This window comes from Mytilus edulis, chromosome 3 (genome assembly GCF_963676685.1).
Source record: "Mytilus edulis chromosome 3, xbMytEdul2.2, whole genome shotgun sequence".
NCBI classification, from domain to species: domain Eukaryota; kingdom Metazoa; phylum Mollusca; class Bivalvia; order Mytilida; family Mytilidae; genus Mytilus; species Mytilus edulis.
Window position 1 is genome coordinate 39,594,579 of NC_092346.1, and position 72,089 is coordinate 39,666,667.

General features: G+C 32.1%; 4 protein-coding genes across 5 annotated transcripts in view; 1 reads left to right on the forward strand and 3 right to left on the reverse strand.

The window, feature by feature from the left end:
• Window positions 1–8,597, reverse strand: part of LOC139516471 (mitochondrial 2-oxodicarboxylate carrier-like) — a 15,797-nt gene extending 7,200 nt beyond the window's left edge. Inside the window, exons 1-6 of the mRNA XM_071306610.1 lie at window positions 8,441–8,597; window positions 6,441–6,573; window positions 5,744–5,873; window positions 4,912–5,019; window positions 3,678–3,839; window positions 2,972–3,153 (exon numbers count right to left, since the gene is read on the reverse strand). Of these exons, the coding sequence (XP_071162711.1) occupies window positions 2,972–3,153; window positions 3,678–3,839; window positions 4,912–5,019; window positions 5,744–5,873; window positions 6,441–6,573; window positions 8,441–8,534 (809 nt within the window). The 5' untranslated portion in view covers window positions 8,535–8,597. The remainder of the gene's footprint in view (window positions 1–2,971; window positions 3,154–3,677; window positions 3,840–4,911; window positions 5,020–5,743; window positions 5,874–6,440; window positions 6,574–8,440) is intronic.
• Window positions 8,598–9,090: 493 nt separating this feature from the next.
• Window positions 9,091–14,247, forward strand: LOC139516472 (small ribosomal subunit protein uS12m-like). Its single transcript, XM_071306611.1, has 3 exons — window positions 9,091–9,113; window positions 10,870–10,946; window positions 13,780–14,247. The coding sequence occupies exons 2-3, from the start codon at window positions 10,877–10,879 to the stop codon at window positions 14,196–14,198; spliced, it is 489 nt and encodes a 162-aa protein (XP_071162712.1). The 5' UTR covers window positions 9,091–9,113; window positions 10,870–10,876; the 3' UTR covers window positions 14,199–14,247.
• A 3,241-nt stretch (window positions 14,248–17,488) lies between these two features.
• On the reverse strand, window positions 17,489–50,828 carry LOC139516503 (protein Smaug homolog 2-like). Of its 2 annotated transcripts, none has more exons than XM_071306656.1 (13): window positions 50,701–50,828; window positions 43,366–43,609; window positions 42,480–42,893; window positions 41,674–41,913; window positions 40,412–40,521; window positions 39,969–40,055; window positions 39,084–39,237; window positions 38,429–38,517; window positions 37,756–37,865; window positions 36,943–37,138; window positions 36,527–36,602; window positions 36,047–36,139; window positions 17,489–22,401 (listed from the first exon to the last, which is right to left on the reverse strand). In XM_071306656.1, exons 2-13 carry the CDS (start codon window positions 43,565–43,567, stop codon window positions 22,385–22,387), a joined length of 1,788 nt encoding a protein of 595 aa, XP_071162757.1. In that variant the 5' UTR covers window positions 43,568–43,609; window positions 50,701–50,828; the 3' UTR covers window positions 17,489–22,384. The 2 variants fall into 2 exon arrangements, with proteins under 2 accessions (XP_071162757.1, XP_071162758.1); XM_071306657.1 differs by lacking the exon at window positions 50,701–50,828 and adding an exon at window positions 50,528–50,595.
• A 16,918-nt stretch (window positions 50,829–67,746) lies between these two features.
• LOC139516473 (GTP cyclohydrolase 1-like) overlaps window positions 67,747–72,089 on the reverse strand; it is a 17,441-nt gene continuing 13,098 nt past the window's right edge. The window contains exons 5-6 of the mRNA XM_071306612.1: window positions 70,834–70,918; window positions 67,747–69,883 (exon numbers count right to left, since the gene is read on the reverse strand). Coding sequence (XP_071162713.1) covers window positions 69,760–69,883; window positions 70,834–70,918 — 209 coding nt within the window. The 3' untranslated portion in view covers window positions 67,747–69,759. The remainder of the gene's footprint in view (window positions 69,884–70,833; window positions 70,919–72,089) is intronic.

Below are 72,089 nucleotides of genomic sequence, written 5' to 3' on the forward strand. Positions count from 1 at the left end.
AATCTGACCCTGTTAGCTTACCGGCATCAAAAGACAGTACCAGAAAACTTTTGGTCATGAACCAAGATGGTGACTTACAACATTCTATTGAACATGATAAAGACAATGAGAGACTCTTAAACTATCCTTGTAGAATTGAAACTTTGAATAATAAGATAATAGTTATAGATGTTATAAACAGAAAATGCAAGGGTCAAGTCAAAATGTTAGATAATGGGGGACAATTGCATTGGACCTACAATGGTTGTAAAAGTCTCAATTATGCCCAGTTCCAATTTTATCCCAGAGATGTGGCAATAACAGCTAATGATATGATCTTAGTTTCTGATTGTACAAATCATGCTATGCATATATTAAATCCTGCTGGGGAAATAGTTGTGTGTAAGGATTTAGCAAGCTTAGGAATAGAATTACCTTTAAGTCTTCACATTGACAAAAAAGAAGTTTTATGGATTGGATGTAATACACTGAGAAGAGACAAGAGGAAGAAAGCTAAGATAAACTGTGTAAAACTAACATTAACTTAGCCTTAACCCTCATTCATGCAGAAACATTAATAACTTATCTGCAATATTCAAATGTAACATAAAGATTTATTAATCAGATTTAAATAATGTAATAAACAAGAATGCACAAAAAAACTGCACATGCTGAAATGTCTTGTCGGTTTTACTTATAATTGAATTATACTACAGCATGTACCAGTATCGTATATAAACTTAACATTATCAATGATCCATGAAAATAAAATCAAGGTCAAATGAACTAGTTTAGTCTTAGGTGCATGATTTTTTTTTATTAGTTGTTAGTGGCTTTGAACTAGCTGTCAGATAACTGCTAGTACTCTCAGATCAGTTCCTAGTGTCTTTCTGTTGTAGGGATGTACAAGTACCCGGCCACATCTACTTGTATTTTTGTCCATCTGATGAGTTAAGCCTTTTTCAACTGATTTTTATAGTTCGTTCTTATGTTGTACTATTATACCACTGTCCCAGGTTAGGGGAGGGTTGGGATCCCGCTAACATGTTAACACCGCCACATTATTTATGTATGTGTCTGTCCCAGTCAGGAGCCTGTAATTCAGAGGTTGTTGTTTGTTTATGTGTTACATATTTGTTTTTCGTTTATTTTTTTGATATAAATAAGGCCGTTAGTTTTCTTGTTTGAATTGTTTTACATTGTCATATCGGGGCCTTTTATAGCTGACTATGCAGAATGGGCTGTGCTCATTGTTGAAGGCCGTACGGTGACCTATAGTTGTTAATGTCTGTGTCATTTTGATCTCTTCTGGACAGTTGTCTCATCGGCAATCATACCACATCTTCTTTTTTTATATGTTAGGCAGATCTGGAAACCTTGCAATCATTCAATACATCAAATATTGTGGTCCTTTCACTTGTAGTACCTGACAAGCAGATCACTTGTAGTACCTGACAAGCAATCAAACCACAAAATATTAACATTGAACAATGAACCATGAACGAAAATGAGGTCAAGGTCATATTTACCCTGTTAGACAGACATGTTGACCTTACATTCATTCCATATACCAAATTAAGTTGACCCATTACTTATAATAAAATCACAAAAAACTTATCATTGACCAATGAACCTTTAAAAAAAGAGTCAAGATCATATGTAAACTCTTAGACACGCATGTTCAACTTTCAATCATTCCATACACAAAATAGAATTAAACTTTCTGCTCCATATTACTTATAGTATTTGATAAACTGACAAAAACTGTTTGCAGTAATCAATTTACCAAAATACCATGAAAATGCTGTCATAGTCATATGAAATCTGCAAGGCTGACACGAACACCTTTCAATCATTTAATAAAGAAATATAGTGACCCTGTAGCTTATAGTATCTGATAAATAGACTAAACCATAAAAACTAAACACTGTCCAATGACCATGAATATTTTGATAAAGGTCAGATAAAACCTGCCAGTTGGACATGTACAATTACCAATCATTGCATACTGATACATCAAATTTAGTTGACTATTGAGATATATGGACTTGACCATAATATATGAAATGACATCAAGGTCAGGTTAACCATATCTGACAGACATGTAAACATTGCAAGGAACCAATATGTCACATATAAAAAGGATATTACTCATAATAAGTGAGTAACTCCATATGACAAATAAAATGTATTTTTTTCAAGCAGTCACTGAACCATCAAAATGAGGTCAAGGACAATGAAGATATGATAGATGGAAACATAAGGTATCTGCATACACAAAGGCGATTAATTATTATGATAAATACTCATGACAAATTTGACAGGAATAAATAATATTGTAAATTTGGAAATTATTTGGTACATTTATTTTTGTGAACTTTGTAAAATAGACTAATTTGCAAGATTAATTATTGCGATTTCAGGTAAAACTGCAAACAGTTATATGTATCAGATATAAGAATGCAAGGTTTAATTATTGCAATACTCGTTCAGTCACATTACATGTATCCTTAATAAAAACCTTGCAAATAATTTCTGAATTTACAGTCCTGACCTAAATGTTTTACTTTATTGATATTGACTGATGTACCAGTGGTTTCCTTCACAAACCAGGCTTAACACTTCCTTTTTCTCAATTTATGCCAAGAAAGTAATTTCGAACATCAACATTCAATCAATCAATAATAAAATAGGGTTACTACATTTATAAATGAATATTGACCATTGGTAACAGCTACTGATTTGTAATACATCCATTTCAAGCAATATTGCAAGTTTGGTCAGTACAATTGTCAAGTTATACTGTATAGCGGGTAATTTTCGCGGGGTGTACATTTTCACTTATTTTTGAGGATAGAACAAAATCGCCAAAATAAAATTTTACACCCACGAAAATAACCCGCCGCTATACGGTATTACACATACACTCATATTGCATGGTTACTTTCTACAATAAATATTCTGTTGCAATGCAATAAATATGCATATTTACCCTTCTTCCCTATAGATGGTTAGCATAGTAGCAAAACAACGGCTATATTTAATTTGTCCTGGTACTGGTTGAGGTCCTTGGATACGACTCTTAGCAACATCAAATGGAATGTTTATACAGGAAGCCAGAGTACCAGCAATTAAACCAATCACAAACTTTCTACAAAATTCTGTAACAGGATCCTGAAAAAGAAAATATTTCATTAAACAGAACTTGTAAAATTTATAAATATCACTGGAATCATAAATAATTATTGTTTTTATTTGTTTATTCTATTTGTTATTCAGATTGGCTGAAATTCTTTAACAATCACACCAAATATTGCAAAGATTTTCCAGCTCAGAAATATTTGTCTGAGTAGGGTGTCTTTGGATATTTATGTCTTTGAGTTGATTTTGTATGAAGCAGAGTATACTAAACTTCAGTTTTAACATTTTTCATCATCCTAAATATACATGTAATATTAAGCATCAATCAATCAATCTACAGTCCAGCTAAACAATGGATTACGGTTTTCTAATTTGCTGTTTTTAAACCACTTTTCTGATTAACCTCCATCATTATACTTTGAAGAAAATTTTTCAAAAGGTCAAGAATGTAAGAATGAAATGGGAGGTTTGCCAAAACTATTCTCAATCAACATTGATTAGGGCTGAATTGTATTCTTTAGGATTTAATTAAAGAAGGTGTACGGTACTGACATTACCTCATATTGTGGAACAATGCCTTTTACATTATGATAAAAACTAAAGTAGATCATATTGAAAACACCATGACGTCCTAGGGTTGCTGTCATTCCCTTGCCAGCAAAATATCTGACACCATGCTGATTGATTATTTCTCTGGCTGTAGCATATGTACTTTTTTGCTAAAACATTAAAAGAAATTCAGTTAATCTATCAGTCAAACACTGCAACAATACAAAAGTAATAATGTTGCACATATCAGGCGCGGATCCAGAGGGGGGGTTCCGGGGGTTGGAACCCCCCCTTTTTTTTGGACGATCAATGCATTTGAATGGAGACATGTAGTTGGAACCCCCCCCTTTGTCCTGGGTTAGGAACCCCCCCTTTTTAAAATGGCTGGATCCGCCCCTGCATATTGAAGAACAAATTAAAACTTTTGTTGGGGCCATTCCATTAAAATGTATGTGGAAGGGTAGGAAGGGACTTTCTTAATATCCCTACAACTAAGAACCATTTTTTTAGATAATCTTGCATATAGGTAATGGAAATAAATAGAAGCATACTAAAAAAAGACACATGACCCACATTCAATAATTAAACTTACCTTTCTACCCTTCCACATACATTTAAATGGAATAGCCCGTACAGTAAATTCAGAAATTTTTGCTTTGTTATTATTTATGAGATAACTGACTGGAAAGGTTAATAACTGCCAGCATCAATCATACTCATAGGATTTTTAGTATATATGTATCATAAAATTATCAGTAATTAAAAGACAGATTCAAAAAAAAGTTTTTTATTTGAGTCCTGTCCCAAGTCAGGAGCCTGACAATCAGTAAGTTGATGACTGTCTTATTTGTTTGCTTGTTTGTTAAATCAGACTTAGTTTCCTCTTTTGAATTGTTTCACATTTTTTTTTGCCGTGCTTCTTTTTTCTCATTGTTGAAGGCCCTTTATTGCTCTATAGTTGTTTATGTCCTTGTTCATTGGACCCTGGTGGGTAGTTGTCTTATTGGCAATAATACCACATTTCCATTTTTATGCAATAAAACTAAAATAAATACTTTATCTACATTCTTATAAACTATAAATATAATGGACCAAATTTTAGTGCTTTGTCCTTTCACAATATCAATTGATCACAAAAAAAAGTAACAATTCTAATGAATCTCTTCAACCAAACATATCAATTGGTGATTTTTGTTTTAACATTTGCGTAATTAATTACAGTGAAATATATTTTTTACTTACCTGAGAAATTGTCCCCCTTTCTGATTGTAATTTAACTTTTACCACTTCAAAAGGATTTATAATGATAGCTTCTGTAAGGCCTGATGAAAGACCTGCCAATGTAAATACCTGAAATAAATGTAGGAAATTATATTACAGTTAAGGCAATATAACTGTAAGACTATACAAATCCTTGGTTAAGGTGGTACATAACAATACAGGGAGGTAACTCTATAAAATAATCATAACATTTTAATCATGTTCTATTGATTAAAAGGAAGTATTAAGCTTCTCAATGATCCAACCAATTTTTTCTGATAAAGTGTGTGGCTCCATTTTTTTTTTTAATTTTCATATTTTTGTAAAAAGGGTCAAAGTAAACATTTAGTCAAAATCTTATGAAATTTAAAGACAAAAAATTAATTTTAGTCAAGATGTTTGGTACATGTACCACCTTAACTGGTATTCATGATATTATAACCTCAGCTACTTATTATACATTCAATAAAATGAAAAAGGTGAAAACCACCAAACAATCTGTACACACCTGACTTTATTCAAAAGCCAAGTAATGTTTAAAAATACAAAATAAACATTGAGAATGAAGTACAACTTCAACTTATTTCATTAACAAAACTCTGTTACATGTGTTAATCATGTAAATTCTTAACCGTTCGGTCATTTTTTATTTTTATTTGGTAACATGTTTCAAATTTAATTTCTGTGTACATATGTATTCCATAGTGTCAAATGTATATTGCCTGCAAGAAAATAACTTTACTGATTTTACCTTTAAAAATTGCTGAAGATCAGGTATACAAATACACTCTTTATAAAAATACATGTTACTTACCACACCTTGAGATAAGAATGAATTATATGAATACATTGTTTTATACTGCTCAAATGTGAAGAATTTTACAGCTCTCTTTGGCATCTCTGCACACAGCGGTGGTAATATACCTTTATAAAATGATAAGGCACTGAAAAAGAGTAAAAATAGTAATGTTTATCTATGACCTTTAGGTACTTATATTTTGTTCAGCAATCATACAACATCTTCTTTATAAATATGAATGGCTTACCAAGAAATGGGGTACCTTATTCTTGTTTTATAATAACCTTACCAGGTAGTTCTCTTATATGACATGAGGAATTTCGATTGCATATTTATGCATTGAACAAAAAAATAGTTTATGACAATTTAATACCAAAACTGGGGCCAGCTATAAAAAGATATCAATTTAATATGAATAAATAGGAACACAACTTCAGAAAAATTAATCAAAAGGCACAAAATACAGATACAGCCCTCAAAATAGTATGCCACAGTAACCATGGTAACAGATCTTACATAAAAGAATATTTTTCATTTATAAAAAAGAAACACATGAATATATTAAAATTGAGAATGGAAATGGGGAAAGTGTCATAGAGACACCAACCAGACTAAAAAGCAGAAAACAGCCAAGGCCCCCAATAGGTCCTCAACCCATTGAGAAAATCCAGCACCTGGCCCTTAACATACAATCACCAAAATATCAATTTACCCTTCTTGTCTGTACATTTTTTTAAAACAATCTGCTAGTGAGGTGTATCTGTGTGGGTCATCTGGTCCTCTCTGTATTTGAAATCTTGTTTTGATTAAGTCTAAGGGATGCATTATGGATACCTCGACAAAGCCTGAAAAACAATTACTGAACTATGGGTCCAATTAATTGTAAATAAATTTAATGCACAAAATATTTCATATTTCTTCTCGTTCAAAATTCAATTGCTCAAAATATCAGAAAAATTCAAAATGCATACTTTTCTGGACAAAAACCAAATTTTGTCATTTTCATTAATGATATAGTAAAGAATTCAGAAGAAAATTGTTTTACATCATCTAATATATCCTCTCTGTATTTGTAGGGAGCGTAACACACTTTATTTATATGAAACTTTAAGATTTCATCTTAAACATTTCTTCAAAATATTTATTATGAAACATCAAGATAAAAAAAAAATGTGCTTATTGCATACTTTTTTCTGACATTTTTTCTTAAGTAGTTAAGAGGAATCCAATGCCTAAACATTGCTAAATGATTTTGCTTTATTAAATACATGTATATAACAATGTTTCAGTCACAAACTTAAAAACAAGGAAATATTTAAATGATCTGAAACAAGAAATTGATAAGAAATGTATGATGAAAACTAAACCCAACAATGAAGGGTTGTTACTTTTCTAAATTTTCAGCATGGCTTACCCTCCTTGATTGGTTAGTTTTCATTAAATTTTTCTTATCAATTTTCCAGAATTTAAAAATATTCCAGATTCAAATAATTCTTTGTTCTAAAATGTGTGGCAAGTTATTACTCTGTCTTATACCATGTCTGAGATTACCATGATTACGCTGTCACTACATCATGTACATCAAGTCATTTCTTTGTCTATATATACCAATATATTACCCTGAAGTCATTACTCTGTGTTATACCAAGTCATTACTCTGTCTTATACCAAGTCATTACTCTGTCTGTATACAAAGGTAATTACTATGTCTGTATACCAAAGTCATAACTCTGTCTTGATATCAAAGTCATTACTCTGTCTGGATACAAAGTCATTACTCTGTCTATATAAAGGATATTCCAAGTCATTACGTGTCCATATACTAACTTATTACTCTGTCATTATGCCAAGTCATATCCTGTCTACATACCAATTAATTACTCTATCTGTATATTAAGTAATTACTCTGTCTGTATACCAAAGTCATTACTCTGTCTGCATACCAAGTCATTACTCTAGTCTATATAAATGATATTCCAAATCATTACATGTCCAATTACTCACTCATTACTCTGTCTATATATATTAAGTCATTTTGCTGGCTTCATGTATATACCAAGTCATTACCATGTCTACATACCAAGTAATTACTCTGTCTGTAAACCAAGTCAATATCCTGTCTACATACCACTTACCAAGTCATTACTCTGTCTGACTCAGGATACCAAGTCATTACTCTGTCTGTCTCAGTATACCAAGTCATTACTCTTGTCTATATAAATTATAAAATATTACTTAGTTGCAATTCTCTTCAATTTATTTGCAAAATCTGTAAGTTTCTTATAATTTCTGTGAATATTTCAATTCATCATGTTCACGTTTCTTTCCTGATCAGATGACATTAAATTATTAATCCAAGTAGCCTACAGATGTAAATTAGGCTACCGCTGTCCCCTCCTGTGGGGTCATGCAACACTGCCGTTCTACAACGTAACTTACAGAAAGCATAGGCTGATCATAGAGGGCAGGGGGGACCAGATCCATCTAATGGAGCTACATAAATGTTTCATGCATTTTAGTCCAAATAATTATGACGTCTTAAAAGGCTATTATAATTTTTTTCTTTGACGCCTTGTCGAAGTAAGGCGTCAAAAAAAAATTTATAATAGCCTTTCAAGACGTCATAATTATTTGGACTACATGCATTTATGATTTTAGAAAAAAAACATTTAACTTTATTTTTAACTTTTAAAGTAATTGTTAGATTCTCACCAGCACAACCACCTGCCAGAAACTGCATTAAACCTAACTTAGCTGGGCTGTGGTTTTTCACCGTCATTTCAACGGTTTCTGGTGCCGCAGTCATGTTCAGAAGTGAATCAAGGAACACGTTCAATAATAGTGTGCTACTTATTAACCTTTGAACCGGGAGAATTAATTTGATAAATATTGTGAATTGATATGGGATCTAAATGAAGAAATAACGAATTATTTTACTCTGGTCATTTAATTAAAATAGGATATGTCGATTTAACATGAACAAAATGCATCATAACTTATAATGACAAATAGTACTTTGGGACAAAATTATTGATCCCTAGTCATAGTTGAAGAAGTGTTTTTGTTCAACAGTAAAGATTTTTTTATTCCAAGCATCTGAACTACACTGAACGTTCAATTATCTCCCTTGAATTGGCCAAGGTTGGTATTTTTTGTTGTAGTATATAAAGCCTAGTTCATTTAGTTGTTATACAAGAATGGCATTTAATTTATGTATTTTATTAAGATATTTTCTCTTCTCTCTTCCTTATAATTCAGCACTCCATCAACGTACTGACAAGGATTTGTAAAGTAACTAAGTAAGTCTTATAGTCTACACAAATTATCCTTGGCCTAAGACAAGACTAAAAAACAGTAACAGCCTGAGGCTAAGTCTATTGAAAGGGTAAGAATGCCCTTAACCGTGAGGTGTAAAAGAGTTATTTTACGGGTACCGATAGCATCAACTTGATTTAACTTTCACCTGATTTGTCAGTGGTCGCTGATAATTATCGTTTCTATTGTTTGTGGAAAAAAATTGATGTGTTATGTCAATTCGGTAATTTTTTTATCGTCTAAACAAAAGTGTTCCTTTCATCGTCATGCACCAATTTTACTGATAACATTATTTAGCAAGAATTTTTACAGTTATTCGTCATGACAGAGGGTCGTAATGGGGCTACCTTCAAGACGAATATTAAACTGTTCTTGCCAAATGATTTTAACGGTAATGCTTGGTGTATGATGATAAAATGACCACGCTATTTTAGACGATAAAAACATTGACTGATTCTGACGAATCGCGTTATTTTTTTTCAAAAAAAGATGGTTACAATAATTATTTGATGAATCAGGATAAGGATATTTTGATGGTATTATCATGGTAAAATTTTAATCAATTTGACGCTAACTGTAGGTGAAATGACTGTTAAAAAGCATTATTACTTCTCTTCATTCAGACTAATATTGGCTATAATTATGATAATCTTATCATAAATTCTATTCACTTCGGCATATGGTTAAATCGTCACCTGTTTTATGGGGCACCAGGTATAGTCAAATTATAAGACACCTGGTTTTACTGGAGATGTCAGCGTTGATTTTTTCTTTTTATAAGAATTTTACTGTGAAACTTTGTTAATACAATTCCATATATAATATCTGCCCTAGTTGCTACAAATATTCTATACTATACCCTTTGTTCCAGTGGGAATACACCTTATCGCTATTTGGTCATCATTACCGGACATCACAAAAGTACATGTACAATAAAACAATGAAGAAGTACATGTTGTATTTAATACTTCAATTGTTCAAACAGCGCAGATTCTCGTGTCAACCATCTCATAGCAATATGGTGTTTAATATTGCAGATTAATTCTTCAACTTGGAACTTGAATTATGAAGGAACTTCTATTTCATGCCAGAGACAATACAAAAGCAGTCGTAATGATAAGTTTTTGCAGTCACAGGCATGATCCTCATTTATTAAAAATTATACACAGAAATAAACATTATAGATACCAAGATAAAAAAAAAATTGTATGCCAGAAAAGCGGGTGATTTTAACTCCCGCTGGAAGAATCACATGTATGCTCATGAAAATATTAAAACTGCAATGGTTTGACCAAAAAATTGTACTATAATGATTTAATCATCATAATCTGTATGTTTAGATCTTCATTGTACAGTCTTTATGAGAAGATTGATTGCCAAATTACATGTAGAAATAAGTGGGGAAAAAATCAGACAAAGCCATAATGGAGTGGTAATTGGAGGAGGTGTCATCCTGGATAAAAATAAAAATAAAAAAAATCCCAGACTCCCAATAAGTGTTATATTTAATTCATTATAAGGAATTCCTACAAAAATTAACAAACCAGTCCAGACTGCCTGAAAAAAGGTACTTCTGCCCCTCTTGAGGAGAAATGCATAATTATAATTTGAATAATCATGTCATTTTTCTTGTAAAATAAATAGTCTAGTTTTGATGTTGAAGAGAAGCTGCAGTTTCATTAATTGCAGTATTTGCTTACATTAATTTTAAGCCATCTGGTATCTGGTGGAAAACTGTTTCATTGAAAATTATACCATATCATGATCTTCTTAAATTTATATAAGTGTGTCTGTAAAGTGTAAACACTTTATTTTTTTTATTGCAGCCACAGAATGCTACAGAACTTTTGCCAGAAGATTTCCAGAAATTTGTTAAATGTTGCAAGAAATACTTTACCAACTGGTAAGTATTAAAAATCCAGTAATAATCGTTGGCAATATGAATTATTCCGTGAAATTTTAACCTTATAAACTTTTGTTATGAAACATTATATCTGTACAACACCAGTATAAGCAGCTTTGTTATTTTAAAAAAGGAATCATTTCTTCCGACCGTTGAATGAGAATTGCTTCAAAATCTTACAGAACTCTTTCAATATACCAATCATATCTAATTTCCTCATGAACTAATTTTTGTTTTTTTAAATTAAATTAAAGGGACCATTTCATTATATCCCTTAAATAATTCAATTTACTGTGAAAGTACTTTTATTTGTGGGGAACTAATTTTCCGGGTTTTTGTGGATGACTTTATCCACTAATTTAAGTGTCCCACGAATTAAAACACTACAATTTACACGGGTCAATGTTTACTTTGCAATTTCTTTTAATCCAGACAATTTGCCTCCTTCGTTTCTTACTTTTCTTATGGCTTCAATATTTCATTTTTTACTTTTTTTAGAAAACTAAAATCCACGAATTAAAAAACCCACGAACTTGTAAATGTTGCTCAAACCACGAAAATTGAAAATCAGTAATCTGTAAAACTTACATTACGGTAGTAGTATTTGTTATACAGATCTAGCTGATGAAGTGGATGTAAGCAATTATAGGCATGATCCATTCACACATACTTACTTAATGTTAATAAATGATGATTTCCTGTACAGGATCCTCACAGTTCCTCCCTCTTCACTAGAATCATATATGTGTTATTCTCTCTATTATTTCTGTTGCTGCTTCAGATTATTTTAGTCTTCAACAACTGAGAAATACTGGCCTAATTTATACAGGGTTGGCAAAGTATTACCCACCCGGGAATTCCCGGGCTGGGCAATACTCCCAGAAATGGGTAATAGTGGGCATTACTGGGCAATATGATTTTTATGCCCCGTCTACGATAGTAGTAGGGGCATTATGTTTTCTGGTCTGTGCGTCCGTTCGTCCGTCTGTTCGTTCGTCTGTTCGTTCGTCCGTTCGTCCGTCTGTCCCATGTCAGGTTAAAGTTTTTGGTCGAGGTAGTTTATGATGAAGTTGAAGTCCAATCAACTTGAAACTTAGTATACATGTGCCCTATGATATGATCTTTCTAATTTAAATGCCAAATTAGAGTTTTGACCCCAATTTTACGGTTCACTGAACATAGAAAATGATAGTGCAAATTTCAGGTTAAAGTTTTTGGTCAAGGTAGTTTTTGATGAAGTTGAAGTCCAATCAACTTGAAACTTAGTATACATGTGCCCTATGATATGATCTTTTTAATTTAAATGCCAAATTAGAGTTTTGACCCCAATTTTACGGTTCACTGAACATAGAAAATGATAGTGCAAATTTCAGGTTAAAGTTTTTGGCTTCAGGTTAAAGTTTTTGGTCAAGGTAGTTTTTGATGAAGTTGAAGTCCAATCAACTTGAAACTTAGTATACATGTGCCCTATGATATGATCTTTCTAATTTAAATGCCAAATTAGAGTTTTGACCCCAATTTTACGGTTCACTGAACATAGAAAATGATAGTGCAAATTTCAGGTTAAAGTTTTTGGCTTCAGGTTAAAGTTTTTGGTCAAGGTAGTTTTTGATGAAGTTGAAGTCCAATCAACTTGAAACTTAGTATACATGTGCCCTATGATATGATCTTTCTAATTTAAATGCCAAATTAGAGTTTTGACCCCAATTTTACGGTTCACTGAACATAGAAAATGATAGTGCAAATTTCAGGTTAAAGTTTTTGGTCAAGGTAGTTTTTGATAAAGTAGAAGTCCAATCAACTTGAAACTTAGTATACATGTTCCCTTTGATAAGATCATTCTAATTTTAATGCCAAATTAGAGAATTTATTCCAATTTCACAGTCCTTTTAACATAGAAAATGATAGTGTGAGTGGGGCATCCGTGTACTGTGGACACATTCTTGTTTAAGCTTATTTTAACACAAAATAGTAAAGACTTGTTATAGTTTCATAGTATAACAGCTAAATATAAACTTTTTATACAGATAACCATTGACAGTCATTTCTAGAAAATTCATTTTCATTCTCTTCTCCATTAATTTTATATGTAGGCAGAATACAAGATTTGCACATTTAAAGATACCTTTTAATTACCAAGTATTGTTTCAATAGTCCAAACTTTGAAAAAATGCATTTTATTGCAGTGTTTAAGTGAATTGTTAATTTTAATTGTTATACATTCATATTGCTAAATAAACACCCTACAGGGTCATGCCATAAACACTTATAAAATTGAAAGGACTGATTATTGTTACATAAACAAATCTATGTTCTAATCTGAATAATTACTTATTAATTAGTGACAGTACATATACATTATCTAAATGTGATGTTTCTTTAATACATGTAATTGTTAATTCTTAATAGGAGCTATATATTCATTTGAAAAATTTCTATTTACAGTTTGCCAATCTAGACAAATGCTAAACAAACAAAATAGGGTATAAATATCTTATTAAATGTATTGCATTTGTGTTTATCACTGAATCCTCTTTAAAATTCAGACAAATATTTTATATTACCCAGTATTGCCCAGTATTACCCACTAAAACCCAGTAAAACCCGGGTTTTCCCAGTATTTCCCACTGGGCTGGGCAATACTCATAAAACCCGGGTTTTTGCCAACCCTGAATTTATAACAAAACAATTTACGAAAAACAAATATGACATACCGATTACTTGTACAAAGGTACAGAATGTGGCAGTGTTAAATATTTTTCAAGGTGCCAACCCCTTGTGTATATTTGAAGTTAGATTTTAAAAAATAACATATTACTCATTATCTTTTCAGAATATGTTACCAGTCAAGTGAATAATCTGGTTCCCAGTCTGAGGAACTACAATCCATTTACTTGCTCAGTCATAAACAGATCCATGGCATCTCTTGCCCAAATGCATAGAAAAGGACCAGTGATAAAAAACAGGAAAAATCATTCTGTTCAATTAGATGGAAACCCTTTCAAACGAGCTGTTGTTCTAAAAGCCATTATAAAAAAGCCTAAAAAACCAAACTCTGCCAACAGAAAATGTGTCCGTGTTAGACTAAGTAATGGTAAAGAAGCGACAGCTTATGTACCAGGTGAAGGTCACAATTTACAAGAACATAGTGTAGTACTAGTTGGAGGAGGTCGTCTACAGGATGTACCTGGTGTTAAACTTCGCTGTGTGCGGGGAAAATATGACTTAGCTCATGTCAAGAAAAGCAAATGAGAATTGATTGTTCAAAATTAAAATTATGATAAATTTGAAAAAAGTAGAATTTGTTTGTGTTCGTGTGCGATTGATCTTTAAGGTTATGTTTCCTACCCAAACTTTAATTTTTGCTTCATTAATTAATTTTATTCACCCCAGCTACACTGTGGCAAAGGACATTGTAAACAAGAGACAAAAGATATTAAAGGGATATAAGTCAAAAACAAACTGATAGTCATGAAAAAAACACCAATGTATAGACAAATATCAGTACACAAAAAAGATTTGTCTTGTACTGTGGATTCATTATTATTTGTTGAATATAATTTTAGTGGATTTTGTGGGTACAAGTGAACCACAAAATTAAATGTAGAGAGTCTTATAACAACAACACTTTAGGGACTGCTAGTGTTGTTGTTATAAGACTCTCTACATTTTATGTTTTTTATCATAATGACCCTGCATACCCCGGGTATCCACTTTATGGACTCTACCGCACTACAGACTCACCAGGTGTTGGTTCACTTTCGTTTGTAATTCACAAAATTAAATGTTCAACAAATTGCATATTTTGTATAGGCTTGTATACAGACTTTAAACAAACCACAAAATTAAATATAAACAAACATAGATATAAGAAGATTGGGTATGTGTGCCAACAAGACAAATCTCCATCCAAGTCACAATTTGTAAAAGTAAACCATTCAAGGTTAAAGTACAGCCTTCAACACAGAGCCTTTGCTCACAATGATCATCAACCTATAAAGGGCCCCAAAAATGACTAGTGTAAACCATTAAATTAGGATACCAGTAACCAACAGTATATTCTTAAAACCAGATGCTCCGTAGGGCACAGCTTTATACGACCGCAGAAGTCGAACCCTGAACAGTTGGGACAAGTATAGACACAACATTCAAGTTTGATACAGCTCTGAATTTGGATTGTGATTAAATATTTGACACAACATCAGTTTCTGATACAGTATGAATGTGGTCTAAGAACTTAAACTAGAAAAAACTTTTAAATTGGACATTTAACTATTATGGTTCAATATACATAGTCAAAATACATGGTTAGATTCAGTATATCAAAGAACCCCATACATTCAATTTTTGTTGAAATCAAACAAAAGTTTATTTTTGTACCTCCATTTGGACCTACTTTAAAACTGCGCTCATAATTAATAATCTAAGTACATGTTAAGATTCAGCATATCATTCATTATCAAAGAACCCCAAGAATTCAATTTTTGTTAAAATCCAAATAACTTTAATTTTGGAACCTTTGGACCTTAATTTAGACCAACTATCAAGATTCTGAATACATAGTTAGATTTGGCATATCAAGGAACCCCAATAATTCAATGTTTGATGAAATTAAACAGATTAATTTTGGACCCTTTTGGCCCCCAATTCCTAAACTGTTAGGACCAAAAGTCCCAAATACATTCCCAACCTTCCTTTTGTTAACATTTCATAAATTTCTATTAACTAATACTAAAGTTATTGTGTGAAAACCAAGAAAAATGCTTATTTTGGCCCTTTTAGGGCCCATAATTCCCTAACTGTTCGGACCTAAACTCAAAAAATCAATCCCAACCTTCCAATTGTGGTTATTACGAAGCTTGTGTTTAAATTTCATAGATTTCTATTTACTTATACTTAAGTTATTGTGTGAAAACCAAGGAAAATGCTTATTTGGGCCCCTAATTCCTAAACTATTGTGACCACAACCCCAACCTTCCTCTAGGGATAATAAACAATTATAGAGATCCATTCACTAAAACTAATGTTATTGTCTAATTAAAATGTCAGGAAACTTAATGTGTCTTTGGACGATGCAGACAACATCATACCATTATACGACGAAAAAAATGTTTTGCTGTTGTATGAAAACGAGAAACACTTATTAAACCACATTAATAAACAGTAACTTAAGGTGGTACCTAACACTACAGGGAGATAACACTGTAAAGTCAGCTAAACGTTTTAATTACGTTGTGTTGTATAGGGAATTTTAAGCTTCCTAATGATCGAAATTGGTGTTTGTCAAACTGCTATATAACCAGTGTATTTATTCTGACAAAACGGTTGGTTCAAAATTTTGGAAATTTTTATATTTTTGTTAAAGGGGTAAAGTACATACTTTGTCAAAATTGAATTAAAATTAAACGAGCCAAATTAATTTTAGTGAAAGTGTTAGGTACCACCTTAATCCATAAAATTTGGTACCCAGGAAAATAAATTAACAGTAATCATTGTTCTAAAACAAGGGTTACAATTTAGATTTCCTAGAATTAATGGAAATGATTTAAAGAAATTGTAACCCTTGAATTGAAGTATAGAAATTAATATACTTATTTTAGCTTCAATTAGTTGGTAGGTGTTCTAAAGCCTTTTTCAGTCAGTTTTTGAGAACCAACAACTAGCAGGAACATTGGATTGTTGCTGGTCAGATTCAAAAGCCTGAAAAGTTTTTATGGCCCATTTATGGGCATTATGTTTTCTGGTCTGTCCCGCTTCAGGTTACAATTTATGGTCAAGGTAGTTTTTGATTAAGTGGAAGTCCAATCAACTTGAAACTTAGTAAACATGTTCCCTATGATATGATCTTTCTAATTTTGCATTAAAATTAGATATTTTATCCAATTTTATAGTCCACTGAACATAGAAAAAGATAGTTACGATGGGGCATTCTAGTACTTTGCACACATTCTTATTCAACATTAAATAGTCAAAAAGAAGAGATACAGAAGTACCTGGGCTCTCTGCCATAAAACTAATCTGTACTTGTAGCCCCAAAATTGTGCTTGAAACATCAAATTCAGTGTTTTGATTGGTTGATTTCCAAGTGTAAAAATTGTAATTGAATGTTTTATGACCATAGCGGCTTATCGGGCAAAACTGTTAACATGGGCAATGTTATTTAAATCTCACATAACTCATAGGCAAGGTGTTTTTCGATTTCTATCCTTATAGTTTTCCTGCCACATTTTGGTAATTCTCTCTAAGTACTCAAGCTCCCCCCACCAATGGAAATTCAAGTGTGCTCAAAGTGGCGTTTAACATTAATCAATCCTACCAATGATTTTCAGAATAGTCAGATAACTTTGAATTGACTTGTTGTCTATTATTGCTGCCTATTACAAGGAGTTTAATGTTATCGTAGTATTGAAATTTTCACTGCTTGATGGTATTGTTCACCAGTTTTATATATCTGTTTTGCTTATATTTTTGTAGAGAGATGAACACTTTTTCTTGTGGTAAATGATAATGTTGCGACTATTGGGAAATAAATTACAAAAGAATGTTTTCAATCATTTATTTCCCTCAAATACCAAAATAAGTTTGATGTTTTGCATGTAAATTCTAATGTGACAATTATGACTACTATCAAGATTCGTGTAAAAAGTTACTTGATTTTACAAAACAATTTAATATCACATTGGCTACATATGTATCTACACACTTGTACATTTCTCTGTAATTGACACTCAAGCAGATTCCTTGTATTTCCTTTACACATTTAGGTAAAATTTTTACATTTTAAATTGAATGAATAATTAATGCTCCTGATTTTGTATTTTTCGTTGCTTGTTTGCTAGTCTTTTATTTTAATTGACAAAATATTCTAAGTTATCAAGAACAGTAATCTCCAAATTAAAAAATACAGATATCTTCAAACAATACGGATGAAAATTTTATTTATCTGCTTTAGCAACATTAAATTCATTTTGTTGTCAAAAGCAATGTTTGTTCCCATACTCACAAAAATGTGTCTGACAAAAGAGCAATGATTTCTAAATAATACACAGTACAGAAAGATATGTGTAATAGAATTAAATTGTGGAGGGATTAAAACTTGACAATAATCACACAAGAAAACTAATTTATTAAAGGATCACAATTTTCATTTGTTTTTCATCAATCTTAAACAACACTTAGACAAGATAATAAGTGATATCTAATTTGTTAACATTCATTTCAAGTAAAAATAATTTCAGAAAAAACAAGTTTGGTTTCAGATGCTGAAAACAATTATAATATTCAACTCTTAACGAACAAATTGTCTAAACGTCTAAACATGATTAACAATAAAGAGATTCAACAAACATAATTTCTGCACCTCTATTAAACTATGATAAAACAAATAAGCCTGCAAATACCCTAGCCCCTGCCCTTAGATTTAATGCACATCTATAGTCAATACATATATAGGTAGAATATGTGCTATGAAAAATATTACATCTTTCAAAAATTTCAGTTTTAAAAAATAAAATTCAGGTAAAAAGACTTTTTGACTCTGTTGAAACCAGATATTTTTTTATCGAGAAACCTAATTTAATGTAACAGAAACTGCAAATTAATATTACATATTAAAAATAAAGCACTGTGAAATATGAATGCTGAGATCAATATTGGAATACTTTGAGTAGTTGTGAGGTAGTAACAACAAAGGTAAACCAGTGTGTCCAGACCTCCTGCCCCTTTACCTAGTCAAATTATGATGAATGCTAAGGTAAAAGCCTATCAACATCTAGCATAGCTTGTGATATGTAGTGAAAGCTCCATTTGCTCTACCTTTTAACAAAGTGGGTGTAGAGATTTAGTGTTGTACATTGATATCTTACATCCCTTCTTTACCATTTTTCAAAAATCACTGACATTTGAATTTTCCAAAAAAAAATAATTGAAAACTGAACAGATAAAGATGTTGCAACTTGTTATTTTATTGAATGTATTGCAGGCTTTTAAGTTTTATCATACACTAATATGACGCAAAAACAAACTGATAAATATAACAAGAGAAAAATGTAACAAAACATTTGTACAAGAAGCCTCAGGCATCAGATGATAACTACCTGCATTAACAGTGTAAAAGCAGTCTTGATAAATTGTAAAATATTTCTATAGTATAACACTGTTGTAAAAAGATTTTTATCTGACATATAAAATACTATATTCTGATAGTTAAATTTGACAAAGAGATTTGTAATGTAAAATAAATTAGTACATGCTTTGTATTCTGCAATTTCTCGTAAATCTAGATCTCTGATCTAGTGTGCAACTAAATCCAGTCTAGAGCCTATACGTGATTGTATATAGGGATAATAATAAATAAGTCTTTTACAATCTTAAATCGACTATCATGATTTTTGAACTGCATGCATATTAACATCAATACTATTGTAAACAGATATAAAAATAAAGAACCTGCCAAATACATCAATATTATTGGTATACAAGACTTGATTTTTTATAAATATTGTTACAGGTACTACAGACCAAAAACCTGTTTAGTTTTTTTAAAATGAGAATACACTTATAAATAAAATATTTAACAACTGCTCTTTATTTCTTGTGATGTGAAATAATGTTGCCACTTTAATAATAATCTATAAAGTAAGGCCACATAAAAAATTGTTTTAGACTCACAAAAATTTCACATACAACTTCCATTCCAGAATTCATATTTTACATTTTCAAAAATAATGTTCCTGGCAATTAGTGAAAATCAACACACAATAATTGAAGCCTTCCTAAAAAAAATAGAATCTAAAAAATTAATTAAGCATGGCCTAATGCTTACATTTCATTGAAGTCAGCAACAATCTTAGTTCTTAATTTTTTTTATAAATCTTTCAATCAAACCTATACAAATTTCATTCACTCACACAGGACTACTGTCCCGTCCTATATAATGAGGACACTATAAATAATTGAACACGTAATTACTACAACCTTCAAGTTTTGTAAAATACTAAGTCTGTTCTACAGTTTAATACCAGAATGATATATAATATTACATTCAAATAGTATGTCAAAACAAAAGGCCATAGAAGAATTAGTAACCCCTGCTCCAAGCAAGAAATTAACCTTGTGAAAAGAGGTATTTTTGTCTAAAAGTAAGGTCAAGTACCAAATATATAAAACAAATACTTTTTTATTTTCATAATCATCATCTTAAAATGTAGGTCTGCAGTTTTAAGAATGTTCTAACTTAAAAAAAACCTTAATAAAATCTAAAATGGTAAATTCTTTATTTAATCAATTAAGAAAACTAGACTTCCAAATACATAAAAAAAATCACCCTTAATGGCTTACAAAACCTCATTATTCCATTGTTATTATTTTCCCTATGAACAAATCTTTAGGCTTTGTTTTCCTTTTGAACCAGAGACAACCATTAACTCAAATAATAATAATTATATTTTCTCTGTTCAATTACTTTGGTTTTTCAAAGACAGTTGGTGCGGTTCCTTTTTTAGAAACAGAGCACACAGAGATGGAACTCATTTTTTTAAATTCATGATGGCCGCTTTACAGACCAAAAAATTTGCCTTGAAATGTTAAATCACACAAATGAAATAATGCATAATTTTCAAAGAGCCATCCCTGTATATCACATATAGGTAGAGAAATTCATTCTACTAGTGTCATTAAAGATTATCGTATTTAAAGAGAATTCTAGAATAATATACAAATTTAAGACAAGAGAATACTGCTGTGGTGATATACAATAACAAAAGCCTTCAAATGAGGTATATAAAGCATCTGTGATGCCACGATAATGACATCAGAATCAATTGTGCTTTCACCTATACTACTGGTGCATAAATTGTCACAAAAAATTGTACAGTGAAACCTGACTGAACCGAAAACATGTATAAACCAAACATGTTCTATTAAAGGCACTGTCATACCAACTGTATGGGTTGTGAACCTTGTAAAACCAAACATCGACGAAAACCGAACAAAATCTCAAGTCCTAAAGCAGTTAGATTTAAACAGGTTTCACTGTATATATATAATACTCACAATACTTCAAATGATTCATACAATGATTTCTTTGAGAAATATATGTACCAGAAATAATGAATTTGATTGGTACAGCATTACAAACATTCCTCCATCAAGGCACACACATACAAAGCTGCCTTGATTATATATAAACTGATCCAGCAGTTCAATAAATTATCATAGTTTTATATGTTTTGTAAAAGTACCCTTTATAACAGAGATGAGGTTTGTTTTGCAACCCTACAAAAAGCATGAAATTTTCTATCTTCTTTTTTTTTTTTTTAATGAAAATGAACCACTAAAAATTTCTTATCCAGGTTTTATATTGCCCAAATAATATTTTCATGAATAAAATATCTAGTTTATAAATCTGCAGGAATGCATTTAATAAATATGAATAGCTTCTTGGAATTGTGAATTTTTTTAAACATCAGAGCCCATTTTCCACCCTTTTATACTTTAATGCACTGAACACTTGCTAAAATTTTAAATGCTTTGTAGGGTTTCTATAAACATAAATTATGAACATAAATATAACTTAAGGAAAATAATCGGACAATCCTCTCAGAGGACTATTACGTCCACTACTATACACCTATTGTCTGCAGTAATTATATATTTTTTTTATACATCTACTACTAAATACATGGGCACATAGTGCAAAATCCTGATAATTATCTACACGTAAATCAGACCTACATCTAGTTTCCTCACACGTTTTATCGTAATTACATATAAAAAGAGTCTTCTCTCTATCTAATAACATGGCACTGTCTCATAAGAAGATGGTACATATTTTTCTAGTGTTTCTCAAAACATGAACCCAACCTCGCTTAATTATTTATAATTTCATACACTTCAATGACCTTTATACTGAACAAAAAAATGGCACGACATGGTTTTAATATGTGACTGGATTGACACTGCAAAATACTGATACAAACATTCATGTTCATGGTTGAGCAATGTATAAAGCACATTTTTTTTAATCATGATTTAGTTTTGCACCAATAAAGCAGAATGATAAAGTAAGAAATGTAAAAATAGACAGTTTTGTAAACAATGCATATTTTGATTTTCTAACAAAGACTGGTTTCAATTGGAAGGCACATGAGATCAATGACAATTTTCTACACAATACAACCTTACAAAAGGGACATATATATGTTGAATTTTTGGCAACATTCACATCTTAAAAACATTTCAGGTCATAATCATATTATTACAAGTTGTTTAACAACAGTTAAAATAACTTTAAAACTGTTTTTATCCAGTAATAACATATATACACATCACACAGTGATAAAATATGGCAAGCACCAGGTGTCCATAACCATCGTTTGAGCTGGAGTTTTTCAACACTGGTCTGTTTTACCCTGCTAAAAGATTGCCATTCCACACTATCATCTGTCATTCAAATCTGTAAAACATGAATAATTATCAAATGATTTGCATATCACGGAATATGTTTTATATGATTGGTCATTCCACACCATCATCGGTCATTAAAATCTGTAAAACATGATTAAATAATTATCATATGAAATGCATATTAGGGAATACTTTTATATGAATGGTCGAGATCATTCAAATCTATAAAACATGATTAAATAATTATTATATGATTTGCATATTAGGGAATATGTTTATTTATATACAGTAAGTGTCAAAGATTCACGACCTTGTTCAAACGTACCCAACGTTACTATTGTTGACGTAACGTTATTGTAACGCAAACTTGTATGGGATCTGAATTATAGAATTGAAAGCAACACAACGTCTTTTTATTGCCTACAAAAGCGAAGTACTAACCCTAGCATCATAGCATCTTACATATTGGTGACATGACCAGGATAAGCTGAAAGCAGTGAGAGGAGGCCACAGAAGCGCCGTAACCAGACAGATTCACAAAACTGACGAGAAAATCAACGAAGGAGAGATCACCCGACGGGACATTCATAGTGCCATTGAAAACCTTGAACGGAAACATGAACTTTTGCAGAAACTAGACGCTGAAATATTGGATTCCTTGGATGCAGAAAGTGTGGAACAGGAAATTTTGGATGCAGACGAATTTAATCAGCATATAGACATTAATATTCGCCGCTACAAAGAATGTGATTTGGAGTTGAGATCAAGTACACCCCAGGACTCGGTGAGTCAATTAACCTCAAGTATCGTACAAAATACTAGTACAACGCATTCATCTTCAAATAATTTCAATCATAATACAAATCAGCACATGCAAACATCGGCAAGTGCAAACTCACAAGGAGAATATGAGATCAACAGAGATCCGCCATTAAATGAAACTTATAAGTTCTATCACAAACTTCCAAAACTAGATTTGCCGACTTTTTCGGGAGATTTACTTCTATGGCAAACTTTCTGGGAATCGTACGAAACTACTGTCCATACAAACCCATCATTGACAAACGTACAACGTTTCACATACTTGAAGGCCCAGCTTCACGGAGAAGCGGAAAGTTGCATATCGGGATTGTCACTTACACACGCAAACTATGAGCAAGCAATTTCATTACTACAAGTGCGATATGGTCAACAAGGAATCATTATTGATGCACATATGCAAAAACTAGTCGATTTGCCAAACCCCACAATGTCATTAAACAGTCTCAGAACATTCTATGACAAAGTTGAAACTAGTATTAGAGGCCTAGAATCGCTAGGACAGTGTCAAACAAATTTTGGAACAGTACTTACACCCATCATCTTTAGAAAACTACCACCGGAATTGAGAACTACATTGACAAGAGAGCATGATACAAGTACATGGACCATAGACTTACTACGGAAGGCTATAGGTAAGGAGCTGCGCGCTCAACAAGCTGGCCACGCTATGAACACAGATAATTTAACCCCTACCGCATCGTTTGTAACAAAGGCTACAATGAAAGGAAATTATAGACAAGTCAATAGAGTACACACAAACTCCAGGAACAACACTGAATCGAATAAACCCAAGCCATGCATATTTTGCAACAAATCCCATTCAGCTGTTGATTGCTCAGAGATTAAAGATAATGCCAGTCGTTACGAAATAGTCAAGAAAAAACAACTTTGTTTCAACTGTTTTGGTAAACATAAGATATCAGAATGTAGATCACGATATAAATGTCGTAAATGTGACAAGAGACATCACACTGCTCTATGTAATCAGGAAACTCAAGCACCTGTACCCCCCGCTGATGCCGCCGCCGTCAATACAGTAAATGTTAATGGAGAAGAAAGTAACCCTATGTCAACGTTTTACACGTCAACACCACAAGCACAGGCACATACCGAGATACTTCTTAAGACAGCAGTAGCACCTGTATGGTTCGAGGATCGGAGCGTGATGTCTAACATTTTACTAGATGAAGGGTCTCAGAAATCATTTATTTCAGAAGATTTAGCAGCACAATTACAACTTAAACCTTGTGGAAATTCTACAATTAGTTTATCAACTTTTGGAAACGCCAACCAGAACGTGAGACACATGGATAAGGCTCAGATTACTTTAGAAATTGAAACTGGTGGATTTATTCCTATGGATGTACTGATAGTACCGCGCATTGCCGCACCCCTCAGTAATGTTACAAATGTCATCGCTTCAAAACTGCCATATCTCAAAGGATTACGATTAGCTAACCCAGTCACAGAGGATAGGAAATTTGAGCTTTCTCTTTTAATTGGAGCGGACTACTATTGGAGTATTGTGCAGGATCACATGATCAGAGGAGATGGGCCAACGGCCGTAAAATCCCGTTTGGGATACTTGTTGTCAGGACCGATGCATACTTTTACAGGAGAACAATCATCAACAGGAATGTTTAATGTACTGATTCAACATCAGCAAGAGGAAAGCAGCCTGGAAAAGTTTTGGGATTTAGAATCTATTGGTGTCAAAGCAGACGAATTAGAAACAACCACCATGAAAGACTTCAATGATGAATACGAAACAAAATGCATAACTTACCAAGATAATCGCTATACCGCAAAACTGCCATGGAGAAATGATTTCAATGAGTTACCTACGAACTATAATGTCACTTTACGCAGAACTTGTAATATGATCGATAGACTCAAAAAGGATACCAACATGCTGAAAATGTATGGCGACATAATTAAGGACCAAAAACGCCGAGGGTTCATCGAGCGGGTAACAGAAAATGGAAACCAGTCAAACAGAATTCACTACATTCCTCACCATGCAGTAAAAAAGGACTCATCTACGACTCCTATACGTATAGTCTATGATTGTAGTTGTCATGAATCACCTCACAAGGCTAGTTTAAACGATTGTCTCATGTCAGTTCCGCCGATGTTAATCGATTTGACGGGAATTTTAGCTAGATTCAGATTACACAAGCACGCAGTGACTACCGACATAGAGAAAGCGTTTTTGAATGTCGAACTGGATAAAGAAGATAGGGACGTCACAAGATTTTTTTGGTTGAGTGATCCATCTGACCCAGACAGTCCACTGATAACTTACTGTTTTAGAGTCGTTCTATTTGGAACTACATGCTCACCTTACATCTTGAATGCCACCCTTATGAAGCACTTCAAACTCAATTCTTGTAAAACAGCCGAGATACTGAAAAACGACCTGTATGTTGACAATGTTTTGTCAAGCTTCTGGGATGAGAAAGAAATGCTAAAATTCTACAGAGAATCAAGAGATTTATTGGCAAGAGGAGGATTCAATCTGAGATCATGGACGTCAAATAGCACAGAATTACTACGCTTAGCCCAATCTGAAAAATGCATAGAAAGAGATACGAACATCAAAATTCTTGGTCTCCGTTGGAATGTGAACAACGATCAAATCTCGTTTCGAAACAACATAAATACAACAACGGAAAGGATAATAACAAAACGTGAGATCTTAAAACAATCTTCAAACATTTATGATCCGCTAGGTCTGCTTAGCCCCGTCACCGTCAGAACAAAGATGTTAATGCAATTGTTGTGGAAAGAAAAGTTTGCATGGGACTGCCCTTTACCAAAAGAAATCGAATCAACATGGAGTGATTTGACCAAAGATCTACAATTTGCAATGAACATTGAGATTCCTAGATGTTATTTTGAGTGTTCAGGAATAACGGACATTGAAACAGCAGAATTACATATTTTCACAGATTCAAGTCAACTAGCTTATGGAACCTGTGCGTATCTTGTCACAGAAAAGGAGTCTGCATTAGTAATGGCAAAGAATCGAGTTGCCCCATTGAAAAGTGTCACTTTACCTAATCTTGAACTGATGGCTGCCCTTTTAGGGGCTCGACTTGCGAAACATCTACTTCTGGTGTGACAGTCAGATCGTTTTGAAATGGCTTCAATCAACAAAACAACTCAAAAAGTTTGTCGCAAACAGAGTCAAGGAAATTAAGGAGTCAAATGAAAATCAAAAATGGCGTTATTGTCCGACGGATGCAAATCCTGCAGATTTATTAACTAGAGGCATAACAGGAATGAAATTCATAAACAACAGATTATGGTTTCATGGACCCGAGTGGATAACAGACAAAACACAATGGCCAACATGGAGCGGAAACGAAATTGTTGAAAACGAGAATATAATGGAGATTCCCACTAATGAAACCTCAGAAAAACAGCACGTCTTACTCACATCTCAGAAACATCAAGAATTTGGCATACATAAGATTATGGATATCGAACGTTATAGCAGTTTGAAGACATTAATACGTGTTACAGCCTATGTAATAAGATTTATACAAAACTGTAAGTTAGCACGGAGTGATAGAACATTGTCGGAATTAACCGTTAATGAAATACAGCATGCTACATTGACATGGATACAAACGGTTCAGAAATCAGAATATCATGAAGTGTTTAATTATTTCAACAAATCTGTGACAGTTAAGCCGTCTATTGTAAGACAATTGAACTTGTACTTTGCCGCGGGAGAATTCAACATGCACCTTTGGAGGAATCAGCTAAACATCCATACTTGTTACCTCCGTTACATAGACTCACTTCACTCATTATTATGGATGCTCATATCAATCATTTACATGAAGGCGTCAACTCTACCGTAACACACTTGCGACAAGTATACTGGATACCTCGAATTCGTCAACGAGTCAAAGTTATTCTTAGAAAATGCGTTAACTGTCGGAAAGTAACAGGGCATGCTTACCAACAACCTGATCCACCGCCACTGCCCAAAGAGAGGTTACACGAGGATATACCGTTTACTGTTACAGGCGTAGACTTTGCTGGTCCTATGTATGTGCGAAATACAGATGATACAAAATCAAAGGTATACTTATGTTTGTTTACATGTGCGTCGACGAGAGCTGTTCATTTAGAACTTGTGAATAACTTATCAGAACCTACATTTATGTTAGCCTCCAGAAGATTCGCCAGCAGGAGATCCTTACCGAAGTTACTAATATCTGATAATGCACGAACTTTTGAAGCTGCCAGTCGAGAAATCAAACATCTTACAAACTCAAATTCAGTGCGCGAAAGTCTAAGCTCTACAGGAACAAATTGGAAATTTATTACAAAGAAAGCTCCGTGGTTTGGTGGTTTCTATGAACGGTTGATTGGGTTAACGAAAATGTGTTTAAAGAAAGTATTAGGAAGTAACTGTGTCGATTTAGAGACTTTACAAACTGTGTTAACAGAGATCGAAGCAACTCTCAATGATAGACCTCTAACGTATGTTTCATCCGATCTTACGGATCCAGAACCACTGACACCATCACATCTTTTGTATGGTCGAAAAATTACGCAACTTCCATATCCAGCTAGTGAAAACAATGGACATTTTGAACCAATTAACTTTAACAAACGTGTTCAATTACAAAGAGACATTCTAAACCACTTTCAACAGCCATGGAAATATGAGTATTTGACCTCATTACGGGAACATCACAGAAGTGTAGGAAATAACGAACAATCGATAGCTATTGGTGATGTTGTTCAAATACATGACGAAACTTTAAGAAATTCATGGAAACTCGCCGTTGTCGAAGAACTCGTAAAAGGAGAGGATAATCTTATCAGAACTGTAAAACTTCGCACTAAAAACGGAACCACCAACCGCCCAATCTCGAAATTATACCCAATCGAAGTGAACTGTATTGAATCTGACCCGGAGGATGTTACACGACCCAAGATGTTCCGTCAGGCGAAGTCAGATGCCGTACAAAAGATTCACGAGTGGACAAAATAACTTTTCAAATTATGATCGAAATAGACTGTTCAAATTCAAAGTGATTAATTCTTTCTTTTATGATACATAGACTTTAAAGTTAAGTGATGAATTATGATTTATGTCTTCAATTTAGTCAAATTTTCATTTCATTTCTATTTATATTTCACTTTCGGCGCCCGGAGTGTCAAAGATTCACGACCTTGTTCAAACGTACCCAACGTTACTATTGTTGACGTAACGTTATTGTAACGCAAACTTGTATGGGATCTGAATTATAGAATTGAAAGCAACACAACGTCTTTTTATTGCCTACAAAAGCGAAGTACTAACCCTAGCATCATAGAATCTTACATAGTAAGTCCTTCAGACTTGTATTTTTTTGTGAGTGACTTTTTTCAGTTAATACACCAATGACGTCCTTTGAAAAGGAGTTTAATCCTATATTATAAACTTATTTATATAGTTTCAAAAATTTCAAACATTCACTATGAAATATCAGCTGACAGGAGTGATATGGTCTTAATCTCCTTTCCTACTGGGTATGTATACTAAGTCTGAATTATTAAATGCATCTTATTTATATTGTTCAGGGTTTTCAAAAAGTTTGAAGTGAACAGGCTTTTTGCTAATTTGAGCAGCTGATAGAAGATAGATGGGTCTGGGGCTTTCCCTAATTTTAGGGCCCTCTATTATAGCTTGCTCTTCAGTGCGAGCCAATGCCCTGTGTTGAAGACAGTACTATGACCTATAATGGTTTACTTTTACAAATTGTGACTTGGATGAGAGAGTTGTCTCATTGGCACTCATACCACATCTTCTTATATCTGCTAATTACCAAGCAATCAGTGCAATCAAACTAACAGTCTGCACCGTTAGCCACTAGTCCGATGACCCAGACTAGTTAATATTGATTCGGACTAGTTTCAAAATTTTATATAGTCATATAGGGACAAGTTTTGATATTTAGTTTCCGGACTAGTAGATGAAAAAGTTTTTGGCGCAGACTGAACTACGGAAACAAGAAACAGCGTCAAAACTTACCAGTCAAATAAAACAAAAATAGTCTTAACTATGAAGAAATTAAGGCAGTTCTTTTCCTAGAATCATTATGTATTAGTAAAAGTAAAATAAACTAATTGAAAAAATCAACAAGCACATTAAACTTGCTAGTGAACCTATATGAAATTTCTGAGATTTCTTTTAATAATAATCAAAATTTTCAGAGTAGGTTACTGGTTAAAACTATAAAATAAGCAGAAACTGGAACCTGGATAATCAATACTGCATAATAATCGACCAGTTGTTACACTGAATATTCTTGTTGAGCACTGCATTAATAATTATATAAACTTAACAACCATATCGGCATTGAATGGATAGGAAATTTAATTATTATAATCTTTATTAAAGAATTGTCAGTCACAACAACTATCGATACTCATGCATAAATTCTGATTTCACCTGTTTCTTTTTTTTCTTTTTGCTAGGTTTATACTTGTCGTCGTTATTGACATATGTTTTCTCTCTGTGACAAAAGTGTGCTTTGCTAATATGTATAGTTATTCTTTATCAAAGCACACAAATGATTGCATTCCAAATCATATTGGATGTCTCAACCCTTATCCATCTTTGTAATGTCAAAAATCTATATATAATATTTACTAGTATAACATTGATGGAAACATCTTAACCCTTTCAACGCTACACAAAACTAGAGGCTCTAAAGAGCCTGTGTCGCTCACCTTGTTCTATGTGAATATTAAACAAAGGAAGAAGATGGATTCATGACAAAATTGTGTTTTGGTGATGATAATGTGTTTGTACATCTTACTTTACTGAACATTCTTGCTGTTTACAATTATCTCTATCTATAATGAACTTGGCCCAGTAGTTTCAGTAAAAAATGTTTGTAAAAATTTACAAATTTTATGAAAATTGTTAAAAATTGACTTTAAAGGACAATAACTCCTTAGGGGGTCAATTGACCATTTCAGTCATGTTGACTTATTTGTAAATCTTACTTTGCTGTACATTACTGCTGTTTAAAGTTTATCTCTATCTATAATAATATTCAAGATAATAACCCAAAACAGTAAAATTTCCTTAAAATTACCAATTTAGGGGCAGCAACCCAACAACGGGTTGTCCGATTCATCCTAAAATTTCAGGGCAGATAGATTTTGACCTGATAAACAATTTAACCCATGTCAGATTTGCTCTAAATGCTTTGGTTTTTGAGTTATAAGCCAAAAACTGCATTTTACCCCTATGTTTTATTTTTAGCCATGGCAGCCATCTTGGTTGGATGGCCGGGTCACCGGACACATTTTTTAAACTAGATACCCCAAAGATGATTGTGGCCAAGTTTGGATTAATTTGGCCCAGTAGTTTTAGAGAAGAAGATTTTAGTAAAAGATTACTAAGATTTACGAAAAATGGTTAAAAATTGACTGTAAAGGGCAATAACTCCTAAAGGGGTCAACTGACCATTTCGGTCAAGTTCACTTATTTGTAAATCTTACTTTGCTGAACATTATTGCTGTTCACAGTTTATCTCTTTCTATAATAATATTCAAGATAATAACCAAAAACAGTAAAATTTCCTTAAAATTACCAATTTAGGGGCAGCAACCCAACAACGGGTTGTCCGATTCATCTGAAAATTTGAGGGCAGATAGATCTTGACCTGATAAACAATTTTACACTCTGTCAGATTTGCTCTAAATGCTTTGGTTTTTGAGTTATAAGCCAAAAACTGCATTTTACCTCTATGTTCTATTTTTAGCCATGGCTGCTATCTTGGTTGGTTGGCCAGGTCACGCCACACATTTTTTAAACAAGTTACCCCTATGATGATTGTGGCCAAGTTTAGTTTAATTTGGCCCAGTAGTTTCAGAGAAGAAGATTTTTGTAAAAGATTACTAAGATTTACGAAAAAATGGTTAAAAATTGACTATAAAGGGCAATAACTCCTTCAGGGGTCAACTGACCATTTTGGTCATATTGACTTATTTGTAAATCTTACTTTGCTGAACATTATTGCTGTTTACAGTTTATCTCTATCTATAATTATATTCAAGATAATAACCAAAAACAGCAAAATTTCCTTAAAATTACCAATTCAGGGGCAGCAACCCAACAACAGGTTGTCTGATTCATCTGAAAATTTCAGAACAGATAGATCTTGACCTGATAAACACTTTTACCACATGTCAGATTTGCTCTAAATGCTTTGGTTTTTGAGTTATAAGCCAAAAACTGCATTTTACCCCTATGTTCTATTTTTAGCCATGGCGGCCATCTTGGTTGGTTGGCCGGGTCTTGCCACACATTTGTTAAACTAGATATCCCAAAGATAATTGTGGCCAAGTTTGGATTAATTTGGCCCAGTTGTTTCAGAGGAGAAGATTTTTGTAAAAGATTACTAAGATTTACGAAAAATGGTTAAAAATTGACTATAAAGGTCAATAACTCCTAAAGGGGTCAACTGACCATTTTGGTCATGTTGACTTATTTGTAAATCTTACTTTGCTGAACATTATTGCTGTTTACAGTTTATCTCTATCTATAATAATATTCAAGATAATAGCCAAAAACAGCAAAAATTCCCTAAAATTACCAATTCAGGGGCAGCAACCCAACAACAGGTTGTCCGATTCATCTGAAAATTTCAGGACAGGTAGATCTTGACCTGATAAACACTTTTACCGCATGTCAGATTTGCTCTAAATGCTTTGGTTTTTGAGTTATAAGCCAAAAACTGCATTTTACCTCTATGTTCTATTTTTAGCCATAGCGGCCATCTTGGTTGGTTGGCCGGGTCACGCCACACATTTTTTAAACTAGATATCCCAAAGATGATTGTGGCCAAGTTTGGATTAATTTGGCCCAGTTGTTTCAGAGGAGAAGATTTTTGTAAAAGATTACTAAGATTTACGAAAAATGGTTAAAAATTGACTATAAAGGTCAATAACTCCTAAAGGGGTCAACTGACCATTTTGGTCATGTTGACTTATTTGTAAATCTTACTTTGCTGAACATTATTGCTGTTTACAGTTTATCTCTATCTATAATAATATTCAAGATAATAGCCAAAAACAGCAAAAATTCCCTAAAATTACCAATTCAGGGGCAGCAACCCAACAACAGGTTGTCTGATTCATCTGAAAATTTCAGAACAGATAGATCTTGACCTGATAAACACTTTTACCACATGTCAGATTTGCTCTAAATGCTTTGGTTTTTGAGTTAAAAGCCAAAAACTGCATTTTACCCCTATGTTCTATTTTTAGCCATGGCGGCCATCTTGGTTGGTTGGCCGGGTCACGCCACACATTTTTTAAACTAGATACCCCAAAGATGATTGTGGCCAAGTTTGGATTAATTTGGCCCAGTAGTTTTAGAGAAGAAGATTTTAGTAAAAGATTACTAAGATTTACGAAAAATGGTTAAAAATTGACTGTAAAGGGCAATAACTCCTAAAGGGGTCAACTGACCATTTCGGTCAAGTTCACTTATTTGTAAATCTTACTTTGCTGAACATTATTGCTGTTCACAGTTTATCTCTTTCTATAATAATATTCAAGATAATAACCAAAAACAGTAAAATTTCCTTAAAATTACCAATTTAGGGGCAGCAACCCAACAACGGGTTGTCCGATTCATCTGAAAATTTGAGGGCAGATAGATCTTGACCTGATAAACAATTTTACACTCTGTCAGATTTGCTCTAAATGCTTTGGTTTTTGAGTTATAAGCCAAAAACTGCATTTTACCTCTATGTTCTATTTTTAGCCATGGCTGCTATCTTGGTTGGTTGGCCAGGTCACGCCACACATTTTTTAAACAAGTTACCCCTATGATGATTGTGGCCAAGTTTAGTTTAATTTGGCCCAGTAGTTTCAGAGAAGAAGATTTTTGTAAAAGATTACTAAGATTTACGAAAAAATGGTTAAAAATTGACTATAAAGGGCAATAACTCCTTCAGGGGTCAACTGACCATTTTGGTCATATTGACTTATTTGTAAATCTTACTTTGCTGAACATTATTGCTGTCTACAGTTTATCTCTATCTATAATTATATTCAAGATAATAACCAAAAACAGCAAAATTTCCTTAAAATTACCAATTCAGGGGCAGCAACCCAACAACAGGTTGTCTGATTCATCTGAAAATTTCAGAACAGATAGATCTTGACCTGATAAACACTTTTACCACATGTCAGATTTGCTCTAAATGCTTTGGTTTTTGAGTTATAAGCCAAAAACTGCATTTTACCCCTATGTTCTATTTTTAGCCATGGCGGCCATCTTGGTTGGTTGGCCGGGTCTTGCCACACATTTGTTAAACTAGATATCCCAAAGATAATTGTGGCCAAGTTTGGATTAATTTGGCCCAGTTGTTTCAGAGGAGAAGATTTTTGTAAAAGATTACTAAGATTTACGAAAAATGGTTAAAAATTGACTATAAAGGTCAATAACTCCTAAAGGGGTCAACTGACCATTTTGGTCATGTTGACTTATTTGTAAATCTTACTTTGCTGAACATTATTGCTGTTTACAGTTTATCTCTATCTATAATAATATTCAAGATAATAGCCAAAAACAGCAAAAATTCCCTAAAATTACCAATTCAGGGGCAGCAACCCAACAACAGGTTGTCCGATTCATCTGAAAATTTCAGGACAGGTAGATCTTGACCTGATAAACACTTTTACCGCATGTCAGATTTGCTCTAAATGCTTTGGTTTTTGAGTTATAAGCCAAAAACTGCATTTTACCTCTATGTTCTATTTTTAGCCATAGCGGCCATCTTGGTTGGTTGGCCGGGTCACGCCACACATTTTTTAAACTAGATATCCCAAAGATGATTGTGGCCAAGTTTGGATTAATTTGGCCCAGTTGTTTCAGAGGAGAAGATTTTTGTAAAAGATTACTAAGATTTACGAAAAATGGTTAAAAATTGACTATAAAGGTCAATAACTCCTAAAGGGGTCAACTGACCATTTTGGTCATGTTGACTTATTTGTAAATCTTACTTTGCTGAACATTATTGCTGTTTACAGTTTATCTCTATCTATAATAATATTCAAGATAATAGCCAAAAACAGCAAAAATTCCCTAAAATTACCAATTCAGGGGCAGCAACCCAACAACAGGTTGTCCGATTCATCTGAAAATTTGAGGGCAGATAGATCTTGACCTGATAAACAATTTTACCCCATGTCAGATTTGCTCTAAATGCTTTGGTTTTTGAGTTAAAAGCCAAAAACTGCATTTTACCCCTATGTTCTATTTTTAGCCATGGCGGCCATCTTGGTTGGTTGGCCGGGTCACGCCACACATTTTTTAAACTAGATACCCCAATGATGATTGTGGCCAAGTTTGGTTTAATTTGGCCCAGTAGTTTCAGAGGAGAAGATTTTTGTAAAAGTTAACGACGACGGACGACGACGACGACGACGGACGCCGGACGCCAAGTGATGGGAAAAGCTCACTTGGCCCTTCGGGCCAGGTGAGCTAAAAATAGAAAAATGGCTGCTGCTGCTGCATTTTTTTTTGTGTTCATTCATTAGAACAGTATATTCCTTTTCAGACTGCTGTATCTTTTTTATTATAAGAGATACAGAAAAAGTTATTGCATGAAAAATGCTCAGGAGAGTATGAACTGTAATGTTAGGCAGTTATTTCAGTAAAATTTTTATCAGGTTACCTGCATTTTCAGGTAATTAACAGGTAAAAGATGTAATTTGTTACATTTGTGTTGAATTTTGAATAAAAACTACTTTTCGTCTTCATCTATTTAGTTTTTTTATCTGCCATATAATAAAGAAGACATCAATTGCTCGATTTCGTAGCGTATTGCACCATACACAACGTATTATGTAATCATGGCACAAATCAGTGGCTTCGTCCTCAAAATTTTCAGTCAACCTCCGTTTTCCCCCCTTTTTCTACGTCTCGTAATGATCGATCAAATCATATTTCCCACACGAATTGAATGTAATAAACACATTGAGATAACAAGAAACCTTTTAACTAATCCTCGTCATCAGTTTCGCCATAGAAATGCTGAAATATTTCCATATTTACAGCTTCGTTTCCGATTTCCGCCATTTGCATTTGTCAAAATATTTGTTTTTATTTTCCTTCAATTTTCCTTCTACTGCATGATTTTACAATAAAAATTGCCGGGATTTCAAGCGCAAATGAGACCTTGCATATCCTCGATTCATACAAGGAAAAATTAGAGAGGACCCGAATGAAAACCGAATGGTTTAAGAGTCCTTACGAAAAATCCGTTGTCATCGCGGCATATGCCGCGAATAGCAGTGGCGGACGGCGTATGTCATCGCGGCATATGCCGTGTATAGCGTTGAAAGGGTTAACAGAGCACAAGCAAAAACAAAAATCAATTCCATCAATAGCAACTTGTTTTATGCAACAAGATGGTTACAGGTAGTTTTATTCATACTATTTTTAATTTGCAAACACTGTTTGAAATGATATTTTCTAAATTTGAAACAGGGAAATTTTGTCAGGGGCCAAAAGCTTATTGAATCCCTGATTGTTTCTTTAAATTCACAACATCCTCCATTATTTTTTAATTTATAAAATAGCAGTTTAAATATACCATGGTCTTTAAATAAATATGGATTTATGAAGCTTACTTTTTACTGGCTTTTCTATGTGCCACAAAAATGACTACAGTTATGCATACAGCTATTTTCACATAAGCCCATTTGTTGCAATTTTCCAACTTTACTGATGAATTAATATATTAAGGAGCAATTCAAGTTTGACTTATTCATGTTGATTTGTATTTATTTTCTGATTGCGAAATAATTTGGTGAACACTATCAATTTCAAATACCTAAACTGCCTAAGGCATGTTCTGTCACACTAAGACACAGTGAGTCCAACTGAGCATAATTCTCTGCAGTGTCTGTTGATGATTGTTCGAAATCTACAAAATAAAGAACATCTAATGGCTGTTGTATGCTTTGTAATTTATTCTCTCAGGTTGCATACGAAAATACTTTTGAAACAGATTTTGGGCAAACAAAGCTTCATTAATTTCTTGCAGACTAGTTACTCATGTATTAGGAACACTTTATATCTTTCTATGTGCTATAAAACAACAATTTAATTCATAGAAGTTTTGATTATTGAAAGAATAAAACTGGGGTTGGAAGGCATACTTCTTTGGCTATTTATTTTCTAAGAATAAAAATTGATTAAAATTTTATCAATATATTTACCCAAGTTTTTACAACAAATTTAGAAAATCTAGAATAGTGGAAGTATATTTCAATTCATTTTTTTAAAACAATTGTGCAGTTCATGTACTTACTTGACATGGTTAGTCCGTAGCTAGCTGCTGATCTTAATGGGGCTGAATATGTTCTTGTGACAGGAGCTTTTCCATGCTGTAAAAAATAACATTAAATAACATCAAAATAGGCAATTATGTATTCAAATTTCAAAGCATGCAATCAGACCATCGATTTACAAGAGTTGTATTTTAACACTTCAGACATGCTATGATTAACCCATATAAATATTAATTTTGCTTTATGTTGCATAATCTCTGTTTCCTCTACAAGGGCTCTATAACTTCTTTGAAATGCAAATATGCACATTTTAAACAGCATTTGTGTCAAATATTATTCCATTACAATGAAAACAGTAAAAACAAAATTGCAATGACTAAATTGAACGACTACCTTTTTTTTTTATTTTTCAAAGACACCTATGATGAAAACTTACTTCTAATAAGAATGACTGTGTAAACATATCCGGATTCAATGAACTGTTTCTCTGTAAAGGAGCATGTCCACTGGTTGTTCCTCCTACTATAGACCTTTTGGGACCAATAGTAAACTGGGGACCAGATTTTTGTAGCCTAATCACTGGTTTCTGCACTATTCCTCCTCTAGTTGACATTGGGAAAGTGTTTCCCCACCTAAAAACACATTCGTTAACTTATAAAATGTCATTTATAATTTTGAAGAATTCAGATTTTCATATCAAATAAACTCATCATAGATACCAGGATTAAAATTTGATATTTACGCCAGACACATGTTTCGTCTTCAAAAGACTCATCAGTGACGTTCGTATCAAAAAATGTTTAAAAGGCCAAATAGAGTACGAAGTTGAAGAGCATTGAGGACCAAAAATTCCTAGCACATCAAATTTAAGTAAATTAAGCCAGATATTTTTAATATGTTGATATAGATGATTCAGGTCAGGTCTGTCGATAAAAAAAAAAGAAAAAAAGTATTATATAAAATAAATGTATAGACATTCTGTGTACTTCAGCTTTATAACAATATTTGGGATCTCCTATTTTGACATCATTAATTAAATTTTAGTGGTACCTATTTTTTCATTGTTTTGCATGCCTTTTTTTTTTAAATACCATGAACCGAGTGATGAAAAGAAATTGCTCATACAATGCAAACATTATCTTTTCCTATCAATTAAGTTTGAACAAGTAGTATGACTACAAAGTTATGACATGATTTGAATTATTGACCTACAAGAAGTGCTTGATTTTTATTAGACCAGTAAACATACCCTATTTTTCTTCGGTCATGGCCATATTTACTATAACCTTGAGGTTGCCATACTCTCTGTAATTGTAATTTCCATGAAGCAAGTAACTTCTTTTGTTTGTCAGTAAAAGCCTGAAAATAACAAAATGTTGAAATGATATTTATCAGCATGACTAAAGTGAGAAAAGCAACTGAGTTGAGATGACCAATATTAATCTGTTTATCACTATTATACCTATGACAAAATGTCAATTTCATTAAAAACACCACATGACCCCTTAGTTTCTAGCGATAAATTCTCATATAACTCGACTATGCTGAGAAAAGAAGTTTTCAGTCAGCAAGATCAAAGGAAAATTTCGTAAAATAGCAATATTTTTCAAATTGAAAAAAACACACAAATAAAACAAAAAATAACATTACTTTTTGTGCTTGCGGCTTTAAATTAAACATAAATCTTGCATTGATATTGCCATTTCTGGGTCAAAAACTGTAAAAATTTAATTAAACATATTGAAATTATTGAAATACAATTTTTTTATATGCAATTAACTGAAAAACTTCAGGTTTTTTTAAAACATGAAATGAATAAAAAAAAATTGTGCAAGAGAAAAATTATGCAATTACCTTATTATGTAAATTACTAAATAATGCAATTTATCAATAAGCTATAAATATTAAAGAAGTGTACTTACTTCATGGTTGATACATTTTTCTATCAGTATCATGTACAAATTACAACTCTGGTCATCTGGCTGACTGCAGACAGACAGCTGTGTACAAACTGAAATATAAATAAAAATATCAGATATGTGCTCAACAAATTTATTGAACATTTATACGTTTGCTAACATCTACATCATTTGGTCAATGTCATATAGTTGTTTCATTGGCTATTGTAATATGTCTGCTCATCTAATATTGATTAATGCTAAAATTAGACAGAATCAGCGAAAAGAGACTATATCCTTGCGAGAAGTATTTCAAATATAGTCACAAAAGACAGCTTTTAAAATCAGACAAAGTCTTTCAAATTAGTAAAACTTAAGTTTCAAGCCAAATAAAGTTTATCAATAATATGAAGTGAAATAAATCAAAATCATTTAAATTACATGTATTATGCAACATGTTAATATCCTTATTTTATCATTTCAATTTAAAGTCTTTTCGCTTCAGTTCAACATAACAGAAAATGAAAGAAGAATGTGTCTGTAGTTACAAATCCTCTCATTCAAGCTTGCTAATAATATATGTGACAATAGTTTCGAGATTTACAAAAAGGCTGTCAAGGGTAACTCTTAATATCAAAATATCAGTGGATTCATTGTTGACTAAATTCTAAATTCCAACCTTTTCCCATTGTCCTTGTAAACTGGGAAGGAATGTCATTTACAGCAATAGAATTGTCACTTTCTGATTGTTGATTAAATCCTTTCAGAGGACTGTTTAACATGGATTTCATTTCATTTAAAGCTTCTATCAAAGATGCACCATCCATTATTTCCTGAAAAATATTTAGATTCAAGATCAGAATGCACATACATGAAATAATAAATTTACTACTACAAGTATAGAAAGAACCATATGTTTGACTTATGCTAAGACTAAAATCTTGTAAACATTATACCTCATTCTCCCTTTTAATCCAGGTAAATCTGGAAATTTAAAGATGTTTTTGCTGCTAGAACTATAAGTTTTTGCATTTTGTTTTTTTTTGTACTATTAATTTGGCATGTTATATTAAGAACTTATGATAAATTAGATATGTTAATAAATAAACAATTTTGTGTATCTTTTTTGTCAAAGTTTATTCTTTACAGTAAAATATTCTTAGGGCTATTCCAGAAAGAAATGTATGGGGGGGTTGTAAGGCAGTTTTTGTCAGCACCCGCCACCCAGACAATTGTAATTGAGAATTATAGTGCATTATAGTGTGAAAAGTTGCTCTGATACCCATCACCCATGCATTATTAATACAATGTGCCTTCCAACCCCCCCATACATTTTTTTCTGGAATAGCCCTTACTCACATTGGTTTCAATTATTTCAAGATCCATAATGCCTTTTTTTTTTAATTCGAAATGTTCGAATTCATAATTGATTCACAGCAAAATCAGCAATGCAATGGAAAACTATACTCTAATAAATCTACAGGTACTTAAATAATATGCGTTTTAACAAATGTTTGAGAAGATATACTAGTAAATCAATCAAAATTCCAATCTAATTTTTTACCTTTTCCATATCTCTCAATCTAGCCTGCCTTTCCTGCAACTTGGTTATACTCAATACAATCTTGTTTCTAGCACCTTTGGTAACATTCTGGAAAAAAAAGCTTCTAATTATAGAACATTCTGACTGGAGTTACAACAGGTTTCATAATAATAACCTCAAAAATAGATGTAAGCTATACTTGAACAGATCAATCATTGTCCAACCACTGATATTGATTAGTATACTCATTAATAGCAAAATAACATGTACCAATAACAATTCTTTTAAATTTCATTAAGTCATAAATTCTCAGATCCATTGTTGAAGCAGTGTTGAACATCTAATTTTCACTGCAGTTGATTTAAAACGGAATTGAAATTAAAAACAAATCTACTATTTTTTTTATCTTGTCTGCAAGTCTCACCTATGAACTTAAAGCCTTTAATTTGTTTTAAATATTTTACCTGAGTTTCCAGCCATTCCTCAGTCAAATTCATCATTTCTTCATATGTCATTTGTTGGAAAAGATAGGCATACTTATGTAACCTTAAAGACTTCAACCACATGGGAACATCTGAAATAGAAAATAAAATACATTTCTATTTTGAGTGCTTATTATTGTGAATATAAGTAGAAGTTTCTCCCTTTTAAAACATTACCACTAACCAACATGACCAATGTTCAATTATATACGTTTTGGTCAATATTCTAGTGACGACAGAACTGAATGTTTTATTCCTAAGTTTTGTTCAATAATGTACTGTGACGTCATTTTTTAATAACTTTATAAACGACTTGCATGTACATGTATGCATCAAATACAACTTACAAAATGTATGTCTTAGTTTTTCAACGACCTAAAATCACAACAAACTGAATGTTTCTTTTACTATTATCAGGCATTTATATTGCTGCAATTTTGAGATTTAAATATGGTGCCTATTGTTGGAATTTTCAAGTTTACTTCTCCGTGTTCCTTAGTTTTATATATTGTGGATATAAAGCTCCCGCATAACTACACATGAACTATATATTCGTATCTAAATGTTATCTGAATTCCAATTCTGTTTTTAAATGTGTGATATAGCCCATCCGAGACTTGAGCAAAATATCAGTTTTATTTAGGAATAGAACACTAGATGCTCCCATATTGAACAATTTGAAATTTAACTCCAGTCCCCTCAACTTTAAAATGTTTATTCTCAGACTGTGAATGTTTAAATTCAAAAGCTTAAATGAATATATCCTGTGCATTACAATGGTCTTGTATAATGTTCATTATCGCTATTTTGTGCATTTTTCCTTTGATCTTTTTTTGTGATAACTTTTCATATCATGCTACTACCTTGAGATGGAAAAGTTATTGCTAGAAACTAAGAACGCACATTGCGTTGCTAACTAACGTCGTCATAGGTAAAATAGCGATAAACAGATTATTATTGGTCATCTCAACTCCATTGCTTTTCTCGCTTTCGTCGTACCGGCTTGAGCGAGAAAATCTATCTAGTTGAGATGATCAAAGATAATCTGTTATTATTTATGCTGCAAGAAAAGAAATGGAATGCCAACTGCATAGAAAACTAAAGGTAGCAAACTATTCAAACTTTGAGCCTATTTTTACCAATACCATGAATGAAAAATTTGCGTTGACTTGAGGTCAATTGTAATCCACTTTAAAAGATCCTGTTTACAAAGGTTAAGGTTCATTTATTGATATAATACTCACCTCTCATACCACTTCGACCTTCCAGAAAGCTGTTACGAGTAGGTTGTGGACCATCTTCCTGATGTGTGTCACTACTACTACCAGATGACGTGATACTACTCTGTGGAGATAATGGGGCATGCTCTATACGGTGTATCTGTGTGTCACTAGATGATAACCATTCATTGATAGAAACATTTAATGTGGAAGGTGGAGGTACTAAAGATGTTGTTCTGGTTAATTGTGCATGAGTACGAGTTACTGAAATAATACAAGCAATGATTAGTTTATTGATCATAAAACATGTTTCCCTTTTTCAATCATGAAACAAAATGTAAGACCTTAAGATTGAATAGTATACAATATATTCATGATATTTGGTTGACAAGTAAAGTACAAAATGTAGTAACAAAAAAAAGAAAATACAATCTGTTCAGTGACAGTTATATAAATTTTGCTTCTGGTTTTGGTTAGCATATATAGTTGCACTATGAGGTGTGAAAATACATTATGAACAGAAAAATTTATATTCAGGTAATTTTTTATTTCAAAGCTGTGCTGTAAAGATTTTTAACATTAGCAAAGACATAAATGCATAACTTTTTGTTGCCTACTACTAGCTTACCCAGTACATTGCTGTACCTCAGTCCTGAAGGGGAAATTGCATGTGTGGTAGTTCATGTGTCACAGTGTGTCAGACCTACTATAAGAATTAATTTTGTATCTAGTCTTTATTGTCATACTTTAACTTATATATACATGTGATACTGTTATGACTTGATAATACCAAGAACTTTCAGAATTAAACACTTGTCCGAGTCACTTACATGGAGATTTTGTAGGATATCTAGCAGGAGCAGAATATGTAGCATGTAAAGTTGTGTGATGGTTTTCTTCACTATGTTTTTCTTGCCAACAGTTTGTGTCACTAGATTTTTCACTATTTTGTTGTTGTTGCTGCTGGATTCCATATGTAAATATTTCCTCCAACTGACCGATCCACATGGTGAATTGTGACCGTTCCTCACTAGTGCATGCTGGATGAATCAATGAATATGACAATAATTGTCTAGTGTCTTCGATGTGACTTCCATTTTCCTTTGAATATGACAAGATAATTGGAATCAGTCTTAAGTATTCCTTTTTGGCATCATTATTACCGGTATGAAGAAGTGGCCAATGGGCCAACAGTTTAGATATAGCACTTTCTTTACTTTCATTACACAAATTGTGAATATAAGCTGAAATAGACAGAATGTTTCTTTAATAGTAATAAATAATAAAAGCAATATTCAATTTAGAACTATATTGTTAATACAGAAAACATATAACATCTACATGATATATATATATATAAAGATCATTTTTTTGGGGGGCAGTTCCAGAATTAAAACCCATGTCAGGGTTAACGTTGATGGTAGATAACTTTTTTAAAAGATCCTGACAACACATTCATCTATTTTTAAAGATAAGGGTCTTTATACAACTGCCCATGGCAGTTGGTTAAAGTTGTTTTTGTTTAGATTACATTTTATCTATTACTCATCTGATGTCTTGCATAAGCTTGATAAACAAATTCAGTATATTTACTGTAAATTAATTTGAAAACTCAAAAGTGACACTGTCATGATTGTTGTTTATTTATAATTTATTTTTAGTAACTGATCATAGCTTTTCTTTAGGTTACCATTAAACTTTTCTGTTTATAAATACCTGATTGGTTAGCTTCTTTCTCCAACTCCAGAATATCACTATAATTCCTCTGGGATAGCACTTGTGACAAGAATCGACATTGTGTTGTAGTAGCTCTCATTAACAGAGAATATAATGCTACAGTTTGTTCACATTCACTCCAGCTCTCAAACCAACTGTAGATCGAGTTCATATGATCACGAAACATATTATTAGACTTCATTCTGCGGACTCTGTTACATTCTCTGAACTAAAAATATTTGTTCTGAAAGGAAAGAAAATAAACTGATGAACAAGACAGTACGAATGTTCTTTCAAAGGAGCATATAAACTTTACCTACAAGATTGGTACTTTTCATGAAAAAAGGTAGCCACTTCTTGGAAAACAAAATAAATAAAACAAGAGGCTCTCAAGAGCCTGAATCGCTCACCTTAATTCTTTTGGTTAAATCTCTCATCAATGATTATTTTGGCTTTTCAATTTATTTAAATGTTTTTTGGATCGTCCTATTTTCTTCAAAAGCCAAAAAAAATAATCATTTTCTCCATGTTCTATTTTAGCCATAGTAGCTATGTTTCTTGACATACAAGGAAATAAAATATAAAATTTATATTAGATACTCTGAAACTCATTTAGCCTAAGTTTGGCTGAAATTGATACAGCAGTTTCAAAGGAGAAGATTTTTTAAAGTAAGTAAACATGATGAACAAATTGTGAAAAAAGTCTTTAAAGGGCAATAACTCCTTAAGGGGTCAATTGACAATTTTGGTCAAATTGACTTAATTGAAGATCTTACTTTGCTGAACATTATTGCTGTTTACAGTTTATTTCTATCTATAATTATATTCAAGATAATAAACAAAAACAGCAAAATTTCCTTACCATTATCAATTCAGGGGCAGCAACCCAACAACAGGTTGTCTGATTCATCTGAAAATTTCAGGGCAGATAGATCTTGACCTGATAAACAATATTACCCAACGTCAGATTTGCTCTAAATGCCTTGGTTTTTGAGTTATAATCCAAAAACTGCATTTGACCCCTATGTTCTATTTTTAGCAATGGCAACCATGTTTGTTGATAGATCATAACTTCGGATACAATTTACAAACTAGATACCCTAAGGAACATTCAGTTAAAGTTTGGAAGTATTTGGCCCAGTAGTTTCAGAGGAGAAGATTTTTGTAAAAGATTACTAAGATTTACGAAAAATGGTTAAAAATTGACTATAAAGGGCAATAACTCCTAAAGAGGTCAACTGACCATTTCCGTCATGTTGACTTATTTGTAAATCTTACTTTGCTGAACATTATTCCTGTTTACAGTTTATCTCTATCTATAATAATATTCAAGATAATAACCAAAAACAGCAAAATTTCCATAAAATTACCAATTCAGGGGCAGCAACCCAACAACAGGTTGTCTGATTCATCTGAAAATTTCAGGGCAGATAGATCTTGACCTGATAAACAATATTACCCCATGTCAGATTTGCTCTAAATGCTTTGGTTTTTGAGTTATAAGCCAAAAACTGCATTTGACCCCTATGTTCTATTTTTAGCAATGGCGACCATGTTTGTTGATAGATCAAAACTTCGGATACAATTTATAAATCAGATACCCTAAGGAACATTCAGTTAAAGTTTGAAAGTATTTGGCCCAGTAGTTTCAGAGGAGAAGATTCTTGAAATAGTTTACGACGACGACAGACGACGGACGCCAAGTGATGCCATAAGCTCACTTGTCCCTTCGGGACAGGTGAGCTAATAACAAAAAAATATAGACACAAGGTGTCTTGTCTATCATAATATGTATTCATTATTGATACATAAGGTATAATGCAAATATTTAAATTCAAATGGCAACTACATGTATTAATCTTGGGGACTTCCTTTTAAATTACATAATTAATCAATAATAGATTGTCCTTGGTCAGTTATGTTTTGTTTGGAACACTTATAAGATAAATAATGATGTCCACTACATGATTGTGTACAGCACCTTTGAAAACGCTCCAATAGAATAAATTTTATTCTTGCTTTACTGATTGTCCAGTGGCAAATATTTCAAGCATATTCAGGTCAAGAAACTATGAATACACATGCACCCTCTAAACCCAAGGCATCAGATTAGATGTCACCATCCTATAAACCATGCTAATTGGATGTAGAGGCAAATCTATACATTCCACACAACGAGCAGCCTCTTAAATCTTAGATCAGAAGAAGCCCCAGCTGGTGACCATATTTCTATACCCCAGTCATCCTTGGGGTACTTTTACTCTTGCAAGACTTTATACTTTTAAGCCTCCATAGAACTTAAAATATTTTTGTAATGGATTATTATTAAAAAAGATCTGGCTAACATAAGAAAGGGTTAATGTCCTAAGAGATTACACTTCATCAAGACTTTCTAACATGATGTGTTCTTCATTAAATTTTAAGTAGGATTAATCTTAGATTAAAATGGATCAAAGACTCAAATGACTGGCTGTTTTTTTTAGGAATATTCTAATATAAACAATGGAATATAGACTTTACTTAATATTTCAATAAAACAGGAAACCAGATGCTCCGCAGAGCGCAGCTTTATACGACCGCAGAGCTTGAACCCTAAACAGTTTCAGGGGTGTGGAAATGCTATGCCCAACTCGCCCGACTCGTACATTTGAACAACCGGACAAGTGATTATTTTTGTCTTGGTTGTCCGAGGACAAGTAAAAAAATATACAAGACAAAGTTCAAATCCAACAAAACCATAAAATTAATTTCAAAACGTATAAAGATGTTTAATTTATGTAAAAGAAACCAATGTTTCAAGTAAAAACATCAATGTTCATGACGATAAATATTATAGGACCAATATTACTTGATACCGGAAATAGATCGATTACCAAAATAAATAAAAATAAGTATGCGAACCCGAGTCACATAACATTGCATTGGCTTTTTCCATTGACCCGGGATCATCGATTTGGTTTTATCCATCATTTACCGGAAGTATCATTTCTTTAAATTTTGTATCGAGATTCAGATTTATAAATACATATACAAAATGTAAATAAAAAGCTGGGCAGGCAAGACAAAAAGAGTCATGAGTCGTGTAGTAAACCTTAAATGCAAATGGAGGACACCAAGTATTTAAAAAAAAAAAAAAAACAGAAGCGAGATTTTCAGAGATCGTGGATATCAGATTGCCCCTGGCTATCTATGGAAATTCGGAAAATAAATTAAGCTTTTGTCTCATTAATAGATGAATGGTCATTAATATAATTTGTTGTCAAAGTGGTGAATAGAAGGGACGCTTTAAAGTCCATCAAGACAATAATAAATAATCAAGAAAAGAACAAGTGTGTCAGTTGAGAGAAACACCACAAAATCAATAGTTTATCTATTATTTAGTTTACATTTCTTCAATAACTGTCCTCAAATTTATTCAAAAACTGCTGCAAAATTGTCCTTTACATGTCATTTCATAGGTTGGTTTGCTGTTAGGTTTCTGTCCCATTGGTGTTGACCCATTTCCTACTTTCTTAATTTTTTACAAATATTTAAACAAATGGATTAAATTTGTTTGTGATGCACAACAGTGCTAAGTAAGAATCATATATTATCTAACAAGAAATACTTCAATAATTATATTTGTTGGAATCATCAGGGCAAGAAAAAAAATTTCCGGACAAGTAAAATTTTTAGTTTTACTTGCCCAGGGACAAGTGCTCACAACAAATATTTCCACAATCCTGAGTTTTTTATTTTTACGGTTGTATAAAAATCTGATGGTGATCATGGTGCAAAACATTAATAGGTTTGCAAACTTTCTTTGGAGTTCTATAGATCTGGGTTGGTATAAAACTGTATTTTTATTCAAAACCTAATTTACAAATTTAACAATTTTCTTTCTACGTTCCCTGACACAATAAGCTTTTAAAAAAAATATAACGTTATTTCCATGTATGATTTATATATCATGATGATAGCAAAGAATTGACAGAACATAAAAAAACATTGATCATTCAACTAAATGTTTTCCTTATAAATCTTATGAATTGAGCTTTTTAAATAGGACATGTATCACAGTATGTAATACACTTCATTTTGTGGTAGATTGTGTATTTAAATTATTGGCTCTTAAAGAGAACCATTAGAAGATATAGTTTGTTTACATTTAACATGAAAACTAGTTCTATTAGATCCTACTTCACATGTAAGAAACAATATTTGTCATCTTAAAGTAAATATTGAATCAATTTGTTTTATAATGTTGATTTACTTTTAAACTAGCTATTTAAATTAATCTTTTTACTCATATATATGCTTTTACCATGTTTAAGTATTGATCATTATCTACAAGTCATGGACCTAATTATTTCTATTTTTAGAAAACTTGTGATGCTGTTTATATTTTCATTTAAAATCTTGAATTGAAAGTAATTTTTTGTTTCATGGGTTTATCGCCCTAATATTGTTTAGTTATCAGGGGCCAGAAACAATACTTTTTAATACTTTATGTGTTTAAATTTAGATGCATATTTCTTGATCATGTAACTTTGTTGATGTGGTTTAATTACAAGTCTTGAAATCTTAGGGTTGTTTCATTTTTTGATATGCTGAATCTAAATGTATTTGGACTTTTGTCACAGGTTTTAAAATCTATTCTCATTTTCAATTTCTATTCACAGGGGATATAAGGGATATTATAAACTATCTAGACTTCAGGTAATGATCTGCAAATAGTCAAAAAATAACATAAGGACCTATGAGCTATGGTTAAGCAGCTACTAAAATCAGTGCATATGATTGAACACAATAAGATAAAATTGTGAGTGGATTTTAATAATGTCTACATTTTGTAAATGCATATCAAGTGTTATGGAATACCACAAATTTGAGCCTAAATACAAATTCCCTCATTGACGACTGCTGGGCTATTCAATATCCAGTCTTTCCGGCCCAACATTGATCTGGCCCCATAATAAAATAATGAATAATCTATATTGACTTCAGAGGATAAGGTTACAAATTTGAATCAGGATAAATAAAATTTCAAAAAAGGAGAGCTAGATAGATATTTATACTGCAATCAGCTATTTTACTATACAGATAAACGTTTGCTTTATACGTCAATGACCTCAACTAACCTATAAGCTCCGTCAACTTACCGGAACTACTGTATTTCACCAACAATGTCACGTCACAACCATGACAAAGTGTAGTAACAATGGTCAAACAATTATGAATTTAAACTTGTTATGTCTTCAAATTAGTTATTTATATACCATGTTTATTAAATGTTATTAAATAAGTTCATTTTCCCTTTCTAATTCCTTAAAATGTCAATGTCTTACCACCAGGACTACGCTCATAGGGAAATACCCCAAAATAGTACCCCATGAGGGAAATTCCAAACACTTTTTTTTAACAACATTTGTTACATATTTTTTTTATTTTTTGTTATTTTTTTATCGATTTCAGTATAAAGGCAATATACGTATAGTGTCTTGAAATATGAAATTTATATGTATTCGGCACGAAACGGGAAAATGCTCGGTACAAACCTCGAGGTTTCTAAGCCTCATACAAATAAATTTCATATTTGAAGACACTATACATATATTGTCTAATTACAGTCCAATGGAACCAACAAAAAATAAATCATCATAATGACTTGCTTAATCAAATCAGTAGTCTATAATTGGTTTGTTTATTCAACAATTGTCTGATGATTGTGAACAAGGTAATGCTACTTAAAATCACTTAATTCAATCAAAATCCTGATTTGCAAAAGTTACGTAATCAACAAGGTCTTTATAGTTAGATTTTTTATCTGATGTTATAATAAATAATTGTATTTTTTTCCAGGTTGGATCTGAGACTACTACACATGTGTTTTTTTTTTACCCTCGAATATAGTCACTATATTTTTTTTTAAGTTGACAATATTTTTTATTTAAAAAAACAAATACTTATAATTTTAATTATTTACATTTTTAATCATTTAATCAGAAGATTAGTAACTTTCAATAAGCACCTTATTATGGGACCCCAATCAACACAACAGATCAATCATGTATCAATAAATGCTTTATGGTCATCAACTAATAAACAGAATAAACATGATAAAAGAGGAACGAAAGATACCAAAGGGACAGTCAAACTCATAAATCCAAAACAAACTGACAACCCCATGGCCAAAAATGAAAAAGACAAACAGAAAAACAATAGTACACATGACACAACATAGAAAACCAAAGAATAAACAACACGAACCCCTCCAAAAACTAGGGGTGATCTCAGGTGCTCCGGAAGGGTAAGATCCTGCTCCACATGTGGCACCCGTCGTGTTGCTAATGTGATTACAAATCCGGTAAATAGTCTAATTCGGTAGGTCACATTCATGAAAGGGAAGGGGATTGTAGTTACGACGTAAGGAACATATAAATATACAAATGATCATGATGTCTCCTTCAACAATACACAAGTAGTTCAAATAATTAATACGAACTTGTTGTTTATTTTGTCTCTGCAACTGAACTCTGTTTACACGTTTTTTTAGCAATCTTGTGAAGGAGTGATGCACGCCTACTGCTAGGAACAATGTTACCTAGATATAAGTCACATGTTCTACTTCTAAGCCAATGTTCGATACTTTAAAATATGACTTACTCTAATCTAATAGTAACAATACATGTCGTTTGATGACATTTTGCTATTTACCATGTTTACAGATCTTTTAAACACCATTACATTATACAAGTGAATAAACCAGGATCCTTTATAAAAAAGTCAATGGAACTGAGGACAGGGGACCCTTTAATATTTACCTGAATTTGTGTATATATATTGAGTTACTTAGTTATTGTCTTTATTTGTTTTTGTTGTTGTTATATGTCACAAACTGTATGTTTTACATGGCAATAAAACTTTGAATTGAATTATAATAATAAATTGGCTTTCAATGCAGAAATGTTTCTCATCTGACTTGCTAATCTATAGAATCTTTGTTATTTCTACAGAATGTAGTTCTACTGTTATATTAAAAAAGTTTTACATACGTTTTCACCCCCCTTTTCTGTCATGGTCATGTTTTGTCATTTTTAAAAAGTATAGAGCAAGTAAACAACAACTTTCATTGATGAATGTCGTATAACAACTACTAGAAATAATCCTACGATATGTTTACCATCATAAATTTACCAGACAGGTATTATCCAGGTGACTGTCTGTGTTGACAGGGAGGGACATCCATTTTGTTTACAGTTTAGTCACTAGCACAATGCTATTACTAAACCCTCTTTTCTTGAACATTTACGAAACTCTTGAAACTAAAATAATATTAAATACTTTGACACTTACATTTCCTACTTTTTCTTAACCTCAACAATTATGAGTAGCCTGCACGACTGAGGAATTTTTGTTTTGACATCCCACATGTTAAAAATACACAGATGAGTGACGTCATGATACTGCAAAGTATGGCGGTAATAATTAGAAACAGAAATGTCACGTTATAGTTTAGCTTTCATATAAGAAACTATTAAAGAAAATAACAGCATCATTATCATTTTAATTAGACGAACTGGAAGAGAGGTTGTTTTATTGATAAACATCAACTAATTACGCAATATCAGCCATGAAATTAATCCAAAGTGACTAGCGAACTTTGACCTACATCGAATTGAAAAGCGCCACCTCTCGAACAGGTGCCCTTAATCAATTAATTGAATCAAATCTATATATGCGTGTTCGTGTGTCAATTTATGAGTGTGTGTGAATATTTATTTTGAAAATTATTAAGTCTTGTCGATTTGTTATTGTACAATGTGCTTCTGATTAAAATATACAAAAGATATATTTGTATTCCAATTATTAATTTAAAGGGGAAAAAATCAAAGTAATTTATAATATTACAATGATTACACACATAATTTTGAAAGTCATGTACAAATAACCACCTTTAATAATTGCCTGTATTAATTATTACAGTCAACATCATTAAGATAAAGATTTTTCTGAAAAAGGTTAAAAAATGAAAAATTATCGAAATTCTAAAGGGGCATATTGGTGGCGGAATACGAATACTTTAATTATTTCTCATTCAGGGGCGGATCCAGGACCTCGATGTCTGGGGGGGGCACCATGAACTATTTTTTTTTTTTTATATAAATATATATATATATGCGAGTGTGAGTGGGTGCTAGGTTTGTTTTGTTTTGTTTTTTTTGTGTTTTTCGTGTGTGTGTTTTTTTTTGGGGGGGGAGGGGAGGGGGGTAAATCATTAGTTCTGTATTTCGATATGTTTTAAGTTTTTTACTTTTCACTTTACTGCCAACTGATCTTTGTAATATTCGACAAAAACATGCATCAAATATTTGCCACTGGACGTTTAACAACCATGCAACAACCAAACAATATTTTCTTTATATTTCATCACCTCTATATTTTTATATCTATATTTTTTGGCTTCGCTTGCAGACTTACTTTTTTGCACATTATTCTAATATCTGCAAAACACCTTCATATCTTCATAAATTGTGACCTGTTGCATAGCCTCATACATGTACATGGTAATTGAAACAAGAACAATAAAAACTAATATAACTGCATGCTTCGGCTTTTAGAGAAATGTATCAGTCCTAAACTCTGTTTCAAACTAAATTTTAACGAAAATCAAATAGCATTTTATTAATGATTATTTAATAGGAAATGTCAATTTATTTTTCCTGGACGGGGGAAAGCATAAGAGGAAGGGGAGGGGGAGTAAAACAAATCCCTTCAAAAAATAAGAGTGGAATAAAATATGACATTCCTTTTTAAAAAAACATATATCTTCTCGATACGTCTAAACACTGCTAAGGACTCCTTAGTGCACTAAGGACTATACCAGGGGCGTAGCTGCCGTTAGGCACTTTAGGCCCGTGCCTACACATAATTTTTTCACAAATATTTTTTTTTATTAAAAAAAAATAATAAACAACGTTATATTTTGATGAACTCCAGTGAAGTTGTCACAACTCTAATTATCGAATGTCATGTGTACACTAGTCTCTCGTCCTTAGTGAATGGAATATTGGATAGAATTGAATGTTTTTTATGTGTGTACCTTATATAGATACTATAAACTAGAACTTTGGTTCAGATCATTTCAATTGTATCAACAAAAACTTGAATGAACCTCAACTTAGACACATGAATTTTTAATAAGTTGTTAGTTTTCAACTAGCTTTCCACTTTGTCTTCACCCAATGTTGGTCGTCCGTTTTGCTGTGCAGGATGTATAAATACGTAGTCACGTCTGGTCAGAATGGGGACATTTAATCTTATGCCTACTGTTGTAGAGAGAATGCCACTCTTTGAGGAGTTCGTAGTTGGTCTACTGAAAGGCAAAGTTTCTGCTCCTATCCAATAATCCCTCATTTTCCAATGCATGGCATTTTCAAATTTCCAGACCTTCGTCCTGTACAACACCTATTACAGGACTAAGCTCCCTGTTGTGTTTATTGTAAATAATCAATTTGGTTTGGTTTTTTTTGTTCTAAACTTGCATAAATATTTTACACTGGATGTTTAAAAATCAATCTACCGACTAGCTTCCAGTAGTTTTGAGTACTCTCAGATCCACGTGTATTGACCACAATTACTCAAATTCCTACGCAAGTAGGGATTTTACAGTAGAGCGGGACATATAGAAATACAAATTTCTTGAATTTGTTACGTTAGTATGAACAGAGCAGAACTTTTGCATTAGGCATCGACTATGTGTGTATGTGTTTGTGTGGCTAGGGTGAAGGTTTAAGAATCAAAAGATTGATGGTTGATGTCTTTCTAGCCAAAAGGATAGTGTTATTATATAGTAATATCAGTGTTTACCTGCACGTGCCTATTTTTTTTTTAATGAAGGATCGTCAATATGTACTATCAATTAAGTTAAACTTCAAGTCTTATATATCGATCATAACGGAATAGATTTGAAAATACCAAACAGGGTGTACTGCTTAATTAAAGGGATACGCGGATCTATGCTGGGCAGTACACATTTTAAATAATTTTTTTTAATATTTGATTTTCCAATTGTACTGCGTTATTTGATTCACCATTCAGATGTTATGGTAAATTATTCATAATTCTTCGAACTTTTCATCATGTATATTATAATTATCATGATTAAATAACCAGAAAATTTAATATTTATGTGCATAAAAGTTTGAAGCCAAAACGCTGAAATCCGTTTTCCATCGGGAGGCTTTGCCCCCCTGAACCCCCTACCAGGGCTCTGCCCTGGACCTGCTGGGAGCCTTAAGCGGTCCCCAGACCCCCTGCCGATTTGTGCCTACAGTTGAATGAATACCTAGCTACGCCCCTGTATACAATGCCACTAAGGACTAGAAGGAGTGCTGTTGTGTGTAATATTTTTACATATTATGTTAGAGATTGATATTTCATGCATAAATTTCAAATTTTATAGAAAAATAATCATAAATAAACAAGATATTCAACATTATTTAGGCACGTGCCCGTTTTTCTTTGATATGCCGAAAATCAATGAACCGTTTGACACGTGCCAAATGACAAAACAATTCATTAAACAATCATAATCTTTTTATTTTAGGTAATAAACAAGTGTATCTAAAAAAATGTATGCTTAATATTTATAATTAAATGTGTTGTTCTTATGAAAAATGATTACAGAACAAATAATTTTGTTTTTGTTTTACTTCTTTCCCGACAAAGTTATTTGCCACAGGTGCACGACTTTGATGTGCGCCTACTAAATGACTAATAAGTTAGAGTGTGGTCAGCTTGTTATGTAAGAGATATGAAGACAAAATAAATATATATATTGATAAGTGTTTTGTTTTTATTTTAATTTCGACAAAGATGCGTGTATATATACAAATGGTTTCACTAAAACAATACGATGGAATTGAGAGAGAGAAAATTATGTGTCGTTCTTGGGGTTTATCCAAACCACTAGTTTTCAACCAGCTTGATATTTGTTTACAAAGGCTTCATACGGTACTTATTTGTTTGTATATTTCGACATTTTATTATTCTTCTAAAAGTAAATGAAGTTAAAAAAAATCATTTCCCGATTTTAAGTCAGATTAAGTTTCATTTTCAAATATATAAAAGAGACAAATGTTTTAAAAATGTTCCACAGTTTTTAGTACAGTATTCACGAATTTTTTTTCAGTATGTGTAAATTTAGAGCTAAAGATATAATTCTGACAGAGAAAGAGAATGCTTCGTATGAATGCCTTGAAAATATGCCTTTACCACATGATTTGTAAATAATTATTTTTTGTAATGCAATATAATCAGAATATTTAAACCTAAATATATCACGCGAAAAAAAAGAAAAAGCCGACAGAAATATTTTCAACTATAATTTCTTTAAATCTACTTTTCTTAAAGAAGAACAAGTATCACAGGCACTTGTCTCAGAAAAGGTATATAGGAATTTTTTTTCAGAGACAAATGCCTGTGGCAAGTATGTCAGAAGGAAATCCGATTTGTATTGTTTTTAACAAATTGTCTGCTTAACATAATTTTTTATCGTACGAAATAATTTATGAAATAATGACTATGTACTATGCGCTTTACTCACTGTTGAAGGCCCGAAATATATTACTCAAACGGGTCATATATGAACTTAGTGTGTTGCATGTAGTAAAAATGCATTATCTTATTGGTTTCGTTTTGTCCAGTTATACATTTCTTAAAATGTCTTCATATATGAAAATAAATTTTGAACAGTGCACCATAAGAAACAAACTAAAGTGTTCCAGCTCCAAACCAGTCTATTGTTCAAACGCATGTCCGTCGTCGCCTGTCACCACATTAAAGCACGCTTGCAAGAAAAAATAAACAGAATAGAGATACGGGTACAAAACACATTATAGATAATGTGTCCGACCACCTGAAAATAAAATTGGTTCAAGAGACAAAGAACGCTACGAAATATTAGATTAATTTTTCGGTACTACCGGGCTTATCACAGCCCAATAACAAGATGAATTTAATGAAAACGCAACAAGCATCTGCCGGTTATCCAAACTTCAACACGTACTTTAAAAAAAATATATATAAATGTGAATTAAATATCTATAAAAATTTGTATTTCAGTCACTTATTAATATGAACATCAAATAAAAATCCGACATTAGATATATTTCTCTGGTGACAAATTTGTTATTTACAAGAAATATACACTTGAGAAATTACTTCTTCATTCAGATTTTTTTGTTAATAAAATTTCAACAATTCATTTATTAGTATCCAACTTTACCAAAAGGATTCCCGTGTAATCAATTAATATGTAATTTGACACGTGTCAAACGGTTCATGGATTTTCGGCATATCAAAGAAAAACAGGCACGTGTCTAAATAATGTTGAATATCTCCTTAATTTATTATTATTTTTATATAAAATTTTAAATTTATGCATTAAATTTCAATTTCTACCGTAATATGAAAAGAAATTGCATGTAACAGCTCTCCATCTAGTTCTTGGTGGCATGTTATCAGTCCTTAGTGCACTAAGGACTCCTTAGCAGTGTTTAGACACACCCATATCTTCTAAGTTATAAAAAAAAAAGAAATAGTTTAATTTGTTGCTGAATAAATTTACAAAAAGAAAGTTTTGGAAAAAACGTACATTAACAGGAAATGTTAAAGTTTGTACCTATTCTTCAAATACACAGATCAGAAGTTTCACCTGGTTATCGATCTTAATCGGTATTGTATTATTATACACCAATACAAATTTGTACTATTCCAATCATAATGTAAATGTATTTTACATAAAAGCTTTTGCATAGGGACATTACACACTGGTGTCAATATTTACACATCCACCGATAAGTTGTCATAAATCACGCATGGGGACGCTGGTATTAATTAACGGCCAGTTTAAAAAGTCTAATCAAGCTGTGACCATTTCCGCACTAGATAAATGCTAGATTAGACAAGTTTCAGTAGCGATAAAATTATGTTAGAAAAAAAATTTTGACGACCTGAACTGGGGGGGCACGTGCCCCCTGTGCCCCCCCGGTAAATCCGCCACTGTCATTAAACATACTATTAAATGATAACTTACTATATTAGGTACAATTATAACATGCATGTATGAAATAAACTTGGGACTGACTTTTCACATAATTAATAACTTATATAAGAGAGCAATAATTTCGCTTTAAAAAAAGGGGGGGTATTGTTTTTGTCTAAGTCAGATTTTTTTCGCGAGAAATTTGTTAATTAGTTTTTCGGCTATCTATCAAATATGTTTTTTTTTTAATTTATCACTTTCACTAATCAGTTACGGGAGAAATCTGGATTCAAAATTTAAAAAAAAAATCATCTTTAATTGTCATCTGCTTGACCACAATATTTTTTTTTTCATCAATTGAAATTAGGGATCAGAATCACTTTTTTTTTAGACAAACACACCCCACCCCGCCCCGTCACCCCCTTTTGCAGTTCCCTGTTTTCTTTCTTGCTAATATCACAATATTCGATAAGTTAACTTGAACTTTTAACAGTTGATCAAATTATAAATATAAGGGTTGGACCAAGGATTTGTATTGTATTGTACAAATCCTTGGTTTGGCAAACAGTTGTTCCGTAAAAATTGTGTTTGCTTTCCAACTCAAATGTTACATAATTCATAATGTCATGCATGGTACTCGTGACCAAAGTCGTTTGAGTCACACATATTCTGCCACCTTCCAGAACAACTTGTCAAGTGGTGGCCACCACATCTATATTTGCATATGATAATGTATATGAAATTGTATTCAGATAGACATTTCAATCAAATTGTAGTCCCAATTAAAGATCATTAAATGTTAGAAGCTGAGAAGAATAAGAATGCGCCGACCAGTTTGTTTTCGAAAAAAGGGAAAGGGGCACAGAAGGACTTTCTTTTTACTAGAGGCTCTCAAGAGCCTGTGTGGCTCATCCGATTATACTTTGGTTTTGGAAATCATGTAAAAACAGTAAAATCATCGAAGATACCCTAATTTTAATTGAGGCCAAATTTGGTTTAAATCGGGACCGTAATTTAATCAAAAGCAGAAGACTTTTGTAAAGTTAACAAAAATTACCAATAAATTCATTGAAATTGCAGAAAATGACTTTATAAGCACAAGAACTCCAACAAGATGTCAATTCCATTCAGTGTTTCTCTAAAAAAAAATGTAAATATTTACTGTAGGGACTTTGTTAAACTAAGTCCTCGCTGGTGGGTGGCCATCTTGGATGATTGATCGCCAACAAAGTTAGAACACTCAGTCGGCAGTTCATAAGGAACATTCATGCCATGTTTTGTCCGTTCTAATAAGTGGTTCTCTAAATAAATACATTTGTATATATTTCCCCTACGGTGTCCTAGTATGTTAAACTAAGTTCATCTCCGGCTTCAAAGTAAACACACTTGGCCAGCACCTCATAAGGAACATTCATACCGGGTTAGGTTTCATTCCCATTCGGCGGTTCTCAAAAAGAAGACTTTTGTTTGTATTATCCATAGGGTCCTATGTTAAACGAATTCCCCCGCTGGTGGCCATCTTGGATGATGGATCAGCTACAAAGTAGCAACACTTTGTCAGCACCTCATCGGAAATATTTATACAATATCAGGATTCTTTCCGTTCAATTTTACTCCAGAAGAAGTTCAAAATATAAAAAGTGAACGATAACGACAGCCTGGGACGGTCGACGACGACAGACGATTACGGACGACGGGCGCAAAGTGACGAGAAAAGCTAAAAATTAATAACTTGGCATTGTATGAACAGAATAAAAATAACTTTGCACATTACAGTACGAACATGAGTATCCTGCAAAAACGGAATGCTGGAAAAAAATATATACAAAAGTGAACTGACTATTTTCTTTTTTTTTGCGCGGAAAAAAATACCACAAACGTACATTTCCCTTTCGGTTTGTTTTTTATCCAGTCTTTATTGTTTTGATACCGTGAAGGACACAATTTAAGATATAGACACACAACTTTAGCCTAAATGTACATGTATCTATTGCCACTGCTCGTTAGGCAAATATTAATCAACCAACCGAGAAATACCAAATAACATAGAATAAATCATTATAAGGGAGCTACCATTTGATTTTTATGGGGGGAAGGGGGGGGGGGGGGGGGGGGGGGGGGGGGCTAGGATGAAAAATTTTGTCCTGCATTTTTTTTTAGTTGTAATCTCTGCCCTGCCTTTTTATTTTTCACTCTATTCGGTCCTGCCTTTTTTTTTTTAGTTTATCCTGACTTTTTTTATCTAAATTGTCATCCTGACTTTTTTTTTGCAAGTGTCTCATCCTGCCTTTTTTTTTACCCAAAATTCCTGTCCTGCCTATTTTTTTCAAATTTCATCCTAGCCCCCCCCCCCCCCCCCCCCCCCCCCCCCCCCAACCCCATAAAAATCAAATTGTAGCTCCCTAATATATGTACACAATAATTTGCGTATGTTTGGATTGATTGATTTGCTGTTGTTTGGCTAACGTTCAGTTGCAAACAATTCAGGACAAGACAAAAAAATAAACTTAAGTAAGACATATCCCATACGGGATATATATCATTGAAATTTCTCAGACGAATATATAATTCATGTATAACCATTTTATATGAATTGTATAAACATAAGGGACGACATCAAAAGTTCAACGTAGGATTAAAAAAAAAAAATCACATATTTGTTTTTCACTGACCCCTTCTACTTAACGGCTTAATTTGGGAAAAAATTATTGACCAATAGGAATATATGTAAAATCGATGTAAAAAAAACAACACTTGCAGAAAGTTTTACCCCCCTTCCCAACATCTCCCAAACTATTTGAATTAAGTTTTTTTTTTTATCCTATATTGATCTTTTGATGTCGTCTCTAAACAAAATGTAAAAATAAGATACAATATGATTAAAACCAGATCCTTCATTCTGCTCTATTAGATATGTTTGTCTCGTGTTTGTCGTTTTACACACCGTGACAAGCATATCTAGTCAAGCAGAATGAAAGATCTGATTTTAATCAGACAGTTTGAATAAGATCTATACAATGCTATTAAAATTCGTTCGTTTTCGACCGTCAATCATATACATTTACAAATGGTGGTTAAAGGTATTAACTGACTCAAAAGAATAAAGAGTGACAAACAAAACAAAAAGACAAATACTATAATCTACATTTATGCAGTTAAAGTACACAAAAAAAAAGAGTATAAAACAAATTAATTGATATAAAAAAATGAACTCCTACCCGAAATCAAAATTTCAAAGACATTGTAAATGTGTTTGTAGAGAATCTGCATTTTGTGTACAATGATCTTCATAAAAAAAAAGTCAGAAAGATTATTAACAGAACCCTAATTTGTATCTTACCTGACGCTTTATGCAAGGGCAGATCCAGACATTTTCAAAAGGGGGTTCCCAACCCAGACGATAAAGGGAGGTTTCCAACCATAAGTTACCATTCAAATGCATTGATCGTCCGGAAAAGGGGGAGGGGGTTCCAACCCCCGGAATCCTTCCCTGGATATGTCACAGTTCAAGTATTGTCCTCACTTGCTCATAATTGGCATCCGTCGTCGCAATTTTTTTGTAAAATCTGCAAAACCATTTTTAACTACAATAGGTATGGTAGAACTGTTAACAGTAAAAATGGCCATCAAAAAGAAATCATTTGACTTCTTTTGTGATTTATTGCCCTTAAATGAAGATATTTTACTATTCCAAGTAAGTGAGCCAATTATTCCGAAATATTAAATACTAGGTAAAAATTGGAGATTAAATATTTGAGATTAACAGCTTTACTAACCTTAAAGCGAAAGCATTGCTTGAAATTTACAAATTTCTTTTCAGCGTAGTAAAAGGGGTAACTGAAATGGGGGAGGGTACTCTCGCTGGTCAAACTAAACCTTGATAATTGGTGTTTACCTGCTTTTCTTTTGAATGAGCGGTATTCAGAAATAAGAGCAAAGCTGAACTGGTTGACCAAGATTAAGACATGTCTTCAGGTAGGTTGACACGGGTTCATGCTGACGTTAACCTGTGAACAAGCACATTAAAAATCATGGATCAGCCTGTTCGTTTCGTACAAAACAAGGTTCATATCAACATAAGATTAAAATGCTCCTGTTCTGATTATTCGAAAGACAGACAAATAACGATTGGAAGAAAAAAGTGAAAGTCCATAAAACATTACACAATGAAAGTGTTATTTATCAGTGGGAAGTAAAATCAAACATTGCATGGATGTAATATTGAATTAAATATAATATGGACAAAGGAAGATAACTTCAATTCTAAAGATTACTTTAACAATGATATATCTTTCATATTTTAGATTCCTGCACCTTCACGAGTTAAACTTTTGTAATTTCCTTGACAAGTAAATTGAATATAATTTTTGTAACTTGAATATTTGAGTATATATTTCACTGAAAAATCCCTGGAATTGTTCCTGGATAGGATGCTTAGAATGTTATTTTCAATGCATTATCATGGTTTTGTGTATCTATAAAGTGTCGTATAGTAGTGATAAACCTGTATATGGGGATAACCCTCAGTTGGAAGATTTAGATATCAAATCAGTATCAATGGGTTTTAATTGCATTTTATGCAAAATTTCCTGAAAAACATAAAGGCAGAAAAGAACAGGTTTCAGCATGAGTCCATGCACTCTCAAGTTATTGATCAAGACTCCTACCAGACAGACAAGTTCACATAATAAATTACATTTCATAAACCAAAAACAGTCAGCCTGTTGCTATAGCATCTAAGGAACAGACCTAATCACGAAAACCGAAAACAGACCAAAAGACCATAAAAATGAGATCAATGTCGAACTCTACCAGACAACATGTTTTCCATCTAATCATTCCACACACTAATTAAAGTTATTCTTTATCCAGGATTTTGGAAGGGGGGGGGCGAAGTTATTAAAAATTTTGGGACCTTTTTTGGGCTAAAAAAAACCATGAAATAAGTGTAATATGCACTTTTAAAACGATTCCTGACGTGGTGCATGTATATTTTGTAGTTCCTGAAAAGTGTAAGGGTTGGACATTTTCGATGCTGTATATTCTCCCTATTAATTGTCTATCATAAAATGATATTACGGATTTCAAGCCATTTACTGATAAATTTGATGTGGGACTTTTCAGTGAAAAAGACATGAAAAATTCTCGCTGTTTTGTTGTAAGTTAAGTTATCATAACCTCACAGATTTCTTGTTGTAAACAAGATATAAGTCGGGCTATTCGATAAAATTTACAATATGACGGACACGATCTAAAAAAGACAAACAAACAATATTTATCCAAATGTTTGGTTGATATGTTTCACTTAACAAAATTAAGGGATGTGAGGGATTCCAAATCAACCAAAAGCTACGAATGAGTCTGAAGTCATCGGACAACGAATATATGAATGACGGTCGAAAAATGTAGACCTAAAGACTACTTCCAGCAGCAGGTTGCAGTCTGGTCTTGAAAAAAGTATTCAATATATCAGTTCGGCGAAACAGACATTCCGGTCAGACATGCAAACCCCGGCCAAAAAAAATACGCCTGTATTCATCATGTTCATTTAATGCTTAATAATTCTGTTGGATATTCGTTTCTAATAGCAAAAAAATGGACAAGATTATTGTTTTCAATCCAGATACGGCCAGAATTTTTGTTTAATGCAAAAATCAGAGTCAAGTTTTTATCTCTCAAATATCTCAGACTGCCTCCGATCCTCAAACCAAATGGTTCGTACCTTAGAGTTTAAATCTATCTAGAGATTATACTGACTGGGGATCATTATTGACCCATTATTCAGCTGTTATTTTAAAATAGGATGCCGATCATAGGGCGTTACGAGTTAAACATGTTTTGAACTTTTCGTAGGTAAATAATATTGCTGAGGAACTTTTTTTTTCATGAAAGTGTACTAATATAGGGTATTACTGTTTTGTGGACTAATGAAATAGAAGTCAATACGTTCTTGTTCAATCATGTGTCGCCTTGAAGGTGTTAAGATTGTCATGCTCAGCCTAAGCAATTTGTGACAGTAATTTAAATTTCAAAATGACTGAGTGACGTTTTTTCGACGCACTGGTCAACTCCACCACAGTGAATCACATGACTTTCAGTTAGTATATACCAGCGAAAAATGTCTTTATAAGTAAAGAATTGTCACATAAAATAAATACACGGGAAAGGCAAAGTTCACGTCGTCTAGTCTGATTAATCATTAAACTTTTACAAAGTCCAAGCAAAGGAGGGCGTACGTACGCCCCCTCTAGATCCGCCACTGACTTATAGATCCTTACAGTATATGATTGTGTTTATTGTCTCTTTGACACATTCCCGGTGTCCGCTCTGTATTATAAGACCATTAAAAGAGGGGTCTTAAAACTATACACCAATGAGCTATGAAAATATGGTCAATGTTAGATGAACACTGCCAGACAGACATGTGCTCTTTCTATCATGTCAAACACACAATATAGCTGACCAATTGCTTACAGTATCTGAGAAACCTATGCACGTAACCATGAACACTTACAGCCGATTTCATTGAGTGTGTAGCCAAAGGTAATATCTTTGGTTAGCTTGCTTGTTAGCTGAACCGTTAAGTCATTATTAGATTAGGTATACTACCCTCTTTTCGAAGTAGCATATTCCAACAGACATATAGATCGGATATATGCGTGTCGTACTAGTCTACTCTTGAAAAAGGGATAGTTTACATAACCTAACAATGACTTCCCGGTTCAGCCAACAAGCAAGCTAATCAAATATATTACCTTTAGCTACACAATCAATGAAATCGGCTGTAATGTGTACCACTGATCTCTGATATATGAGATCACTGTCAAGTTAAACCTTCTGAAGGAAATGCAGTCCTTGCAATGACTATAGAAATAGGCATCTGTATATAATATATTTAAGTAAACATGTCTTCCTTTTTAAATATATTTTAGCTTTCACCTTCATTGCCAACTCGTCATGCTTACACACTAAAATGTATCCCTGCTTCACTGACTATTGATTTTATGCTGATAGTCCTAAATGTAAAGCTTTACTTCAAGTATCACATAAACTTAACATGATCCAATAAAATGAGGTCAAGGTCAGGTAGCCCAAACTAAAAATATATGGACACATTACAATCATTTCATACATGCACCAAATATACTAGTTTCTTAGAAACGAACTTAACTAGGAAAACTTAACATTGACTAATGTACCACGAAAATGAGGTCAAGTTCAGATGAACCATGCCAGACAGACCTATTCACCTTCCAATCATTCCATACAAAAATACAGTGGACCTTTTGCTTATAAAATATGGGATATGGAGTTGACTACTAAAACTATCTGACAGGAAGGTACACATACCAAATATAGAAATCCTATTACTCATAATAAGAGAAACATTAACATTACAAAAAAAACCTGAACTTTTTTTTCAAGTAGTCAGTGAACCATGAAAATGAGGTCGAGGACAATGGACATAAAACAGACGGAAACCACTTAAAACAAAAGGCACCTATATACAAAGTATGAAACATCCTGGTCTTCCACCTTCTAAAATTTAAAGCTTTGAAATAGTAGGTTAACAATGCTGCAGCCGCTGGATATCTTGATGTCAAACTTCTGTAACAAAAGTCACAGGCTCGACAAAACTCGTATTCTGAGAAATTCATTGCAGACAGGGTATACAATGCCTTTAGTTGGGCTTTAATTCACATTTAATGTTTTTTATATGCTAAAAGCATTTTATTGTTTTCAAATCATTGAAAAAATTCTTGTCTACACTGCTTAAATGTTTTCAGTCAATAATTGGAATTGAAGGTCTAGTTTACAGAATATACAATAATGGACAGATAATAAAGAAAAAATCACCCAAAAAATAAATAGAGAAAAATTAGCCAAAAATAAATCAAAATGATAAGATATTATCACAGAGTGTTCATTTTTTTTTTAAATAATGGGCATATTTTATAAAAGGAACAGAAAAATGGCTTAAAATATTTAAAAATGCAGAATTGAAAGACTGTCAATCTAGACACTCATGATTGCCCAGAAACATTATTGTTATTGTAGTGAAATAATAAATTAAAGAAAATGGGGATTGCAATATGAGTGAATTAAGTGAATTCTAAAATAGAATAAGACAATACTTATGGTATAAATTTATTACATTATCAACAAATATTGACATGGAACTGTTACAGATTACTTTGATTATTAAATAAAAACAATGCAAATTAAAACAACATAATGTAAAGTCAACAAGATAATCATCACATAGTAACAAGTTTCAAAAGTTATAAAATCAAAGTGCTTGTTAGCACTGAGGGGAAAGATTGTCATTTTAAGCAGTAGAACATTTTTTGAAATGGAGTTATCTACCTTTGCCCATGACAGATGAATTCACCTTGCAATAAATAATTTCTGTAAACTTATTTAATATCAATAAAATCGTTTTCTTAAAATGTATGATTATACACATACACAGCATTTTGTTACTTGAATATTTTAATAATCAAAGATTGTTGTTGCTTGACATGGGCATGGTTAGTGCTTCACATGAGCATGGATAGGATCTAAAGAATTTAAACCTATATTTAACCTAAAAGTTATAGAAGATGCTTAAATTTAAACAATCAGATTGAAATGTCTATCCTGTGTTGATGCTTTGTTTACAAGAATATATGTTGCTCTTTTCTACATTCTGTTAAGAAAACTTTTTTGGATCCTCTGGTTTTGTCCTGTTGAAACACAGCTTCAAAATTTGAAGGCTGAGATTTCTTTGGTTGATTCCAGGACAGAAGGAAGAAAGGAGTGTTGTCAAATTCCTGTAAGTGAAACCAGAACACTGGATCCATAATTCAATGATTTGAGGCCAGAAATCAAAGTAACCAGTCATCAGAGACTATAGGATTTTGTATGGAAATATTTTGAATTAAAGATGATTATTTATTTTCTTTAAATGCAAAGAAATTTAAAATGTTTCCATATTTTATCATTTTCATGCAGTCATTTTGCTCCATGTACAAGATAAAAAATAATTCTTCACTCATTGTGAAATTTAAGTTTTTATATGTTCATAGCCCAACCACCAGCTTAATTATACAAATCTCCATCTATTAGTATATATTTCTAAAAAGCTTCAATGTACACAGATAATTCAGCTTAGGTTATTGTCTTAAAATTCAAAGTAAAAATAAAATTACTAAAATATAAATATAACACAGGAACAATGTATATATAAAAATAAACCATAAGTACAAAAGGTATATATTATAATACATTTATTGACTTGGCAGTTTTTAAAACTTGGAGACTTTCAGAAGAAAGTATTGTTCATATTATAGCAACAGTCAAAAGTATCATTACCAATTTGAAAGTTGCTAAAAAAATGAGCAATACCTTAGACAATTCATGTACATTGTATAAGATAAGAAAATTATATATTTTTAGAATACACATCACTAAAAATAATGAATAACCTCCCTTTGAAATATATCTGTTAATGTTTACAGAGCAAAATATATAACAAAACTCATTTTTTGCAGATGCTTTATGCCACGTTTAGCTTTTTCTAGTACACTTAAAATAGTGATATAAGATCCTGATTTTCGAATTTACTTGATGTAGTTAAATAAAGAGGAAAGTTATACATATCTGCAACAATTCAAATTCATATTGATATTTACACTTGTAAATATATTGCTCAAGAAAATTAGTTGGTTTACATTAAATCAAAATAACTAATACAGTGGTGGATGCAGGGGAGCTAAGAGGGTGTATTCCCCTTTTTTGATTGGAAAATAAATCATTTTTGAGCACAAAATTATCCCCATAAAATTCTAGTTCTACTATAATGTTTAACAAATTTATATAGTATTAAAAAATCCTTGATCTGTCACTGAAATATATGTGGCCAGTTCCAATTTAAGGAATGATTCATTTAAATCACAACCATAAGCTTTTATTATTGGTCCTTTGTGGTCTCATGTCCTACATAAAGTGTAGTCACAAAAACCTAATGAAAAAAGATAATAAACTTCAAAGAAATGCATTTAAAATTACATAATAATAGATGAACAATACATAAATATATAAATACAAAAATCAAGGTCCCAGACACCATATCAATGGAAAATTTGGTCATTTGGTTGTTTTTGTTGATAATAATAAAAAAATCTGCATATTGGAATTTCACACCACCGTTGAAAGTAGGATATACATGATATAATTCTAATAAAAAATAGTGATGTCCAATCTAAAACATATTTTCTTTATGATTATTTTAGAAAGATGAAGATTTAGGACAGATGCATAACAAGAGACGGCTATCAGATACATAAAAGTGAAAATACAATTGATCACCCACCATTAGTTGTTTTATATATTATTAAGTACATTGCCAGAAAAAGGAGGGTTATTTAATACTGACGTATATAATTTTAGTCACAGAGAAAAAATAAATGATTTGATATGATGATAAAGATTATAACTTTAAACATAAACAAATAAATATTAAGATGGTCAGCCTTTCAGATTTTCCTTTTAATGTGAGATTCTCATTGTTTTTTTTTCTTTTCTTTTTTAAGTTGTAATTGGTAATTGGTGTCTCATTAGGTATTTTTCCATTGAAAGGAGGGGGTGTATGTCCTTTACACTCTAAACTAAATTTGAGAACCCATAATATATAGAAAACAATTAAGGTAGATGGGGTGTCTGAATTATAATCCATAGAATTTTTTGATAATTTGCCAAAATGTAGTTTATAACCTGCTTGTTTCAAAACATTAATTAAAAGACTGGGTCACCGGACTTATTTTCACACTACAGGTTGTGCAAAATTGTCAGATTTAGTATAGAATATGCATGGAAACCCAATTTTCCTCATAAAAACGAAAACTACACCATAGAATTTTTAGATAAAATATGAGAAGATGGCTGTAATATTATTCTTTCAGATAAGAAAAAGAAAAATGGGGGTCACCGAACTCGTTTTCTTGCTACATAATAAAATGGTTAAATTCCTAACACATTCTATTGTAAAAATTACGCAATCTGAATTATCTGCCCTTGCATTTGAGTTATCTCCCCTTATTTGGCAAAGTTGGAAAAAAATGAATCAAACAAAAGTATTCGATTAATTGTAAATTACAACCATAAATATGATAAAACATTGCACTTTCTATATTATAATGAAAAATCTTACACATAAATTACCTACTTATCTCAAAATTTGCACATTTTATCAAAGATATAGACCTTGTTTTCTGGTATTTCAAAATCCAAGATGGAGGAAGACACCCTATCTACCTTAAGTACACAACATGTCATTGTTATATAAAATAATTCATAATACAAAAGGAATGTAATTTCATAAAGATTATACCTTTCAATTGGTTTTTATTATTGCAGTTGGTTCTAATAAATATACACAAAATATGCAATTATCAAATAGTATAAGACAATAAAAATAAATTACCAGGTATCTCTCATTTTGACAGTTTTACAAAGAAGAGTCAATTTTTCAACAATGCTTGCATTGTCTTGCTAAGTATATACAATGTACCATTATTATTTCAAAGTATCTTAAAAACACACAAATTGAGTGTCTGACAAACACAAAAAGCTTGCACACATTACAACTCACAAATTTCTGTATGAGGACAAAATATTATTTGATAACTTTTTGTACTTAACATATTGAAAACTTCAAAGTATCAGCAAACAGGGAGTTGTTGTTTACAGCTAATTTCCTAATGCATGTAAAGCAAGACTTTGGTTAGCTTGCTTGTTTTGTTTGTATATTGTACAATTGTAATTGGGATAACCTCCAATCAAATTTAACATAATATATATGGGTTAAAATATGCCTATATATACTGATTCGAGATGTCAATGTTAATTAGGCTAAAAAATCCCTACCGTGCATGGGCTGTATAGCCAGTCCAGGTCGTTAAAAACTTCCATTTTTTGTACTTTTAATTAGAAAGCTTGAATTAACATTTATACAAACAGAGCAAGCAAGCCTACCAAAGTTTTACTCTGCATTTATTAGGAAATTAGCTGTAAAAGATTCAAACAGTGTTCACATGTTACAAATCATTATTGTTAAGTGACTGATTAAATATAAATTCATTTTGTTTGGCAGTAGCAGAGAAAGATATGAGGGAAATATTTGTTTTCAAAGAATAGACAGACATGATGAATGCAATTATAGCCTTCCTCTCTCTGTCTTAGAGAGGAGAGATACTAAGTTTTTTCAGACCTGTACATGCAACTTTCTCCCACACTATTCTGAATATATCAATTAATGACGTACATCCACCACCATTCATAATGCAAACACAAAATTATTTATTCAGAAAATGGTTAAAATAAAAAAAAAAGAGTGAAGAGTTTGTGCTATATTCTAAATGATGCAAGTGCAAATCAAAATTGTGCAAAACTCAATAACTGCATTATAAGTTGACCCAGAGGAAATCTATTTATATCACTGGGTATATACTTGAGAAGTGGAGTAAAAATTTTAAAATAAATTAATATTTTGTGTATATGAACTGATTCTCCTAGGCTCAAAGACATAAATATCTCATCTTTTAGAAAATTTGAAAAAAGTTATTAAAATTTACTCTGTAACAAGTACCTATTGCAGATTATAAAACATAATATATGTTTAAATAAAAATATAATTTAAATAAAAATATCACATAAACCCTACCCGAACTCTTTTTCTGGAATGTATGAAAATATTAAACTCATAAACATCATTTCTAAATAAAAATCATATTTTTATAGCCTTCATAACCCATTTTAAAAAGTTTAATATATACTAAAACTACCCTTGCACAACTAATAGATAGTTATAAACCCTATACACCTTAGAGATAAATATTTTTTTTCCCCCTGAAAATTGTGGATTTATTTTTGTTTGTGCACTTTTGTGGATTTTAATGGGATTGGTATAACAAATATTTTAGTACTAAAAAAGTACAAATTTTTAATAGTTTTTGGGGGGTATTTAATTGTAAAATATTAAGTCCATAAACACATTTTTTTTTCTTAATCATTGAAAATTGCTATCCACGAAGCAAAAAATTTCACTATAATAAGACTTCAAAAAGGCTCTGAACTCAATAAACAGAGGCTTGTTAAATAATATCTTGATAACCAGTATCTAAAATATTAAAAATTTAAATATTATAAATGCTTTTTAAAAACAATATTTCTATTATCAACTTCCAAATTGGAAGTAAAAATGTTACTCCTTCCTTGGAAAAAAAGCTTCTGGAAGATTAAAAACATATAACAAATAAAAATCAGCACGACTAGATGACCAGCTCTATTGTTAGTGTATCACAAAGACTATATGACTTGCTCTGTTGTTAACGTATCAATGTTAGAAATTCTTCTCTAGTTTTTGGATCGTCACGGAATACCCCAAGCATAGTACTGGTTACTGTTTTACTATTTAATTTCTGTACCCCTCTCATAACCATACACATGTGTCTGAAATATGCAAATACAAATGATTATTGTCTGAAATATGCAAATACAAATGATTATTGTCTGAAATATGCAAATGCAAATGATTATTGTCTGAAATATGCAAATACAAATAATTCTGGTCTGAAATATGCAAATACAAATAATTCTGGTCTGAAATATGCAAATACAATTAATGGATTACTTTAAATTCAGAAATTATTGCCAGCATTTATTATTGCGATTTTGCCATTTTAGACTAAAACTTGATTTTATTTTTTGCAATATTGAGAAAATCCTGTTTAATTCATATAAAAATTATCGAAATGCGATAGTAAATTGTTGCGATTATAACTGTGGCATATTTTGCAATAATAAAAACATGGCAATAATATCAGAATTTAAAATATTGTCTGAAATATGCAAAAAAAATTATTAATGTCTTAGAATGAATGAAAACAATTTTCACAGTATCAAGGAGACAGCACAAACAAACCCATATTCATTTAAATCATAACAAAGATACCTAACATGTACTTACAAAGCATGGTCATCAGTATTCGTATTGTGACAAAGAATTATTGATACCAAAGTCGACATTGTGTTATTGTTCCCATCAGATTTTAATCAACTGATTACAAGTAGAAGCAGACTTTTCACTGGTGAATTTCTTAATTTGGTTTTACTTTTTTGTTTTGTTTTGCATTTTCATATTCACTTAGTTCATTGGTTTTTATTTATGTTATAATAATGTTACATGAATATTCATATATTTTCAGCCAATGTAACTTTATCAACAAAATAACATAAATAATAAAATAAGGTGGTGTGGTATGATTGTCAATGAGGCAACTACCCAACTATGTTACTGACATTTCAATGAAAAATTGATTCCTCCAATTTTAATTTTAGTTTGCATGCATAAGTAAATGATTAATGTTATAATTTGAAATATAGTTAATACTAAAACTTACGTAGCCTCTATTACAACTGCTACACCCGAAGGCTGTATAGCTTCTGTTATGGCCACAGCTATTTGTTTTGTAAGTCTTTCTTGCACTAAAACATAATAAATTCTATAAGTCTTAACTATCAAAATTAAAGAAACTTCATGTGTTTCAACAAAAAATTATACCCTGACTTATCCTTAGCTACAGCAACATTAGTTCACACTTGAATCTGTGATTATTGTTTTTTACTATAATTTCTTTATACCAACAATGAGTGTTTTTGTTTTTATTATATTAATAATTTGGATATTTGTCAACAAAATCTTGACACATTACGATTACATTCTTGCAAAAGTCTCTGATCATCTAAATATATCAAGGCAGTTTAAATGAATATATAATGAACTATAATAAGAGTCATATTCAGGTTTAAAAAAATCTATGATTTTGTGCTTTAAATAAACATATATGAGGAGGGGTAGGATGGACCCGAACCCGAAAAATCCCGGGCTATAAAACATGAAATTCTGAGGTCCCGAATTTAAATCAATTTAAATCCTGACATCACAAAATTTCGAAAAAAGAATTCCCAGATCCTGAAAGGGTCAATCCAGAAATCCTGATCCCAGAGTCCTGATAAAGGTCCTATCCCCCCTCATATATGTTATTTTAATTTGCTTTGGGTAGGAGAAGTGCCATGCTGTCTCCATGTTGAAAACTCTCTCAGAGGTCACTAAATGACTCGACTCTAAGCAATACTACTGTCGCTAGCATGCTAGTATCTAATAATATCTTTTTCTAGGAGGATAAGGATTTTATGGATGATGGATGATCTTTAAATACTATTCAAAACTTTTATAGATTAGGAAATTTTTAAAGCTTGAAAATGTTCTAAAGACTCATGGCTATTGTTGAAGGATATATTTTGCCCTAGGAATGTCTTTTGATTGTTTTTATCATTGGATTGCTGTCTTTTAAACATACACACAAAATTTCCTTTTATTTTCATTGAATCACTTTGCATCTCTATGCAACATATACTGTAGTTTACTTGCTCATTTCACAGACAATAAAACTACTTTACACCCTGGGTCTTACCAGTAAAAAGCAATAAACAGAACAATAAACTGGATACCTGTCATGTAATTCTTATGTACCTGAGATTAATGAATTAGGTGCCACTTAAATGCAATATTAAGTGAACATGGCTAATAAATCAGAGTTTTAATGATTTGAGCTTTTAAAAAAATCATCAATTTTATTCCATTTTTTCGTTTTGG

Bases quoted from the DNA above. Each gene is read 5' to 3' on its own strand.
- LOC139516472 (XM_071306611.1), top strand. From the start codon at position 10,877: ATGCTACAGAACTTTTGCCAGAAGATTTCCAGAAATTTGTTAAATGTT. The intron at 10,947-13,779 runs GTAAGTATTAAA...TTATCTTTTCAG, and splicing joins AAGAAATACTTTACCAACTG to AATATGTTACCAGTCAAGTG.
- LOC139516503 (XM_071306656.1), bottom strand. From the start codon at position 43,567: ATGAAGTCTAATAATATGTTTCGTGATCATATGAACTCGATCTACAGT. The intron at 39,238-39,968 runs GTAAAAAATTAG...AATATTTTTCAG, and splicing joins GATTGAGAGATATGGAAAAG to GAAATAATGGATGGTGCATC. The intron at 38,518-39,083 runs GTTGGAATTTAG...TTTATATTTCAG, and splicing joins TACAAGGACAATGGGAAAAG to TTTGTACACAGCTGTCTGTC.